Source organism: Felis catus, chromosome B2 (assembly GCF_018350175.1).
Source record: "Felis catus isolate Fca126 chromosome B2, F.catus_Fca126_mat1.0, whole genome shotgun sequence".
Lineage (NCBI taxonomy): Eukaryota > Metazoa > Chordata > Mammalia > Carnivora > Felidae > Felis > Felis catus.
Window position 1 is genome coordinate 100,568,306 of NC_058372.1, and position 60,948 is coordinate 100,629,253.

At 44.7% G+C, this 60,948-nt stretch overlaps 3 long non-coding RNA genes and 1 pseudogene across 4 annotated transcripts; 2 read left to right on the forward strand and 2 right to left on the reverse strand.

The window, feature by feature from the left end:
* Positions 1 to 11,240: 11,240 nt before the first annotated feature.
* LOC123385712 lies at positions 11,241 to 13,584 on the reverse strand (annotated as a pseudogene).
* Positions 13,585 to 20,094: 6,510 nt separating this feature from the next.
* On the reverse strand, positions 20,095 to 30,225 carry LOC123385513. The gene is made up of 3 exons (XR_006598174.1): positions 29,293 to 30,225; positions 22,155 to 22,302; positions 20,095 to 21,975 (listed from the first exon to the last, which is right to left on the reverse strand). It is a non-coding gene; the product is annotated as an uncharacterized LOC123385513 (long non-coding RNA).
* Positions 30,226 to 30,399: 174 nt separating this feature from the next.
* LOC123385512 lies at positions 30,400 to 60,521 on the forward strand. The gene is made up of 3 exons (XR_006598172.1): positions 30,400 to 30,527; positions 58,182 to 58,281; positions 59,480 to 60,521. It is a non-coding gene; the product is annotated as an uncharacterized LOC123385512 (long non-coding RNA).
* On the forward strand, positions 33,584 to 42,443 carry LOC109499845. Of its 2 annotated transcripts, XR_002157379.3 has the most exons (3): positions 33,591 to 35,083; positions 36,680 to 36,826; positions 37,910 to 42,443. It is a non-coding gene; the product is annotated as an uncharacterized LOC109499845 (long non-coding RNA). The 2 variants fall into 2 exon arrangements; XR_006598173.1 differs by lacking the exon at positions 36,680 to 36,826 and having other exon boundaries at positions 33,584 to 35,083.
* Positions 60,522 to 60,948: the final 427 nt, after the last annotated feature.

Genomic DNA, 60,948 nt, shown 5'->3' on the forward strand with positions numbered 1-60,948 from the left:
GATGGTTGTTAATATAAGGAAATTTCTTTCAGCTAAAGTTTTGATTTCTCTAAAAGATTTTAATGGTCCTTTTTAAAGGCTCATATTAACCTTAAAGTATTGGCTATCGAGTATAGCATCCAGATCTGGATTGAAAACCAGTTTCACCGTTCAGTGCGAAATTTACCTCGATATCTCTGGTGTTTTGTTTTGCTTTCTTAAATTTGAGAAATGGGTGTGATGATAGTGCTTTCTTCAAAGGGTTGCTATGGAGATTAAATGAGCCGATGCATCTGAAGTATCTGGAGGAGGGTAGGCTCCCTCCGGGAGCTTGCTGTCACCATGAAACTCCTCAGGACTTTGCTGACCTGCTCAATCAGACACAAGCTCACCCATTCCTCCTTAAGACTCCTATAGCATAACTCTTACACTGGTGATTAGACTGTCCTTTATTGTCTTTCCTCCTGCCTTCTTCTTTCCTTCCCACTATTCTCTTTCTCTCTCTTCCTCATTTTATATTTTCTTCATCTTCCCTTTGTGACCTTTCTTGTTTTCTTTCCCTCCTTCCACTTCCCACAAAGACTTAAAAAATATATATATATCCAACACAAAAAGTCAAAATTAATAGTTGAAGCAAAAAATAGGTGCAGGGAAAATGGGAATAGAGATAACACAAAGTCAGAGTTAAGAGGAAATGTGTAAGCACATGCTCTGGTTAGGTGTAATTGCTAGTTGGGACCACCATTTTACTGAGCTCCCTAGCAGCCAAAGGAAAGATAGAAACCATTAAGGGTAGTGAGGTCTATGAGATTAAGGGGATGCTCAAAAATTGTGGTTCTTTTCCCGAGCACTTTTGTAGATTCTCATAAAAGGAATGTTAGGTGATATAAGGAACTGATGTCAAACATAATAATGAGTCTGTTTTCATAACAGATACGATAATAAACTGCAGAGAACTGTTTCTTATGATGCCTTTCAATATAGGCTGATGATATATAGCTGAAGTTCAATCCAGTGAAAGCATTTTTATAAGAAACTAAAATAGTGTGCTCAATGTATGCAATCTTCCACAGTTTGGCATGCTGCAAGGATACATTTTAGAATACGTGGAAGAATAAATAGACTCATGTCCTTCAGGCAACCCTCCGTCAACATGATCTCTGGCAACCAAGCTTTTGGAAAGTATATGAAAGTAGAGTCCGAGGCAAGTCCCTGAGTATGGATACCCTCCCTTGTTGATGAAGGACAGAGAGATCAGACTGGATAATCAGTCAGGTAGAGAAGAAGACCAAGGCCTTTTTTATAAGAAGTAAGAGTCAAGCAAACTTACCTGCCCGAACAGAACTACCCCATTTCTGCGTGTGGGAAGGCTGAGAGATCATGTAAAGGCAGCGTCAAAATAGTTCATAATTCTGACACTGGGTGGTACTTTACGATACGTTACTAAGTGATGAGAAAAGCTGGGTACCATCTTGGGGACAAAGAGCACAAACACAGGCACGAAAAGACAATCCAGCAAAATGTTGATAGAAGAAACCTCTGGGAAGTAGGATTTGGGGTGACGTTTCTCTTTTCTATGTGTTATTCTACAACGAACAGATATTACTTTCATTATAAGGGGAAAAAAAAGAAAGCAATGACAGTTCTTTTCAGAGGAAAAAGAGCTACCGTGGACTTCTTCAATACGTGGGGTGAAGAGGTGAAAGCAGTCACAAAGTTCTACCACACTCACTGAGTTTTAGAATCTCTTAGGCACCTTTTAAAAAATACTGATGCACTGCGCCCCCCCCCCCCCACGCCAGATCCGTTGAATTAGGACCTACAAGGGTAGTACCCAGGCACTGGCATTGAAAAAAATCCCCTAGGTAGTTATGATGTGCAGCTAGGTTGAGAGCCACCACCCCACGCTATAGACCTCACCTGGGATAATTTAACCCTGGACAATGTCCCAAGCAGACAGACTCTTTTCAGTGGCCAAATGGACCTTCCATGACCTGGTCCTGGCTTTTCTCTCCAACATCAGTTCATTCCAGTCTTACTCACTCAGCCCCCAGAACAGTGGCTGGCACACAGTAGGTTCTGAATTTAAAGCAAAGTAGGACTGAATGAATCCATGGATATGGTTTTCTGACTGTGCCCACAGGAAAAAAATCATCGTCCATGTCTAAGCAACATAGTTTTCTATGAATTATTTATGAATTAGTATTGTATCGATTGTTTTTGATGTCTCAATAGACTCTTTGAGAATAGATTGAGGATAGAAAGGGTGATAATTAGTTCTTTTGTAATCATTGGGTATGAGGACCATTTATTTGTTAGGCCAATTTAAAAACTTTTTTTAATGTTTATTTTTGAGAGTGGGGAGGTGGGTAGAGAATGAGTGGGGGAGGGTCAGAGACAGAGAGGGAGACACAGAATCTGAAACAGGCTCCAGGCTCTGAGCTGTCAGCACTTAGCCCGACGCGGGGCTCAAACTTGGGAACGGAGAGATCATGACCTGAATTGAAGTCAGACACTTAACCTACTGAGCCACCCAGGTGCCCGTTAGGTCAATTTTTTAATGCATCAAAAGAATGTATGCTCCATGAGGATACGATCTTCCTTTCTCACTGCTATATCCCCTTGACCTAGGAAAGTCTCTGGCTCATAGTGGGCACCCAATAAATACTTGTTGAATGCATATTCTTCAAGTAAATAATAATAAAAGTATAATATTCGTGTAGAGGTAATAAAAGCATAACATTCACATAGAAGGAAGTGTGTATCTTTCTACTCTCTACACGTTGGGTTAGGACATTCATAGGGGGTGGGAGGAAGTGTGCACACACTCATGCAAAAATAGTGTCAAATTATTTAGACAATTGTTGAACAAAGAAGTGACTGAAAAGTTAAAACATCATACTGAAATGTGGCTTTGGAACTCACCTTTTGGTACATGAAAGGATTAAATGAGGCCTGGCTGGTAGCAGTTTGGTCTCTGCACAGCCACCGGAATTATCTTCTAAAAATGAAAAGTCAGATCATGTTTCTCCTCTATTCAAAATCCTCCGGGGGCGCCTGGGTGGCTCAGTTGGTTGAGCGAACGCCTTCGGCTCAGGTCATGATCTCGCGGTCCGTGAGTTCGAGCCCCGCGTCGGGCTCTGTGCTGACAGCTCAGAGCCTGGAGCCTGTTTCAGTATCTGTGTCTCCCTCTCTCTGACCCTCCCCCATTCATGCTCTGTTTCTCTCTGTCTCAAAAATAAATAAACATTAAAAAAAAAGAGAATAAATACTCTCAAAAAACAACAAAAAAAACCCACCCAAAATCCTCCAATGATCTTATCTCACACCATATAAAAAACTAACTCGAAATAGATTAAAGACTGAAACATAAGAGCTAACACTATAAAACTCTGAGAAGAAAACACAGGGGGAAAAGCTTCACATTAGTTTGGCAATGGTATTTTGGGTATGACACCAAAAGCACAGGACACAAAAGAAAGAGTAGATAAATTGAACTTCATCAAAATTAAAAGCTTTTGTGCATCAAAGGATACTAGTAAGAGAGTGAAAAGGCAACTTACAGAATAAAAGAAAATACTTAAAAATCACATACTTGATAAGGCATTAATATCGAGAATACATAAAGAACTCTTATAACTCAACAGTAAAAAGCCAAACAGGGGCGCCTGGGTGGCTCAGTCGGTTAAGCATTCGGCTTCAGCTCAGGTCATGATCTCACCGTTCGTGGGTTCGAGCCACGCATCGGGTTCTGTGCTGACAGCTTGGAGCCTGGAGCCTACTTCAGATGATGTGTCTCTTTCCCTCTCTGCCCCTCTCCCCCTTGTGCTCTGTCTCTCTCTCTCAAAAATAAAATAAACATTAAAAAAATTAAAAAATTAAAAAAGCCAAGCAAGCCAATTCAAAAATAGACAAAGGACTTGAATAGACATTTCTGTAGAGGAGATGGACAAATGATCAATAAGCACATGGAAAGATGTTCAACATCGCTAATCATTAGGGAAATGCAAATCAAAGGCACAACAAGATACCAGTTCACACCCATTAGAGTAGCTGTCATAAAAAACAAAATGGAAAAATAACAGGTGTTGGTGAGGATGTAGAGAAATTGAAACCCTTGTGCAGTGTTGGTGGGAATGTAAAATGGTGCGCTCAGCAAAAGCAGGATGGTGGTTCCTCAAAAAATGAAACATAAGTTACCATATAATCTCACAATTTCATTTCCAGGTATATAACCAGAATAATTAAAAACTCAACGAGAAACGTGTACAGCTCCATTCATAGCAGCATTACTCACAATAGCCAAAAGGTAAAAGCAACCCAAGTGTCCATTGATAGATGAATGGATAAACAAAATGTGGTGTTATATCCATACAATGGAATCTGCCAGAACATGGATGAAACTTCAGAACATGAGAACATTCAGAACATAAATGAAATAAGCTGGTCGCAAAAGGACAAATCTTGTCTGATTGCACTTACATAAGGTACCTAGGGTAGTCAAAATCATAAAGTAGAAATCAGAAATCAGGAAGTAGAATAATGGTTGCTGGGGGGTTGGGGAGGTGGGTAGTAAGAGGGAATGGGGAGTTAGTAATTGATGGGTACAGGGTTTCAGTATGTGACGATGAAAAAGTTCTAGAGATGGACGGTGATGATGGTTGCACAATAATGTGAATGTACTTAATGCCATTGAAATGTACACTTAAAAAGACTTAAAATGAGGGGCGCCTGGGTGGCTCAGTCGGTTAAGCGTCCAACTTTGGCTGAGGTCATGATCTTGCAATTTGTGGGTTCGAGCTCCATGTTGGTCTCTGTGCTGACAGCTCAGAGCCTAGAATCTGCTTTGGATTCTATGTCTCCCTCTCTCTTCCCTCCCCATTCACACTCTGTCTCTCTCTCTCAAAACAAATTTTTTTTAAGCGGTTAAAATTACAAATGTTATATTACATATATTTCACAATAAAAAAAAAATCTTTACAACCCTGCTTGGAATAGGTATATTATTCTGTTACTGTCCCCATTTGACAGGTGAGGAACTTGAGGTTCAGAGGAGTTGATTTGCCCAAGGTTGCCTAGCTAGTGAGTAGCCAAAAAAATGAAATAAACCCTCTACTGACCCCCCACTTCAGAATAAAGGCCAGAAGTCCTTAGCATCTCTTAAAAAATTTTTTTTAATGTTTATTTATTTTTGAGACAGAGAGAGACAGAGCATGAACGGGGGAGGGTCAGAGAGAGGGAGACACAGAATGCGAAGCAAGCTCCAGGCTCTGAGCTGTCAGCACAGAGCCCGACGCGGGGCTCGAACTCACAGACTGCGAGATCACGACCTGAGCCGAAGTTGGACGCTTAACCGACTGCGCCACCCAGGCGCCCCCTTAGCATCTCTTTTAAATGACCTTCTGTAATCTGGCCCATGTCTGGCCACTTCATACCTCTCTGATGCCTTCTCTTATCCTTCCCCTGTGGTTTACTTTGCTCCAGCCACACGTCAGGGACACACCCGTCGTAGGACATTTGCATTTGCTGTTATCTCTGCCCATTGTGCTCTTCTTCTCTCCTTTACCACTTTCAGGTTTTTGCTTCACTGTCACTTTCTCAGTGAGGCTTCTCCAACCACCCTATTTCAATTTCAAACCCCTCCTCCACCACATATATACCTGTGTTCTTCCTTCTTCATTTTGCTGATTATCATTTATCTCCATCTGACACAATTTCTCTCTCTATATTTTACTTACATTTTCCTATCTGACTTGCTCCATAAAGACTAGAATGTTTGTAAGATTAAAAAATGTTTATTTTATTTATTTTGAGAGAGAGAGAGAGCGCGCACACACAAGCAGGGGAGGGGCAGACAGAGAGGGAGAGAAAGAATCTCAAGCAGGCTCTGTACTTTCAGCACAGAGCCCAAAATGGGGCTCGATCTCACGAACAGCGAGATCATGACCTGAGTTGAAATCAAGCGTCAGATGTTAACTGATTGAGCCACCCAGGTACCCCAAGACTAGAATTTTTGTCTCATACATTATCTGCTTTATTCCCAACATCTTGAGCAATGCCTGTCACATAATAGGTGCCAAGTTAATATATGCTGAATGAATGAATAAATAGTGAAAATATTTGATGCTTACACTCTGATGAGTATGACATGTCACTCTGTTTACCTCTATGCTTTTGATTATCCATTCACCTGTGTATCAACTCTAATCTCTGTTAGCTTATCCGTATCAGCTTCTGTCTCCCCAAAGTGTCTACATGATTCAAAACACACAACAGAAGTTGCATATATGTGTATGTTAACTGAGCATTTGTGGAAACGAAGACTCGAATGTTAAAGAGAACCAGTAGGTTATGTCACTGTGTCACCCTCAGAATACCTCATCACAAAATTTCCCAAATAAACTCATGGTCTGGTCTTGGGACAAAACGAAACTGTTCATTATCCGTAAGTGCAGTCCTACTCTTGTGGTCTGTCTTCAGACTGAGAAAGTGAAGCTAATCAGATGGGAAGTTTAACTACAAACAACGTCTCTGAATTCCTGCCTCTCAGAGGCTCAGAGCAAGCACAGGTTAAGGGAGACACAGAGTCATTTTGTAGAGGGCACGGCTTTAGTTACTACTTAAGTAAAGAACCCTCCCTTAACCTTTAGGCAACACAGCCTACATGTCTTGTTTTAAGAGTTGACTGCAATTGGGGTGCCTGGGTGGCTCAGTCGGTTAAGCATTTGACTTTGGCTCAGGTCATGATCTCATAGTTTGTGAGTTCGAGCCCTGCGTCGGGCTCCGTGCTGTCGGTTCAGAGCCTGGAGCCTGCTTCAGATTCGGTGTCTCCCTCTCTCTCCACCCCTCCCCCGCTCACGCTCTGTGTCTGTCAAAAAAAATGAACAAACGTTAAAAAGAAATTTAAGAGTTTCCTGCAACAGTCCAGATATCTCTTCCTTTCAGAAATCCTCAGTGGTGCTGTTGGGAGATTCTTGGCCTTTGTTTCCCTACCAGTGAATGAGTCCAGCCCCAAGAAAAGGAAAATACTCAGTAGTAAAGGACCTGGGGTCTGGAAGAGATGTGCTCCATCTGCCAAGGCATTTTCTGCAAATGGCTGGGTTTTTTTTCTCCCTACTTTTTTTTTTTTAAACACTTGCCCAGCAAACTGCACAGTAAGTCATTTGTGCCAACAAAATGACACTCTTCTTCTAGGCCACAGATTAAGAATATAAATTATCTGCTAGAAATTGGCTCAGGCGAAATATATATTTTTTATTCCCCTACTCCTTCCCAAAGCCTCTCTCTCCCCCTCTCTGTGTCACACACATGTACACAATTGCACACTCATAAAACTTGGATTTCCCAACGTCTCCCACTTGCCTAGGAAGCAAAACACAAAGTTGGATGAGGAAACGTGACTCAGCCCCCTATGTTTGGTATTTACTGCCAAATAACAGATTTTCAGGAAGAAAAGTCCTATTTCCCAAACCACCACCAAAGTGAAAGGAATCGGATCCCCAGCGTTTGCCTTGGAATCTCCACGAGGCCGTGGTCGAGTGAGGGGCAGCGGCTAGTGGTAGTGGGAGCCCCAGAATGCTTTGCGGCCTCTGGTGGGACAACATTTTCGGACAGCTATTGACAATTCTCATATCCACGTGACAGAGTCCATATGGTCAAAAGAATGTGACCCAAGCCTTCTAAAAGCAGCAGCATGATGTTTGTACTTGGAAGCGTGTTCTGTTCAGGGCAATTTTAATGGAACTGAGAGTTTAGTGGGCAGTGGTACAAATAACCACAATCGCATGATATTTTAGAAGCAACCCAGGCTTCTCCGAGCGACAGCCTGATTTTGTGGTAACAGGATAGTCTGGGGTCTGGGAAGTCCAGTCTGAACAAAGACTCTGAGATATGCACTTCTAGGACTCTCTCTGGGTGTCGTTTTTTCTTACCTGTGGCATCAGATGCCACTACTTAGCGAACAGAAGTGTCGAAAGGACTGGTGTTTTATGACGCTCGTGGTTTCCTTAGCCTCAGCCACAGCTATTCTCCATGACTTTCTGCTGGACTTTGAAGAATGTTGGTATGATAATCGCAGGAGAGACCCTTTGCCTCTGGAAACCATGTGTTAGTGCACATTCACGGAGCCTCAACTCCGATTCCAAGTCCAGGAGGGACTATGTAACTCAAGGGGACAGTCCCCGCCTCTTCACCGATCACGTTTGAGGTGAGAAATATGGATCTCTGAATGACTAAATGTAATGGTTTGGGGAAGTCAGGCTTGAGTTTTGTATGGTGTGGACTTAAATTCCATTTCTCTCAGCACTGGGACAGCCCATGGCTATAAGGGAAGAGTGAGCAAAACAGAGAACATGTCATTTCAGTTTTGAAGATGTTGCACTTTTAATAATGTTGACAGAGAGGTTTGTTCGCGGGAGCCCCACAGAACAGTGTGGTTAGCTTGTCCAAGGAATAAAGACATTAGTAGAGCTGTCCTCTGGTCTCTCCTCCAAACCACCGTCTGTGTGTTCAGGGGAAGGAATCTCAGCTTATTCATGTGCAGCGCTGTCTTTCCACAGGATATGCATTGTTTTGAAAATAGGAGAAAACCTCAACAGCTCTGGAGCATATAATTATGCTTTCTTATTACCCAACAAGAATGTTCTCCGGAGTGTTGTTGTGATGATAATAGTTGCAAGTACTTGGCAGAGGGAAGGGGAGCCGAGGAGGAGGGTGGGAGGCCAGGGAGCAGAGTGGCTTGACTTCCATTCTGCCGACTCTGTCTTTCCTGTCTAACAGCTCTCACGGCTCTGTGGCTTTTCTTCAAGTCAACTAGGTAGATTTTTGGTGTGGGTTCCCAGGCTCCGTGTGGTTATCAGTGTAATAAGTGATTTCAGAGTATTAGGGCAGATTCCACTACCACTGAATCATATACAGATTCAAGGCCAGATGATGACATCAGAAACATATGTGTTCGTCTGGAAGCAGCACTTGGCCTAGGAAAGAGAGCAAGATCTCCAGTGGGAGAATTAGGCTTTCGTTGGCCTAAAAGGGACCCCAAGAGGTGAGTTTCTTTATCTCTCGCCTCCAGGTGAGGAGTCACTTAAAAACATCCCCCTTACTGGTGGATACGCTGTTCTCGAATATTTCTAGTAAAGCTTTTTCAGAAAGCTAGCTTAAGTGCTTCACAAACAGGGCAAAGCTTTGCGTGTGAGGAATAAACTCCGTATGCTATAACTCATAATTACTATGATTTTATAAACCTGGAATTTCCTAACCAAGCTTTATTTTCATTCAGAGCGGCATCTGTGAGATATTTCTTCACCAATCACATCTGCCCACCCAGATTCCCATCCAAATTAAAAAAAAAAAAAGGTATATTCCCAGATACGTGTTTTATATGGGCACATCACTATATTGGGTGTGGTAATTCCTCTAAATGCTTTGTATCAAGCCATGGGGCAAATTTCAAATCATTTTATAACTTGACATCACATTTGAGCTTTATGCAGGCCCTGTGGTTTCCATAGTAACAAAATCACTTCATAGTATAAGAAATATCTGGAAGATTATAGGAAAAAAAAAGAGGGAATCCAAAGTGAACAAAAGGCAGGAGCTAAATTCAGAATTTCTTGGGCTGCTGGTTTCATTACTGTTTTATTTATCTCAAAAGATGAGTACAAATCCTCTTGAGGCTACCAGGTGCAAATTGCATCAGTGTTCTTGCAATCTTTCAGGATCCAAGATCATCTTACTCCAAGCTATGATCTTACAGATGTCTACATCCCCCATTGTGTGTGTGTGTGTATATCGATGTATTATCTATGTACACACACACACATACACACACACATACGTACACACATTGAAGATCTGTGGTCTTTTATTAAAAAATTGGTTTCACCATTTTAGATTAGGAACTGGTAGTAAGATAACTTTCCAAAGGACCTGCCTCATTTTCTCTTTTATGCACACACAAGCACCAAGACACTCTGACATCTCCAAATAAATAGACATGCTATTTATTTATTTGGATAAATGGTGTGGTTATTTGGCAGCACCGTTCATTCACTCACTTGCTCATTTGTTAGAACCATATTTATTGAGCATCTCTTATGACAGATAGAACCCTTGTACCAGACACAGAGCTCTAAATTGACAAGTTGGATACCTGTGGGTACAATGTGGGTAATATATGAGAGGTTTAGTAGGAAATTTTTGGTCTCTCAGCTGGTCTCTGTGACCAATAGTTCACATTCCCCAAGCTTCCAGGTTTCTGGGCAGCTCAGGTGGCAACATGGGTCCCTCACCTAATGGACTCTTTCATTACAGGATCGGGTTGTTGGATCTTTCACTTATTAACTTCTCTAGATGAGGAGGCTCATGTTATTAATCCTGCTTTGCCTACTATTCTGATCAGATGAACCCAACATAATACTAGCACTTTGACCTCAAAGTGATGAGAACTAGGACAGGAGTAGCTGGGAATTTTAAGACAGCATCTATGTTTGTGACGCATCATTAAGCGAGTACTAGTTGTCCTGGGTGATGAATTTCTCCTTTGGGTAATGTTAGAAACTGGAAGCCAAGGGAAGCCCTTTGCCCCAACTCTACTTGGTGATAGGGCATTGGGACCATTAACTGCAGGGCCTGAAGAAATGTCCTCCTTGGAGAAACATCTCCTTAGAGGCTGACAGAGTGAATTCTGCCACCCTCCTTCTGTGCTCACCAAACAGCTGTTTGGACTGTTTTGGAGGTCTTTCTAGGGGATGGGCAGGCTCACGGTGAAGAGTGGAGAGGGCTTAGCTGTGATTGCTGCAGGCTGCAAGGTAGGCGTGCCCAAGAATACATCAAAGGCATTACTGCCGATCTCTGGAAAGAAGCACTGGTAATTAAAATATTTGCCATCTTTCTCTTGGAGGAGGACTTCTGTCCCATGACAACATAATGGCACTAATAAATGTGATCTGTCAGAGTGCGTGACTGGAAATGCATACGTTGGGTAGGGACTTAACACTGCTTTTAGTGAGCCTCTGTCCCTTCCATCTGGGGCAAACCTCTCCTCTTAGGCATTCAAGGCTACCCTTCTGCCTCCTTCAAGACTTGGTTCTCTCCATTATTCATTCCTTCTGTCTTGTATCTTCAACTATTTTCCTTACTTTGGCTTCTCTATTTTCCTTACTTTGGCTTCTCCCTCATATACATAAATAGGTGCAAACCTCCTCAAACCTTAAAAAACAAAACACACAAGGAAATGAAACCTTGAGGTCAGCCCCCTTTTTCTGACCTCTTACAGTCCAGCTCTTGTCTCCACTCCGCCAAAATTCTTGCTGGGGTTACAGCCACCTCCCAACTGCCAAGTTCAGAGTCCTGTTTCTGCCTTCAGACTTGCATCCTCTGTAGCAGTTGAGGCTCAAGAACACCCTTTCCTTTTTGAGAAGCACTCATCTGGCTTCTATACCATTACTCCCTCTTGAATTTCCCCTATATCTCTATCTTCTACCAATTCTGTGCAATATCCTTCACCACTTCTCTGTCTCTGTCCATGGCCAGAAATCAACGTTTCCCAGGTAATATCCTACCCTTGGTACTCACCTCTTTTCTCTTACTCTGTATATTTTCCCATATGAAATACTCGCCCACATGCCAATTGCCATTTTTGTAGATAAAATGTGACCAAATGTTAGCAATTTCATACGGTTCAACCCAAAATAATTTCCCCATCCCCATTTCCAGCCTTGATCTTTCTCCTAAGTTTAGACAAATATTTCCAATGATCAACTGGACATTTCCAGTTGGATTGTCCTCAGTCACCTCAAAATTAATGCATCTTAAATGGAAGCCTTATGGAAAGCATAAACTCCTTTACCTCGAGTATTCTTGATCTTGACTCATGGTGTTACTACCTCCTCTCTTTCCCAGGTTAGAAATTTCAGTCATTCTTGACCTGACTTGAAAAAATGAACTTTTTCACTTCCATAGCCAATCAGTCACAAAGCCAGAGAGTCCCACCTCATAAAGATCCCCACTGCATTATCTTAGATTAGACCACCGCCCTCTTTCACCTGGGGGATTGCATTGGCTTCATCTATAGCATTCCTGCTTCTATTTGCACTGCATTCCACTTCATCCTTTTTTTTTTTTCCAATCAAAAGACCTCATGTGTTTATTACTGAACCAACCCACTGGTGCAGAAGCATAATAACAGAGAAACGTCATTTCCTTGATGAAAACACATCTACCTTTCAGGTAGTAGGGAGGTTTACAGAGTGATGGGATAGGAACACATGACCTTCAGGCAACATAAATGTGTGTCATCTTATGTATGATCCCTTATAGAGCCAGCTTGGTTCTTCTCCAATGCTGCCTCTTGGAAGTTGTATCGGATTTTATTACCAGTTTTCATCTGAATCCACCGGATAATGGGACGATTCTGCTTTTGTCTCTTGGCCAGGAATCGCATGATCCTGAAAGTCTTGCGAGAAGACATGGCGAGACACAGTCAGCAGCACACAGCATGATGGTGGAGAAAGGAGAGAACCCCACTTCATCCTTTATCCTGCCCAAAAATATCTTTCTAAAAGGCAAACCTGGCCATGTGACTCCAAGATGCCTCATATTCCACTTCTTACGGCTCAGCTTCTGTGACCCTGACCCTCAAACCCTTCACCAGAGTCATTCTGATGGAATAGCTCGTTGTTTCCTGAAATGCCAGACTCTTTCACAACTCTGTGCTTTCTTCAGTCTGAATTGTTCTTCGCGTTCTCTTAGAACCTCCAGCTGAGCCTCTGAGAGCCGGTTTAAAAACCTTCTCTTATATCAAGCCTCCCCCAACTCTTCTAGCCAAGTTGGTCCTGTGATTTCCAGATGCTTTGCCCCATATTTCTATTTTAGCACTTTCCAGGTCATCTGGTAGTTTAATTTCTCCATTTACACATCGGTTGTCTCCCATAGATTAAAAACTCAGATCATGTCTCTCTTCCTTCTATATTCAGAGTATGTCCATTTCGTCTTTCGTTGAAGTGATTTGAGTGAGGCTCCCGTGGGATTTCAGAGGAAGTTGTATTCAACCTTTCCTTTAATATTCCTTGACAAATTAGAAAGACTCCCTTTTGACATAAGGTCCCTGTCTAATCTTGATGATCAGAAGGGAGGGGAGCCCAAAGTTGTTAGATCACGGATCTTCAGGATGCCAGCTGTTAGCAACACCCACTGAAACCCCAGACTAGAGCAGAGAAGGAAAGAGGAAACCACATCCAAGTCAATAACTCAGAGTTAATATAAAGAATTGAATCTCTGGCCATCTTCTCTCAGATATGGTGGGCTGCTCTTAATATGGCGGACCTGCCCCTACATTGCTTGGCCCCTGCCTAGCACACTGACTGCCATTCCATGCCTCCTGCTTGAGGCAGTACCAAGTTATTTGTATTTCTCTACATACAATGTACTCTGAACTGCCTCTTTGCTTTTGCTTATGCTGCTCTCTCTGCTCAGAATTATACTTCAGGTTCCCCTGTCCAGTGTTTTAAAAGTAGGCTTCATGCCTGGCACAGAACATGTGGGGTCTGAACTCACGACCCTGAGATCGATACCTGAGCTGAAATCAAGAGTTTGATGCCTGGGGCACCTGGGTGGCTCAGTAGGGGAAGCATCCGACTTCGGCTCAAGTCATGATCTCACAGTTCGTGAGTTCGAGCCCCGCATCGGGCTCTGTACTGGCAGTGTGGAGCCTGGAGGCCGCATTGAGGTCTGTATCTCCCCCTCTCTCTGCCCCTCCCCAGCCCCTGCTCACATTCTCTCTCTCTGTCTCAAAAATAAATAAACTTTTAAAAAATTAAAAAAGAGTTGGATGCTTAACCTACTGAGCCACCCAGGCACCCCTCCCCTAATCAGGATAAATTCAGCCATCACTTCTTCAAACCCATTTCTGACCCATCCCTTTTCCTTCCCAGGGTGGGTTAGATGCTCTTCTTAAGTGCCATCATGTGCACTGGCACAGGTTTTTTATGGCATAGTGTTGGCCAGCTGAGGAAATAAGTTCCTGAAATCTAGCCCAAGTTCCACTGCCTAGCATGTGCCTTGAGGGCTGAAATTGTTTTCTTTTTTGGCAGAGCTCGAACTCATGAACTGCGAGATCATGACCTAAGCCGAAGTCGGGTGCTCAACTGACAAAGCCACCTGAAATTGTTTCCTAATTCACACAAAGGCAGACTCATAGTGCCTTGTGTATATCCCCATCACTGTCATGACCAACCTCAGTGTACTATGAAGATTTGTCTATTTCCTCCACTGGAGCCCTGGGGGTCCAGCTCCTGTATCTAGAACAGTGTTTGGCCCTGAGTAATCGTTGAAAGAAATGTTTGCTGGATCCTCACAGTTCTTAAGAATTAGACACTGTTCTAGGAATCTTAGGTGCCTTAAGTCATTGATTTCTCATGACAATCATTGCACAAGAGTGAAAACGTTAGCACCAAGCAGTGAAGAAAGCTGCACACGTCACATGGCTGGTGAGTGTGGAGCCGGGACTTGCTGTAGCTGGGCTCCATGTAGCCCATTCTCTTAGCCACCCCACACAGCACCTCTTGACTGAAAACTTGTCCGGGCTCTGCTTCCGTGGATTTCTCCTCCTTCAGGAAAAATATGTCCTCGTGTGCCACATCTGGGAACCATACTCCCCATCAGGGCACTCGCAGATATCCGTGTGTCTCCTTTACACTGTGTAATCTCCTGTGCCCTTCTGAATGCTGGTTTCCAGTGGAGGCTGGTCCTGGCCTCCTTTCCTAGAGAATTCTAGGATGATGCCACATGCAGAAGGTGAGCTGAATGGTCATGTCTTCCAGGCAAAGGTGTGTGGGTGTGGGAGTGGTTTGCAGCAGAGGCAAGGCATGTATTGTGTAAGGAAGAGAGAAAACAGAGATGATTGCTTCAAGCAGAGTGACCGGAAGACAAGGACGAAGGCTAAAACCACGGGTGTCCTCACTGAGAATAATTACGTATAAAAAGGGAGGTACAGACCTAGAGTGCTCTGAGAACGGAGAGAGGCATCTGGAAAGCTTGGTGCTTTGTGGTCTCACATTCCTGGGAGAAAACTCCCAGGTCAGGCCCAGATTCTTGACCACGTCTGAGGTTCTCAGATGCTCTCTGATATGTGCTCAACCATTCCTCCCTCCTGGCCTCCGCCCCTCTTGGGCCGCAGCATCCATGTTAGCTGTGGAATGAGAAGGAGGCCTCAGAGGAGGCGTCTGGCTGGCTCTGGGCTGAGGCGAGCCGCTTCACATAAGAAATGCCAGCGGTGGGTGTGAGGCCGGGCCAGTGGCGCAGGCGGTCGGGAGTCGGGAATTTGGTCTCTTGCCCTCACACTGACTCAGCCTGTGGCCTGTGGGTCACAGCCTACGGTGACTCGGTTTCTCAAACCTTGGCACAGGGGTAATGACACTCGCTACTTTGTGAGGGGTAGTAATTAAGGGTTGCAAACTGCGTGGCAATGCAGGGATGAAAGGGGTTAAACACAAAGTGTAATTGGGATGCATGATCCATGTCAGGGAAACATATAGGGAAACATGGTACCTGTGTTGTGTATTGGAGTCACATCGGTCCCCAAACTAAAGTCAAGAGGAAAACATGGATTTGTACGTGGGATGTGTGTTCAAAGGCTGACGCTTTGCCCTGTAGTTTTGTGAACAGGAAGAGGACCGAGTCTCAAATGTCACATAGTTCAGGTTTTGCTTCGGAGACCTTGCTCCTTTACCGTTCAAACCCCGCAGCGATCTCGCTGACAGAAAACATGTCCCAGGTGAGCGCGGCTGGACAGTGGGTAGAAGGTAGGCACATCCTCGCTTCCAGAGTGGCCTTTCATCAGCGGCTCGAGAATGTGAACGTGCTTACTCCAGTTCTCAAAGGCCTGTGGCCCGTCCCACTTCCTCCTGGCACCTGACCCCATTCCACCGCCCCGGAGCACCTTGGGACAAGAAGCCACAGATGATGTGGCTCGTGACAGAGCTGTGATTACAGAACGCTACTCTGCTCTCTTGTTTTCACCTGTGCTGCCCTGGGATCCTGGCATGGCTTCTGTTGAATCGGTCAACCTGATACCGTATGTGGGGCCAATTTTCTGGAAATGAACATCACGGTGTCTTGTTGGAGAAACCAGAGTGCCTTAGAGACCGCAGAGGAATGCTACAGACGTCACATCACTGTGTGTGTGGAAACTGGGCAGTGACATGCCTGGTGGATGTTTGTCTCCTCTGTGCCTTGATGTGTGAAGAGATTAAATAATGAAGAAAAAGGGTCAACCCTGTAATGTCCCGAAAAGCTTTGGATTCTCCAAGGTTCATCAGGTTAGGCAATAACTGGACCATCAGATCATCAGGGAGTTCACGATTTTGTTCAAAAGCTGTACTGAGCTCTTTTTGAGCACTTTCTGTGTGCCAAGCACTATTCTGGGTGTTGGAATATATGGCAGTGCACGAGCCAGATGAAAAACTTGTATCTTATGTGGGTATCATTCTGGAGGAGAGATGCCCATAGTGGAGGAGAGATGCCCATAGTGGAGGAGAGATGCCCATAGTGGAGGAGAGATGTCCATAGTGGAGGAAAGTGCTTGTAGCATCACCACTTGAATGATTACTTCTGTTTCTGGCTGTCCTGTCTCTGTGCAGGATTAGGACCGTGGTCCAATCCTAGTCCCACTGCTGCCTTCTCTATAAATGAGCAAGAATGAAAATGTCTAAAATGAGGGGTGGTGGTAGTTGTTTTTACCTTAGAAGTGGGAGTGATGTTAAAAGTATTTAACAACTGGTATAGCATAGGTGCTGAAGCATCACAATGGATACTGTGGTCCCGGCTGGGCCAGTGTTAACCCTTTAGATTCTGGGTCATGCCAAGGTCCAGAGGACTCAGAAAAAAGGCTGAGGTAGCTGAGATAGTGAGAGGCTTCACAGAGGGGGTGTTTGGGGAACATCTGTTTACCAAGTGGAACAGAAATATTCCGATACTTGAACTGCTGTATCCGCACTGGACGAATATTGATCCTACTCTTGAAAGGCTCTAGAAGAAGGATATGCCCATGTAAGGTCTCAGTCAACATCCAACAGCCAATGGAGGAAATGCTGTTAATTAAAAAAATTTGAATCTGGGGCGCCTGGGTGGCTCAGTCAGTTGAGCGAATGACTTCGGCTCAGGTCACGATCTCGCGGTCCCTGAGTTCGAGCCCCGCGTCGGGCTCTGTGCTGACAGCTCAGAGCCTGGAGCCTGTTTCAGATTCTGTGTCTCCCTCTCTCTGACCCTCCCCCATCCATGCTCTCTCTCTGTCTCAAAAATAAATAAACAAAAAAAATTAAAAAAAAAATTTGAATCTGAGTTGGGACTGAGTCTCCACCACCTTATGAGCTAACTTTGAAAACAAGGTGGCCTTAGAAGTCATGGGAAGTGGCAGCCGGGTGGAGCAGAGCTGTCCGGGACACCCAGGCCCAGCGAAAATAAACAGTCTTCACTGAAAAGACTGCAACAGCCTTGGGACATGCTCTGATGCGGTGATGTTTTCTTCTGGATCTACCCTTGCCTGGTCAGTGCTTGGTTCACAGAGGAGCTGGCCAAGGAGGAAGCCACACCCCTTGGCAGGTAGACTGGAAACGCTGTTGGCAAGGAGCATGTGCCATGCAATCCTAGTTGTGGCTGCCGGGGTGCCAGCATATTACTGGTCCTTCAGGTTTCTAGTTTGTCATCATGGCTGACAACACCTCCTGGCTTTTATTGAAGGCCTAATTGGAGAGTGTCTGATGCCCAGAGGGCTTTGCTGGTTGACTACCTTGAAAGTGGTAGAAGAGAGATATTGAACTGAGGTGAGCTGTTCCCCGTGCATTCTTTCCTCCCTCACAGGTGGAGCCTGGCAAAAAAAATATCTTCTCTATGGGATACACACAATAACTCCAAGATGGCTCAAGCGATTAGAGGCTGGCTACCCGAGAGAGTTACCGGCCCACCTAAAAAGGAACATAGCCTAATCTCATCAAATTTGCTGGCAAATTATTTGTGGGGTAAAAGAGGGGTGTCAATTACACTCTTTTCCAGGGAAATGCCCCATCTATGGCCTCTGTTGGATTCCCACATTTACACCGCTGACAAGTGGTGACAAGAGGACACCAGGAGAGTTCATTCACAGACTTGCCAGAATACTGTGACGTAGCGCACAGAGAGCTGGGCCAATCAGGTTTTGCCCCTTGTGAATGTGGCCCAGGAACTATAGAGAGTCTGGGATGGGGATAAGTAGGGGCGGTGGCTGACAATCACTGGGTGGAGTCGGAGTAGGGGTGCTTGAGGCATTCACGGCTGTGCAGGTCAGATGGTGGAGGCGGAAGTAGGGGAAGAAAACAGGCAATATTGGGGTGTAGCTGCTTCATTGCTTCATTCAGCCATTATTAATGAGTACCTACTCTACATCAGGCACTCTTACAGGTGCTGTGGGTATAGCTGTGAACACAGCAGCCCACGTGGAGCTGACGTTCTAGTGGGGAGACATAAAATAACTGAGAAAAAGAAAAATGTATTAGATAGTGATAAATGCTGGGAGTTTTAGAAATAATGCGGAAAAAAATGGAGGGGGAATAGATAGAACAAAACTGGTGAAGTTGAGGCATCTGATCAATGATGAATGGAAGGGTTTCGTTACACCATTTTGAGCATGTTTAAAATTTTTCATAACAAAAAATTTTAAAAAGAATTCAGGTAAGTTGGAGAGGAAGTATTAAGGGAGGGTGGGCTTACAATTTCAGATAGAGGGAAGGCTTCACTGAGAAGATGACGTTTGAGCAAAGACCTAAAAGAAGTGACAAGGAGAGAGCTGGGGATGAATATTCCAGGCAGAGGCAACAGCAAGTGCAGAATCCCTGAGACGGGGATGTTCTTAGAGTTTAAAGGGTCACTGGGTAGGCAGCATGGCCAGTCACAGCAGTGTGACTGAGGCGGAGGGAGTGAAAATCGTATAGGATCTGTGGGTCATGGTAAGAATTTAGTCTGTTTCTCTGACTGAGATGGGGAGCCACTGGAGCATTTTGAGCAGAGCAGTGACGTGAGTGGAGACAAGTTTTGGCAGATCTTGGAGATTTTGGAGTGAAGGTCTATTAATTTCTACCTCTGAGGTCAACTGAGTGTCCTTGAAGCTACAACCACCCTCAGTGCTTTCAAGACCTAGCTCAATTATAGCTCCCGGTCTTGGATGTCCTTGGAACTCTGTATCTTCTTCATTTCTTCTGTGGACCCATAATAAGTCTTGTTGATTTGACTTGGCTTCAGGGGGTCTCTACTCCTCAAATCGAAACAAATCACAAGGAAAGCCACTTTTTTCTCATTGTATGGCTGCCACTCTTGGAGAGCAGGCAAGGTACGCTTTAGAAGCACTTAGGCTGTTGGTAGCTCAGAAGGTAAGGAGACAACACCATAGCTGAGGAGGTGAGGGGACAACATCACCACTCAGGAGGTTAGAGGACAACACCACAGCTCAGGAAGTGAGAGAATGATACCACAGCTCAGGAGGTAAGAGAACACCACCACAGCCCAGGAGGTGAGAGAACGCCAACATAGCTCAGGAGGTGAGAGAACAACACCACACAGCTCAGGAGGTGAGAGGACAACACCACAGCCGAGGAGCTGAGGGGACAATACCACAGTCTAGGAAGGGAGGGGATAACAACACTACAGGCCAGGAGGGTGAGGGAACACCACCACAGCTGAGGAGGTGAAAGGATAATACTACAGTCTATTCAAAGTAACATTCCCTCTGATTTCATTAGCTCTCAGGTAGTCTAAACTTCTGAGTTTAGGTATTTTTGCTTAGAAACTTCAGAACAAGGACTACACTTGAACCAAAAATAAATTTATTTTTTTTTAATTTTTTTTTCAACGTTTATTTATTTTTGGGACAGAGAGAGACAGAGCATGAACGGGGGAGGGGCAGAGAGAGAGGGAGACACAGAATCGGAAACAGGCTCCAGGCTCTGAGCCATCAGCCCAGAGCCTGACACGGGGCTCGAACTCACGGACTGCGAGATCGTGACCCGGCTGAAGTCGGACGATTAACCGACTGCGCCACCCAGGCGCCCCAAATTTAGATACATTTATTTTTAAATCCCTGTTATGAGAAATAATAAAATCCAAGGCATTCCCTATGCTCCTCAAGTACTGAAATGTGAACCACTACCCAGAAGACGTACAACTGAGTCAAGATGGCCATTAAGGAGAAGAGATTTTAATTATTATTTCTTTTGCATTTGGTGGTTCAAACAGGTGCCTTCCTTCAGAGTCGTATTTTACTTGGAAGTTTTCATGTCAATAAAGTTGAAGAACTCCTAAAAACAGCACCTAGTGCTGAGTCTGCCAGAGTCCAAGCCCTCCAGTCCCCGAAGTCAACTTCTCTACTTACTCGGATCTAAACCCAGAAAAGCCACCCCTTCCAATGCTTTCATGTGAGCCTTGCCCACAGAAAACTCTACCAAAGCCAGGACTCACACATGTAAATGTGCTGAAGGTGCCCGTGTGACTTCCTCAGATGAGAATGTCACAAAACCAGTTCGTTAGACACCTCTCATGCTCTAGCTAATGAATGAACAAGTATGAGCTGGACAGCTTCTTCTAATAATGTAGTTTGCCTGTGGAATCCTTTTGTACCCAGAATGGGTGAGCCAAATGCTATATCTTCTCCCCATTGTAAAAGTTTTACTGAGAAAGGAAAATTAAAAAAAAAAAAAAGACTTTTTTGAATCTACTGCACTCTTTAACTTGTGATAGGAAGACCTGCCTCCCGTATTGAGGCTAATTAGCATGTACCTAGCGTTTATATACAGTGTTCTATATTTCCCTCCTACGATAGTCTATAATCCTTTAATGCCTATCAACTACCTCTCTCTCATGAAATTGACTGCTTTTAGCAATCTTCTTTTATGGAAAATGGTGGGTTAGGTGGAGAAGATGGCTGAATCCTTTTGAATCCTTCCTGGGAGTGTACGGGTGCTGGGATAGAGTCAGAATGCACGTTAGTCAGCGTTGGTGCACGCAGAGAAGCAGTGATCTTGAGCTGGGGCCCACCTCAAACCACCATGGCTGAGCCCTCTTACAGTTGTTACCCCAGGCAAACTAGTGTGAATTTGTACCCTCATCAACATTATGTCTTTCTCTAAAACATGATAGAAACGTGGGGAGAAGGGGGCTCTTGCCTATCCTTGTGGGCATGTGTTTTTTGTGTTTTGTTGTTGGTGGTGGGTTCTTTTTATTTGTTTGTTTGCGGTTTTTTTGTTTGTTTTGTGTGACTCAGCCTGAACACCTACACTCAAGGAAGCAAAATTGCAGGATGGTCCCCAAAAGTGAGGACTCCATTGTCACAAGGGCATTGGTTCTTCCAGGCCATGAGGATATTTAGAAGGGTGCTGGCAGAGGTTTCTTTCCCTCAGTTCTGCGTCAAACTGAGCCCCAGAGACAATGACCTACGTATTGAGGAGATTCTGGCTCAAATATAACTTTGACCCCATCTCTTTTTTTGATCCGAAGTACCTAAATTAGAATAATCTCAGTTTATGACTATGAGCAGGGAGACAATGGGAACTATCAGCCTATGCACAGCTGCCAAAACCTTCCCCAAGAAGCAAACTGGTTTTCAAAGGATGATTAGCTAATAACACATTCTATAAATACCTGCCACTTCATTAATATGCCTAAGCCAAGTTAATTTGCTCTGGCTTTCCGTCAAGGTCACCCAAAGCTTGGAGCCAGTGTTCTTCACTCTGGTGTGGTTTTTCAGTTCAAAACAATGACAGAGATCATTTTCTTCTGACTCCCTATGGGAGTATTATCATTTTGCTTCCTGTATTAGCTGCTATAACAAATAGACCAAACATTTTTTCATGGTTAACACAATAGGAGTTTATTTCTCCCTCATTTCCTGACTGGCAGGCTTTTCTCCATTTGATGATCCTGAGACCCAAGCTTCTTCCATCCTGCCTGATGTCTTGCCTGAGATCAGTGATAACTCTGCAATGAAAGAGGGAGTAAAAATGTTGATGGACATCTAGCCATTTATGTGCATTATTTGTTATGGTCCTTTAAAATGTGGTGTCACTTTGGAACATGCCCAATTTTTATATTCTGCCTCTTATACAAAATCTTTAACTGCCCATGAAAGTCATGGAGGAAAAGTCAATATTACATACCTAGTGTGTGTGAATTCAGGCCCGTCAGGGCCTGTCAAGAGGCTGGGAGGAATTCTGTCTGCATGAGATCTGGATGAACGTCAAGGAGAGACAGCATGTGGCTGAGCTGGCCATGAAAATAGAAATCTTTTACTTTGCAGACAGTGACCTGGACGAGGAAAGAAGCACTATAAGAAAAGAAAATGGTCTGAAGCTTCTGGGTCTATGGATTCTGCAGGGGTGCGTGGGGCTGGCTATAGAGAGAGATAATTAAGGATAGCACTATTGGGACTTTTGGGACTTATAAGAATCAAACCTCCTACACAGCTTACTATTTACACATGACTTTACCATTCTACTGTATTCATCAGATAACTTAATTATTCTAGAAAACTCTTATCTGGGAGGTAAAAGTTGCAGATAATTTGGGGCACCTGGGTGGCTCAGTTGGTTAAGTGTCTGACTTTGGCTGGGGACATGACCTCGTGGTTTATGAGTTTGAGCCCCGAGTCAGACTCTCTGCTAGCAGCGAGGTGCCTGCTTCGGATCCTCTCTCTCCCTCTCTCTCTGCCCCTCCCCCACTCTCTCTCTCTCTCTCTCTCTCTCAAAAACAAACGTTTTTAAAAAGTTGCAGGTGATTTTATTGATTATTGCAGGGACTTGCTGATAGACCTGTAAAGTCTTTAATTTGAAAAAGCCAATTATGGAAACAGCCCAAATGTCCATCAACTGATGAATGGATAAAGAAGATATGGTGCATATATATAATGGAATACTACTTGGCGATTAAAAAGAATGAAATCTTGCCCTTTGCAGGAACATGGATGGAACTGGAGGGTATTATGCTAAGCAAAATAAGTCAGTCAGAGAAAGACAGATATTACATGATTTCACTCATATGTGGATTTGAGAAACTCAACAGATGAACATAGGGAAAGGGAAGGAAGAATAAGATTAAAGACAGAGGGAGGCAAACCGTAAGAGACTCTTAAACACAGAGAAAAAACTGAGGGTTGCTGGGTAGGGGCATGGGTTAAATGGGTGACAGGCATTAAGGAAGACACTTTTTGGGATGAGCACAGTGTGTCATATGTAAGAGCTGAATCGATGGGTTCTAATTCTGAAGCCAAGACTACACTGTATGTTAACTTGAATATAAATAAATTTTTTAAAAAGCATTAAATGATAGCTTATAACCTAGGACTTGAAGCCTCTTGCTTCAAAATCTTTGCCTTGTTTTGTCTACCAATACTAGATTTCAATATCATGATGCTTCCTCAGTCCTGAACATGCCCTCACATTGAAACACCTGTCTCAAGCCAGCCTTCAAAATCTCACTAACTGTATCTCCCTAGCCCCTCTCGCTCTGCAGTGTGACCGAGATTCTGAGGACAAGTGCTCTCCTGCACCGCTGTGAGCAAAAAGCTCGGCTTTGCCTTATCAACGAGTTGTTTGGGTGCTAGTTTACACAGCCAGCGTTCCACGATGCCTTCCGGTCCAGAGCCTTTGTGCCAACTTCCAAAGGGGAGGGAAAGTGAAACAACATGAAAGTTACACTTGAATGAAGAAAGTGTCCCATGGCAGGTCCAAGCCACTGAGTAGGCCCAAATGTCTCATACTTCAAGTTACTAGAGGTCGTTTGAACAATGCGAGAGAAAGACCCACCTCCAGACTGTGATTCAGAGAACTACAACAAGTAGCCAGAGTTGTTGTGGGATAGCAGGGGGCAATGGTCCTTGTAGGAAGATCCTGAGGGTGGAGAGCGGCAGAAGGAAGAAGAAAAATAAATGGTGTCCAAGACTACACTCAAGACACCTGAGCGGCCCTTGAACAGGCAGCAATATATATTCTGTGGATAAGGCTCTTCGCCCAGATCCTAGCTACTTTTTTCTACACTGTGCTCCCCAAGCCAGGGTCTGCGTGGTTATGCACAAAAGTTGGCATTTGGGAGACCTCTGGTCATAAAAGCAGAGTCCCTCTGTGATCTGTTTCTATACACCTGAGCAACCACGAGAAAGAGAAAATAGGAGAAGAGCAAAAGAATGTCTAGAAGCTGCCCAGAAAATGAAACTGAGAGACAGAGTAAAGGCTTATAGGCTCTGTGCTATGGAGGAAGAAAAGAAGAAAGGGAGTTAAAAAATAGAAGATATCCAGAGTGGGAAAGAGTCGAGATCACAGGAGAACAGTCTATCAGGAGAGAAGCTGCCTTCTTCCTGATGCACTGAGATCTTCTCAGCCCTGAGGACAATAGGACAGTGGAGCAACATCTAATTCGGGGCTGGGTTAGGGATGGGGGGAAAAAATGAGGAGAATCTGTAATCTCTACAGGGTAAATATTTGCATTAAATGCCACCGATAAAACCTTCACTTTTCCCAAGAAAATTAACAGGTGATCCGTCATTCACATCATAAGTTAGTGAGTTGGCTTACTTGCCTCCTGATAGTTACATGAGGAGTGAGAAAATTTGAGTTTGTATGAAGGTAGGGGAGTTGGAAGGGTATAGGGGCACTGGGGGAATGAGAGGGAAAAGTTGTGTAGAGCTTGACACAGTTCAGAAGAGATCAGATATGACAGGATGTCACCATGGGGCCCTGAAGCCAGAGGAAGTAGTTTGACATTCAATGTGGGGGAGGGGGGCGCGGGGGGGGGGTGCAGGATGTTCTCACAGGGGAGAACAGGACCAGACAAACTTACTTATAAATTTATTTCCCGGGCCAGAAATTCTGGGAATTGTATTGGCTAGAGTTTGTAATTTGTATGATGCAAATATGGTTAGCACTGGCCCCGTGCCCGAAAAGGGAATGCTTTACTTTACGAGGTAGTTAGGAAAAGATCTTAAGAATAAAACAGAAACCTCAAAGATCTGAGCTTTATATATAAAGACAGCAGCCTGTTTTTCTGCAAGTGGAACAGATCATCTGCTCAAGGATGTAGGCCCTCTTCACTCTCAAGTCCAAGTGCTGAGAAACCAACACCGAGAACCTGGAAGCTGGGTTTGTGTCCTTGGAGAGCCCTGGTGATGTTCAGCTATGTGTTGAGACCCGGTAAGAATTGTAAGCTCTCCTTTCTCCCAGCTTGCCTGCTGCAAAGCAGAAAAAAATAAATACAAATAAGGGCCAGAGAGGTATTTCACTTGGAGAAGGTCCCAGGAAGACACAAATAATTTATTAAGTGGAGCAGATGTGGCCAGAGAAAAAGACTGGCCAGAGAAAATCCATCGGAAGAGCCTGGTCCTTGCTGATAGTTGATCTGGAAGACATCCTGAGATTTCTACACCCTTTAAAAGTGACCCAGCATCACCTGCACCGCCAGCCTCATCATGGTAAATATTTATTTAACACACATATACATAAAGTATAGAACATTGCATTTAAAAAAATAACATTTATTGAACTTACCTTTAATATAGAGGAGTGTGAAGAAGTAAACAAACAAAAGGATAGGTTATAATCCTACTTTTGATAAAATAGATCAATAAACAAACCTATCCACATGGTCACAAAACACAAATATACAGAGAGGCATAATCCATGATTTGTTTATCCAGTTCCTGATTGATGGGTACATTCTCTTTGTTTTCTTTTTTTTTTTTTTTGGTACTACAGATTTTGCCACTAAGAATATCTTTGCATGAACACCTTGGTGAACATTCACCCAGATACCCGTAGGTTAAATGTCTAGCATTAGCATGGCCGAGTTAAAGGGATATGCATAAAAATCATGGCAGGTTACAGCTACCTTTCATTGAGCAATTATTATGGGATGCAAAGAGTTCTATATATTATTTTTAACCCTTACAACAACCTTGAAGGCCCATTAATGTGATCAGTGGTTCCAGGAGGGGTGAACTGGAATTCAGGTTGAAGAAGGCACCTGCCTAGGTAACGGAGCTATGAGTGACAGAACTGGAATTGAGTTCCAAGTCTTTCTGATTCGGAACTGATGTGGTCATCTAAAGGTTACAAATCACATTGAAGAGAAGATCATCACACAGGAAGGGTCTTGGCCAGCTACTCGTCCAAGTCTTTTATTTTTTTTTTTTAATTTTTTTCAACGTTTTTTATTTATTTTTGGGACAGAGAGAGACAGAGCATGAACGGGGGAGGGGCAGAGAGAGAGGGAGACACAGAATCGGAAACAGGCTCCAGGCTCCGAGCCATCAGCCCGGAGCCCGACGCGGGGGTCGAACTCACGGACCGCGAGATCGTGACCTGGCTGAAGTCGGACGCTTAACCGACTGCGCCACCCAGGCGCCCCTCATCCAAGTCTTTTAATTTCAGATATGGCGGAGACACCTCGAATGTTTTGCCCAAAGCCTGTGGGGCTGGGTCAGGATCAAGGTCCCTTCTCCTGGGACAGTGATCCTTTAAGCACATCAGTGGGTATGCATGTTTGGGGCCACAGAGGCCCTTCACCCAAAGAAAAGCTTGTATGAAACATATAAACTCAGAGCTGCTCTCCTTGAATCGAGGGAGGAGGCCCAGAGCCTGGCTGGCCCTCATTCTCCACATATTCTCTCTGTCGGCACCTTTGCGGAGCAATTTGAAAACCACCGGTGTCGGGGCGCCTGGGTGGCGCAGTCGGTTAAGCGTCCGACTTCAGCCAGGTCACGATCTCACGGTCCGTGAGTTCGAGCCCCGCGTCGGGCTCTGGGCTGATGGCTCAGAGCCTGGAGCCTGTTTCCGATTCTGTGTCTCCCTCTCTCTCTCTCTGCCCCTCCCCCGTTCATGCTCTGTCTCTCTCTGTCCCAAAAATAAATAAACGTTGAAAAAAAATTAAAAAAAAAAATAAAACAAAGAAAACCACCGGTGTGGAAGCCATATATGTGACCTTAATCATGCTTGGTGTCCTGGGCAACCCCGAAGCTCTGACCTCTCCCTCCAAACACCTACGGCCTTGCGGGCCACCGTTCGCTCTGGTGTCCCTTGCCCACATCCCCCTGCCGATGGGAGGTCTTGGTGATTGGCCCAAGAGTGCTTCCTGCTTATTGCACATGCTATGACAGCAGTTTGTACTGAGGACCCTGGGGTTATATATATAAAAAAAAAAAAAAACCACCATTATATAAGGAGGAAAAGTAGAAGGAAGAAGGAATATCTTTTAAACATTTTTTAAATATGAAACTTTCCTCTCCTGCCTGGGGTAGCATTGGTGAGGTACCACTGCTAAACTGACGAGTGTGATAAGCATTCTTGGGCCGGATGCACCATGAGAAGATGGATAAAAACACCAGGAGCCATGCAGCTATAAAGGAAGCCAAACAGGAAATTTGATGTGAATCATCAGAAAACAGACTGTACGAGAGAGGGGCCACGGGGCTTAGTCAGAGATAAAGCACGCGTTGCGTTGTTCAGGGCGGTGAACGGGAGGAATCACGTTAGCCAAATCGAAGCTAGAGGTGCAGAGCGTCCAGGTTTACGTAAAGCTGATGTTAACGGATTATGCTGTTGGAGACAGGACAGTTTAGGAAATTGGAAATGAACTCTAGCTTTAGGCACTATGAAAAGAGGCCACATTGTGGTGCCTGGGTGGCGCAGTCCGTTGAACGTCCGACTTCAGCCAGGTCACGATCTCACGGTCCATGAGTTCGAGCCCCGCGTCGGACTCTGTGCTGACAGCTCGGAGCCTGGAGCCTGTTTCAGATTCTGTGTCTCCCTCTCTCTCTGCCCCTCCCCCATTCATGCTCTGTCTCTCTCTGTCCCAAAAATAAATAAACGTTGAAAAAAAAATTAAAAAAAAAAAAAGAAAAGAGGCCACATTGATGTCACCAGTGATACCGGGTTTCTGAGGTGCTATAAAAACCTTTGGCGGACCGTGCGGCCTCAGCTCATCTCATGTCCACTTGTCCACCCATTTCTGTGTCACCTGCCACCATGGGGGGGCCAGGAGGCAGTTAGCATTGTCATGCTTGCTGGCGGGCACGGAATAATTGGAGTTACACACAGACAAGCCGGGTTCCATTCAGTAAGACGTTCATCCGAAGGGGAGTGAGGCTCCCTACATTCTCGGCCCTTTTGAGGGAGGTCCCAAGAGTTGTCACTCCAGGCGAGGGTCTTCTAGTCCCTAGTTTTCTCCTCTAACTGGTCTCTCCCACATATGCAGGGAGTGGGAGGGAAAGGTGGGAGGTCATCAAGAACTGTGATGCTGACCGAAAGCTGGACAACCCCAAGCGCTGAAAGAGCCCAGGGCTCCTTTTCCCCAGAAGGGAACTTTGGAGGCAACGCTGCCTCCTGCTCACACGGGCTCCCACTCTGAGCCTCAGAACTGACAACATTTGCAGATCCATCGATACAATACCAATAAGAGGAAGTCAGAGTGGTTTTGAAGATGTTCAAGCCCTATCCCGTGAGGACACTAACAGGCTGGAATGGAAGTTAGCAGAAAGTGTGGTAGAAGGAGCCTGGGCTTGGACTCTGGAGCTATGGTTTCAAGGGCCCCTCTTGCCCCTGGGCTTGGGGGCTTACATTTTGTTTCTTTCCTTTCCCCTTATATACAGAAGCGGGACTAGAGGATCTCTGAGGCCAGTCCCACCAACACTGGTGGTAGGGTGCTATCTCCTGACTGCCTGCCCCCCTCCATCGTTCCCCTCTCCAAGCCACCTCATGTAGTGATGAATGTAACGCTTACTGAGTATCTGCTATGGCACCATTCACAGTGCTTCATGGATATGCACTCGCTTAATCTTCATACAATCCTATGGGGTAAATACTACTATTTTTATCTCACAGATGATGGAACCGAGAGAAATTAGCCCTGCGTCACATAGCTAGGAGGTGCCAAAGCCAGGATAGAAACATCATACTGCCTCAAAAGAGTACGGTCATTCAAAAGCGGGCAGAGGACTTGAATAGACATTTCTCCGAAGAAGACACAAATGGCCAATAAGCCCAATAAAGATGTCCAATGTAACTAATCATTAGGGAAATGCAAATCAAACTCATAATGAGATACCACTTTACCCATTAGGATGGCTATTTTATCTATCTATCTATCTATCTATCTACCTATCTATCTATCTCTCTACCAAACCCAGAAAATTACAAGTGTTGGCTGAGGATGTGGAGAAATTCGTATCCTGTGTTTTGTTTGTGGGAATGTAAAATGGTGCAGCTGCTGTGGGAGACAGTTTGTTCTTCAAAAACTTAAATATAGAATTACCGTATTGATCCAGTCATTCCACTCCTAGGTACATACTCGAAGGACTGAAAGCAGGATCCCAAACAGGTCCTCGTACACCGACGTTCGTAGCAGCTGTATTCACAACAACCCAAAAGGGGAAACGACCCAAATGTCCATCTACAGATGAATGAATAAACAAAACATCTGCCCATCTACAGATGAATAAATGAATAAAATAAAACAAAACAAATACGCAATCGAATATTATTCAGCCTTAAAAAGGAAGGCAGTTCTGACCCCTGCTCCAACATGGATGAACCTTAAAGACATTACATTACATAAATAAACCAGTCACAAAAGGACAAATATTGCATGTTTTCACTTAGATGAGGTACATAGACTAGGCAAATTCATAGATACAGAAAATCAAATGAAGGTCACTAAGGGCTGGGCAAAGGCAATGGGTCGTTGTTTAAGGGGTGCAGAGTTTCTGTCTGGGACGATGAAGAGGTTGTGCAGGCAGATACTGGTGATGGTCACACAACAATGTGGATATATTTAATGTCGCTGAATGACAGACTTAAAAATGATGAAAATGGCCAATCTTATGTATATTTTGCCACAACAAAAGAGTGCAGATGCCTCCCTAGAAGCATCATGTCCCCCCCCCTTTATCACTCTTGGTGGGTCCCCACTTCCCCTCCAACTGAGCCACAGCACATCGGCTGCAGGCAGGAGGTCCCCTCACAAAAGCCAGGCTCCCGTCTGCTTCCCTACCCCTGTGCTCCTAGCCCCCTTTCACCACCCTCAAGAAGTAGGTGCAAGAAGTCTTTGCCTGTCTCCACTGGTGCTCTGGGCACTTTTAGGAATTTCCTGAAGACTTGAAGTCTGTGCCACGATCGTAAGGCTGAATGATACATTGTCTTGTACCCGTGTCTGCAGGTGTAATGACTCTGCGTCACTCTTTGGATCCAGAGTAAAGGACAGAGGTGGAAATGCAGCAAACGATAAATAAATGCTTTGTGACTTGCCTTGAAACAAAAGTACTGCTGACTTATACATCAACTCTGGCCTCTATCTCGCCTTTGCGACTGCTCTGTGTGGAATGAATTGCAATTTCCAAAGTTAGAACTAAAGAAGGGACAGACGAATGTAATTAGGAGACTTAGGGAAGGAATACCAGGAGTCCGCCAGGCCGAGCTCTGGGTCATTAATAATGGCCTTCGATTTGGATACTGCTCTTTGAGTAGAAGCTTTAGAAATCTCCGCATCAGGTGAGGCTGTAATTGCTTACAGTGTTATCGGCTCTGTTGTCTTGTCATTTTATTTCTTAGCTGTTTTATATTCTGGGCACAGAACCAGCTGGGAGGGATAAAAACCCAGTGGCGTCTGTGGTCGTGGCTAGCTGCAGGTTTGGCTGGTATTTAAACCTTGGCTTTTATTCAAGTCGGTCTTATTGCACCTTCCTCCAATTGCTTGTTGGGTCACCTGGAAAGAAGTGATACAGCTGGGCAGTGGAGGAGGGGAAGGCATAGCAATAGGGGAAGTGTTCAAAGGTTACAAATTATGCAGCGCTTCGAAAAATTCTTAATTAATTTGAAGCACCTCTGATGATATGCTTTCCCCCCCCTTTTGCACTTCCGTCTGTGTAAGGAAGGGCAAACGTACTCGCAGGTGGGTGCATCCTGACGCACCTGGTCTGGGTGTGACCCAGCAGATTTTCCTGCAGGGAGAGCCGGCTGGTTGCTCCCTCTACGGGGAAGACTGGGAAGACGGGGAAGACTGGGAAGACGCCAGGCGGTCGGGCCTCACCGGGAGGAGAGGTTGGATTGTGATGAACAGCGACCTCTAGCGCGTGGCTCAGGATTTGCACTGGGCTAAGAGAATGAAAATAGCAGCAGGGACGCGAATTCTTAAGAAATTCCCCCCCAAACAAAGGCGAGATAGACATTTCCTCATTGTTTTCCCTGGTAGAGGCGCTCAGGACTGACGGCTGAAGATTTCCTTCCTTTGTGCCGCACGCTACCATCAGTGCTGGGGATGCTACTCAAATGTTGCTGGGTTTTTTTTGTTTTTTTTTTCCCTCCAGCAGATTTCCTCCACAGAGATCCCTGGGATTTTTTTTTTTTTTTTAAAGGTTTTTCAGTTGCCTTTAGAGCTTAAACCAGAGAGTTCACCCAGGAGGAGAGCATCAACGTCCCTGACCGTGGGTGTATGCGCGTGCTGGAGAGAGGGCTGAGGCCAAGAGGAGCAGAGAGGGGAGCGCAGAGGTGGCGTCCCCTGGGAGCTGTGGGGATGGTCGGGGGCTCCTGCTCACCCACTCCCTCAGCCACAGCAAGTCTCAGAGGTGCTGGGCTCTCTGGTTCTACTTAAGGTGGTAGGCTATCGAGGCCTTCCTTCCCTCTCTCCTGGTGTTTGCAGCGGCGCAGATCGGCCAGCCCAGAAGGCTATTACCCTCTCTTCTTCCCTTGTATTCTGCCCCTCCCGCTCTTCTGAAGCCAGGTTCTGAGTCTCAGGGGCCGAGTTTATGTCAAGCTAGTTCACGGGCTGATGGTGTTCATTCCCCCTGAATAATGGGGCCAGAGGGAGACCTCCCAGCTCTTCCGGAGCCAGGAGGAGATTCTTTGGAGAAAGGCTAAAATCCCAGTTTCTGGCCCACGACTTTGCTGTTTTATCACGGGAATAGGGGTTTGGGGGTTGAGGAGGGAATACATTTTCCTATAACTCCAACCCATCGAAGGTTGATAGAGTCAAGCACATGTTTACTGTGACAACTGGGTTTGCCCTGCCGCTGCCTTTTAACAAAGCTTCGGAGTAGAAATGCTGCATCTTTACTTATTTATGATTTATTTTCCTTGCTGTGGTGCTTCAGCTGTGAGCACATCACCGTGCTTGGGCTTTTCAGGTTTCATCAGTGCCTCCTCCCCCTCCCTGAATGATTAGATCAAGGATCTAAGCAGTTGCTTCGAGAGGGAGTCATCCTCACAGTTGAACCCGTAGATTTATACCATACTCGGTCACATGCTCCCCTGATGTCACATTTCTGTGCCAGGGGCGGGGAGCTGACGGGTGAGGATGGGCACACCAACGCGGGGACGAGATGAAGGGAGTGTGGAAATCATAAGATGAAGGGAATGTGGAAATTACATGACCTGATAGAGTCAGGGAGTCCTGTGGCTGGTATCGGCTCAATCAGCAAGCTTACCCAGACGGCATGGCTGAGCCTGTGGCCCAGCTTGGGAACAGGTTTGGGGCAAGGAGAGGGACAAGTGAAGAGGCTAAGCTGGGCAGAGGTCCCATTTGTTCCCGATACAAATGTTCAACACCTCAGGCTCTGTCTTTGGTGATATGGAAAGCTGTTAGAATCCCAGCCCAAGAAAAGCAAAATAAAAACAACGCTTCAATAAAAGCAATACCAATAGACGAAGGTAATTCTGGCTGAGGTGGTGAGGTTCAGTGGAGGAGGGTGGGTAGATTTAGAGGGAAGAAGTTTGAGGAGGAAGAAGGTTTCCAGGGGAAAGGATCGGTGTCTGTTCTCAGGCTGTGACAGTACAAAGAGAAAGATAGGGAGGAAGGCTAAATATTGAGAGAGGAGGGCAGGATTTATTAACGAACTGGATTAGAAAAGACTAAGAACGCACTGAAGGTTTCTCAGAAGTTTCTGTCAGGGAGTTGGCAAAATGGTGGCATTTACTGACTGGGCACTCAGGAAGAGCCAGCTTTTTCTGGAGGTAGACGGTGAACCAGGTGAGGATTATGCCTTGGAAGCAGAGGCCCTGCTGGAGAAAGACCCAGCTCACTCTTGATTCTTGCCGTTCCCCATCTATAGCACCTCTGCCTCCATCGGCACCATTTCCATTCATCCAGCGTGCACATTCACCCGGCCCATGCCAGTGGCTGTCTGTCCTTCCCCAAATCTCCACACTGCCTCTCCTTTCTCATCTCATGCTCTTACCTCTTACTTATCAGAGTGAGCTAAGACACCCGGAAGGAAGCTACCATGCTTGCCCCCATCTGGGTTCTTCACTTCCCCAGATATTTACTTGGCTCGCTTCTTCATTCAGCATTCTGCTCAAATGTCACCTCCATGGCAAGGACTTTCCTAGCCATCCTACCTAAGATAACACCCCTGCCTTCCTCTATCCCCTTACCCCGCTTTATCTTTTCTTTAATGGCACTTCATTGCCACCTGATGTGTATTTATCCGTGTATGTGTATTATTATACACATGTGTATATTATCCGTGTATGTGTATATTATCCGTGATGTGTATTTCTCCTCTTCCCCACCGGACTGTGACTCTGTTGTACTTAACACTGAATCTCCAGGACATCCAACAGTGCCGGGCACATAGGAGATGTTCAATAAACATTCATTCGGCAAGTGACTTACAGATGTCTCTATAGCTAACATTGTCGGCATCTCTTTCCTTCTGGAAATGCTGTCCTCCTTACAACGTTACTTCTTGTCTCTTCCTCTTTGACAGCAATTTCTTCGTTTTCTGTTCTCCTGTTTTTCAAGGGGCAGATTCTTCACCTGTGTTTTTCTCTTTCTTCACGTTATTCACTGGGGACCACGTGTGCTCTCAGAGCTTTACCTCTCACGTCTATGCCCCTGTCTTGGCATCTCATCTGAGTTCAGGCCCATATTTCCAGCTGTTTGGTAGCCATTTCCGTTTTGAAATCCCATTGTCACCTAAAGCCCCCAAATCCCCTGTCAGACTCCCTTTCCCCTCCCAATGTCACTACTTTCCCTCTTCCCAGCTAAGCCTGAAACCTTTCAATTTTTTTGCATTCCTATCTTAAAAATTTTTCCCAAACCACACCAAGTCCTACAATTTCTTCTTTCAGAATTCATTAACTAAGGAAATATTTATTGCCTAGGATATGGAAAACACTGTGTAAATGCTTTGGAGTTGGTGCTATAAAGATTTCTTCTTTACCCTCAGAGACTTTGTAACCAAAGCTAGAGGTAAAACATGTTCAGGAATAGTTTTAAGGAGGAAAATAATGAGTTACAGATTCAGGTTATGAGGATATAGACGAGAGGAAAATTACTTCCATTTGAGTTCAGGAAGACTTCTAGAAAGAGGGACATTTGAGATGGGCCGTGAAAATTAGGTCATGCTTGGACATGCTAACCCTGGGGTTGGCCTTTCAGCCAGTGGGAACAGCATGAACAGAACACCAGACACAAGACAGCCATAAGTGAGGAGGGAGGATGATCGCTGAGCTGGGCTGGAGCTTGAAGTGGGGGTGGGGGGAGCTGGAAGGAAGGTGAAGACAGGCCGGAGACTTATTTCTGTTGGAAGGCAGGGGAAAAGATTCAACAATACGGTGCAGGTAAATAATGCATCGGAGCTGTGTTTCAGGGAAGTTAATCTAGTTACAGCTTTGAAAATGGATTGGAGATAAGAAATGCAAGATAGAGCATCATCGTCTAGGCTGGAGGCCACAGCAGCCTGAATGTGGGTGGTAGGAGTAGAAGCAGATGTGGGAATGCAGCCACAGGGGGATGGCAGAGATACTGCTGAGGTAGAATGAACAGAACTTTGCATCCAGTTGAACATGGAGAACAAACAAAAGAGGGAAGAGTAGCAAAAACGATACTGAGATATTGACCTCAAGTGTCCAATCCCCAAATCAGAAATAGGGAAGAGTAGAGAACCACATGTGAGGAGGAAAGTTATGAGTTTAGTTGCAGTCACAGTGCATGTGAGGCACCATTGTGACATCCAAGTGGAGCTTTCCCATGGGTAGTTAAACCTGTAAGCCTGAAACTCACGACAACGGTCAGACCTAGAAGTAGCAATATGGAGGCCACTACCAAGGTAAGGGTTTAGGTCAAGAGATGGGTCACGATTGCCAAGGGATTGTGAAAAAGAGAAGACAAGATGGCCAAAAATGGTTCCTTGTGAAACACTTACACTGATGAGACAGGAGGAGGAAGGATCCAGAGAAGGCCCATAAAGAGAGGAGAGGGAGAGAAAGGGTCAGAGAAGATGAGGGTGGCAGTTTCAGGAAGGAGTCATGGACTCTGTAACCACTAAGATGTGGGAAAGGTGAAGGTTGAGAAGAAGCTGTTTAATTTATGTAACCTCATGTCCTTCCTTCATCTCACTCTCACCCATGCTCCCCTGGCAGAGACCCTCACTTCCCACATCTGGGAGCCTCCCTTCTGAGGTCTCATCCCTGCTCCCATAGTCCACCAACTAGACAATCTCTCCCTGACATGATATCATGATATCATTTCTGTATTCTGTACAGAGGCAGAGAGGTATAGTGGGAACAAAGTTAGACAAAGGGTCAAGAAACCTGGTTGTCTGGCTCTGCCACTAACTAACCATGGGCACTTGGGCATGAGTTTGTCCAACCTATAAGGGACAAATGGGTTGTCCCTTGGGCGCCCATGGGCGCTTGGGTTGAATTTGTCAACCTATAAGTCCTCTTTCTCTCTAAATTCTAGGATTTCTTTCTACAACATCACGGCCTAAACAGTCCTCCCAGGTTTATTGGGGTCTCCCCAAATTCTGTCTCAGTCTGCCCTCTCCAACCTTACTTTCCAGGTTCTCTAAATGCACCCTACTCCGGTTAGACTGCTGTCTTCCTGGTCCTGTAACGAGAACGCACAGATTCCTGTCTCTGTGCTTTCTTCTACTTGGCTTTTCTTGCCTGCATGCCTTCTGATCTCCCCCATGCATGTGCCAATCCTAAAATCCTCCCTGGGCCAGCTCAGCACTCACTTCTTCCATGAAATGTGCCCTGACTCCTCCAGTTCTCACTGATATTTCTTTCTGCTGAACTCCTGGCCATCTATACAGAACATCTAAATCCTATTTTTATTATTAAAAAAATGCCACTGTTTTAGGCACTGTTAGTTCTGGTTTTTCCATGAGTTGTAAGCTCTTTGGGAGGAAATGGACCACATCTTTTGCTTCCTTTGTATTCCTCACAGTATATTTCTTAGCATGTCACTGAACACCTAGCATGTTCTTTATGTACATGTGTCAATCAGGTTTCCTTCGAGAAATGTTAACACACACACACAGACTTATTTTAAGGATTGTCAGATATGACTGTGGGGTTCTGGAAAGTCCTAAATCTATAGGCAGGCAGAAGGCTGGAAACTCAGGCAGAAGTTGATGTTACAATTTTGAGGCAGTATTTCATCTCCAGGAAATCCAGTTTTTGCTCTTAAGGCCTTCACCTGATTGGACGAGGCCCACCCGCAACATTGAAGGTCATCTCCTTTACTTAAAGTCACCTATCGTAGATGTTAACCGCATCTACCAAATGCCTTCACAGAAACAGCTACATTAGTGTTTGATTAAATCACTGGGTACTATAGTCTACCCCAAATGACACAAAATCGACCATCACAGAACACTTGCTTACGGAATCATATCAAGGAGTAATTCATTGTATAGGATTCAAGAAGGTGGGATCTTCAGAATAAGAACGAGGAAGGATCACCGAGAGACATCGATAAGAGGCAGTGAACCTCCAGGACATTCAGAGAGCGGAAGCCATGTGGTGCTCCGGGATGAACTGGTTGGCAAGAAGCTCATAAATCAGTAGGCATCTGCAGATTCTGGATATTTGAGGGTTAAAAGGAAGAGAGGGGGACACTACTCTTGGAAGGTACTGGAAATAAGTCCATGCAGAAAAAGAGTGGTGTGGGGTTGGGGTGAGATAAGGAGAAGAGAAGAAGCAGGGAAAGAAAGGAAGAGAGATGGGGGAGGGAGGAAGAGAGAGAGAGAGGAGGAGAGGGAGGGAGGAAGGTTGGAGGAAGAGAGGCAGAGAGAGAGAGAGAGAGAGACAGACCCAGGATTTTAAAATCCCAAGTCTTTGTTTGTTGTTTGTGGTTAAATGAAACTAAGGTGAATTTAAGTGGCTTCAGAATTAGGAAGAAATTTTGCTTTCTTCTCAGGGAATAGACAGAGACTAATGAGAGACCGGAAATATGAGAATGAAGTCAATAGGAACCTAACAGAAGGCAATGCAGATACCTCTAGTGAGGAGAGAGTTCTTGATGGGTTTTTCAGATGACATAAAGCCAATTTTTATCTGGAAAGGTTTATTTCAAGCAAATTTGTGGAGATAAAACCTTGGGGGAGTAAAAAAAAAAGCCCCCAAAACAACCCAAACAGATAGAAAAGCCAAACAAAACTGCTTACAGCAGAAATCCAGATATTTGCTGCAAAACAATTAGTAATAGCATTGGCGAAACATTCCCGAAATAGACGAGCTTCACCATTAGCCTTCTGTGAATTCAAGCAAAGAGGCATCGTTATACAAATTATACGCCTGGAGAAGGGGCTTCTGCATTGGGATGAACTTGTAAAAAGAACATTTAAACCAGCGGCAATTTTGCCTATCTGTAATTTGCTCTATTCCCCTCGCTATCATTGAAGATATTTACGCTTGAGCAAATGTCTCACTCTCACTCCGATTTCTCCTTTTTCTTAATCCAGCCATGAAGTCATAAAATCCCCTGTTTGGGACAATATGATTTGCTGCCATGGAAACAATTATCATGTCACAAATTCATCTTGCCCCATGAGATGAAAGAGGAAAAGCAATAATACTAATATTTTGCAGTTCAATAGTGCCATTCATCCAGCAGTCACTAACTAGTAAATACCATCGATTTGCAGGTGGGGAAAACTGGAGCAGCGAAGCTCTCGTGCCTGGTCTCAAGCTCTGGAATTGCAGACTGTGGCACGAATGTCCAGATATTTCTAATTCCCACCCAGAGTAGAAGCTAAGGAGCCAAACTCTTGGTCTCCGTTACTCTTTTCGGATGGGGAATGAGAGTCGGCTCCTCTCCTGGCGTCTGTACTTCACCAACTGTTCCTAATTATGAGAGTATTTGATGGAACCTAGTTTGATAAACAAACGAAAAGCCCTTGGTAATTGTCACAGCGGTGAAAGCATTTACATCCATAGGAATGGAGAAGAAGTTTTGGAAAGCGCACTGAAACTCCAGCACTCACAACCAGCTCCACCTTGGCCTGACACCCCGCCCTCCAGGAGATGTTCATGGGCTTGGCTCCTGGCCATCATTGATCTTACCTGGAAGCTAATGGCATATAAACCCCGGGGCCCCCTCACGTGTCCAGACCCCTTCCCGAGACTCTAAGAGGTGCCCTAGCAGTGTGTGCACTCAGACCGACCTTTAAAAACATCTACACTCTAACTTCCTCTTGTGTTGGGTGGTGTTGGAATAGCCTTTTGGGATTCTGGTAAGGGGAAGGGAGTTATGAATGCCTTCGGATTAAGAGGTTTTAGTCACTTCTGTTTATAGTGGAATTATTGCTAGCCATTTCTGACTCACAGAGGCTTCCAGGAGTACTCTTACTGCCCTGATCCCCATGCATGGTGAGAGGCAGTAATATGTCTCAAGAGCCCATTCCTGGAATCAGGCACTGTTGGCCTTCTTTCTTCATGGAGAGATGTGCAACATGCAATAATTTATCCTTTATTTTGAAATGGATGACCTGGCATTCCTCAGATCATTGGACACCTTTTTTCTTTCTTTCTTTTTTTTTTGTTGCTATAGGTTTCTGAACCTTCATAGGGTTTATTTCCTAGCCTCCTGAGTGCATGTGGCTTAGTTAGGTTTGCAATGTAGTAGCCCCTTGCCCATCCAATCCAATTAGCATAATGTCATTAGTATAATGGGCCAGTGTGATATTCTGTGGGATGTTTAACCAGTCCAGGTTTTTATCTTGGACTACGTTATGACAGAAGGGAAGAGAGTTAATACTGCCCTCAAATCAAACTATAAATATACAGTGTTATGTGTTTCTGATCCTCTTTTTTGATAGGGATGGAAAATAATACATTTGCCAGATCAGTGGCTGCATTCCATATACCCAAGGCTATGTTCATCTGCTCTAGCAAATATGCCACATCTGGTATAGCAGCTGCATTTGGGCTTGATTGAATGGCAGTCATTTACTGTCATCCTCCAGGATCTGTCTGGTTCTTGCAGGGGACAGACTGGTGAATTAAATGGAGGTCAGAGGGGGTTTGCGAGCCCTATATCCTTTAAGCATTTTTTTTCCTGCCATCCCCCCAGAAAGCTACAATGCTTTTGATTTACCATTTTGAACTGGGTTTGGGAGAAGCGTCGTTTCAGAGGTTTCCACTTGGCTTTCCCACAGACCAATGTGGGTGTATGTGCACCCATTTTTTTATTTGGGGACTGTGGAAATGGTAATCAGTGGGTCCTTGGATTCAGTGGGCCCAGTGTAAGCCAGACCTGGGCCAGACTACCCTCATTTATTACCTAGAACCCACATGTCCTCAAGAAAAGGAGGGCCATATCGGTGCTTTGAGTCTCCAGTTACAAATGTCAAGTCAGATCTCATATTCGGTAGACCTCAAAATGTTTCACATCCCCCTTTCCTTAGGGTGCCCATGGCAAATGGACTGGAGGAACCCTTACTGGCTACACTTGCCATGATGTTATAGGGTCCTTCCTTCCAGGACCCAGCCTCCCCATTATTAGGTTCCAGGTCCATAAAACTTGTTCACATCTGGGAACCGGGCAGGGGATCATGGCTTTTTATTGGGATGATAACTCTCAGCGTCCCGATCATTTGTCCTTGATAACTCTTGATTTCAGATTGAGTAGCATCCTTGCTGGGTGCCCATTAATTTTGTCCTGGGGATATTATTCCTTAATAGAGAACAACAGGTGCTTCTGCAGTCTCAGAGGTTTCAGAACAATCTGGAAATTGAAGACGGTTGAGGGCATTAGCCCACATGCCCCACCCCATGTATCACTTGGATTAAATGAACTCCAAGGCTCATTTTCATCCTGAAATATCTTTAAAGACTGACCTTTTCATCCATGTCTACCTTTCCCTTAAGGGGAAGCAAGGAACAGACTGTGGGAGCAGACCACAAACGTTTGAATTGTGACTCTGGAACTTCCTAGCTGTGGGAACTTGAGCAAGCTACTTAATATCTGAGCCTCAGTTTCTTCATCTGTAAAATGGTCATAACAAAATACCACCCTTCAGAGGATGAAATGAGTTAATATGCATAAAGCACTTATAATAATGCATGGCATATATTAGGTACTTTTCCATAAGTATTTGTTGCCCTGGTTCCTTCACTCAACAAGCGCATGCTCACTTTCAGATATGGGCATTCGTTTCTGCTGCCACTGTGCCTCTGTGGTGGGTTGCATTTCACCTTTATCACAGCACTCAGCACATTCGTTGTGGTGATTTGGCCTGTCTGATTTCCCTGCCTTGCTCCGAGCTCTTCAAGGGTGCAAGTGTGTTTTGTCACCGCTCCACTCCTGACACGGTGCAGCTGTTCAGCAAATGCTCTTGTGGACAAATAAGTGGGCTTACGGGACGGGGACACCACCCTGCCTTAGGCTGGGGCCTCAGGTGACTTTGGGGCCCCTCCTTTTCTTAGCCAGCTGCAGCTGGGTTCTCTGTCAGGTGTGAGCATCTGGATCCCTCGGTGACTATTCTCAGGCTGACCCCTCTGGCAACCAAATCATCCTCCAGGAACTCATGCCTCGATCGTTGCTTCTGTTGTCCATTTCACCCACTTACCCTGTGTTCCGGCCCCTTGCTTGTTTTGGCTTTGGGGCACTACTCGTTCTCACCTCTTCTCTGGTTTTGGGGTTATTCGTTAGCTTCTGAAAACCGACACCCCAGATCTGCCCACCTCTGCTTTGACCTCCACAATTCTTTAGTTTTTGTTTTGCTCTCCAGGTGGTGCAAGCAAGTCCCTTGTCTCTGTTCTGGCTTCTTGTACTAAGACCCTTGCCTGGCTTCTGGCATCTTCTAGCTGGAAACATCCTTGACATTTCCCATCTCCAGCCCGGGTGTTTGGTTGGTCTTCCCTGATCATCCCTTCTAGAGGAGGGATAGCACAGTCACTCACAACCACTACCCATTCTGTGTCCAGGGAAGACAGAGCTAATCAATCACAGCACTCTTTTAGTGTCCCTATGAGGTTGCAAAGCATGTGCAAATGGATACTCCCCGTCCCATCCTGTTTGCCATCCCTCGATTACATGATGGCCCTTGCCCATGTAAATTCATTTTACTATTTCTCCTCTGCTTCTCTGCCCTTGGCCTTTTTCCTGTCCATTTGACAGATGAAACCTGCCTACCATTCTTCTTAGCTTCTGGCCCCCTACCAGACATCTCTGGGGGCTGTTGGGCTTCAGCTACCAGGTTGCTACAGAATCTGGCACAGTTATGCCCATCATGGGCCAAACAATCCCTCTATCGCCAGGAAGCAGCCTCTCTGCCTCAGGTTTGAAGGAAGCCCAAAGAAGTCACAGATCTCTTCTGAAATAACAAAGAACCACAGACTGGGAGCCTGAAGGCAAAAGAAATTTATTCCCTCATAGTTCTGGACGCTAGAAGTGTAAGATCAAGGAGTAGACAGGTTTGGTTTTTCCCGACACTTCCCTCTTTGCCATGTGGATGGCCATCTTTTCCTTTCTGTGCCTGGTTGGTTATAGGATTATCTGTGGGACAGAGCCAGGTCAGATTGATTCAAAGTGTTTTCCCGGGCATCACTCAAAATTGGCCTCCCAACTAGGTTCTATGGAGAGCCCAACTCTTCTGTGCATTCACGTGTCCTCCACAAAACAAATCCTTACTCCATCCTTCTATCCCTTAAGACCAGAGTGGTGATGTGGGTCAATGCCATTTTTTAGCCCTGTGCTGGGGGTGGAAGTTGTGGTGTGAAAGGTAAAAGGTTGAAGTCGTCTTCCTTCCACGTGGTAGTTTGTTCAGTCTCCCCTCTTCTCGTTTGGCTCCTTGTCACCTGGTCCCATCTCCTGCCCTAGAAAGGCCAAGAAGAATCAGGCTGGAAGCCTGGGGCAGGATGCTATACCCCAGGGCCCAGGCTTTTGGGAGAAATGCACTTTATTCCTTTGTGCTCTTTCCTGAGGTTTGTCTTCTCTCAGCCCTTTGCTCCATTGCAGGGCCAAGATCAGTGTGTCACTGAAAGAAGGGGCTCGGGAGGCTGGCCACTGTGCCTCTGTATTGGCTGCTTACACTGCCTAATCTCAAGAATCTCAAGGGGTTGTCTCAGCTGTGGGGTTCCAAGGAAAGCTATATACCTGACTGAAGAGGTTACAGACTGCCTGCGGGCACTATAGGTTGTATATTTTGAAGAAATAAAAATTGTCTATGCTTAAAACTTGAGGATTTCACTAAGAATTCCTTATTTCTGTTTTCTCTTGAGAAATAAGATGTTATGTCAATGTTGGACCCATATTATCATGGCACACATTGGCAGAAGTCAAGTGATGGCTCCTCCTTTAGATGGTGTCATGGGCTAAATTGTGTCCTCCCAAAATTTATATGTTGAAGTCCTAACCCGCAGTACCTCAGAATGTGACTGTATTTGGAGACAGCCTACAAGAGGTAATCAAATTAAAGGGGGTCATAGGGTGGACACTGATCTAATATGGCTGGGATCCTTATAAGACGAGGAGATGAGGACACAGGCAGACACGGAAGAAAGACTATGAGGACACAGTGAAAAGATGGCCATCCACATGGCAAAGAGGGAAGTGTCAGGAGAAACCAAACATGTCTACTCCTTGATCTTATAGGTCTAGCCTCCAGAACTATGAGGAAATAAATTTCTGTTGTTTAAGGTGCCCAGTCTGTGGTACTTTGTTATGGCAGCCGTAGTAACCTAAGACAGATGGGGATGTTCTCCAGTGGGCCATGCTTCCCACCACTCCTCTTCCTGGTCCACTTCTGCCATCTCCATCACTTCTCTGACCCCCGAAGGCATTTTGTTTGTGATCCAGGCCTCACAGGAACAGAGAGAGTGTTTTTTTCCTGGTTGAAGGGAAGGGACCTCCATCTACTTCCCTCACAATCCTACAAAGTGGCAGATTGATAAATTCTGAATCTTGGCCAAATATGTATACATTTCATCCCAAATAACCTCTTTTAGGTATTTAGGATCTATTTATATTCTGAGTGACCATGGGTAGCGTGGGCCAAGTATATTCATCTTGGACTGGCAGTCCTGGGACTTCTCTGACCAGGTATGGGATTTAAGAGGCTGAGCTGGTGTGGGGGTAGGCGAAGGTGACTCTCAGGAGGCAGGTGGAATCAAGAAAGATCCAAAAGAAAGCTGAGGCAACATCTGAAATGAGGGGCATGCAGAGGCTATACATGGAAAATTAATCTGAAGAGGCAAGGAAGAGTCTTGGAAACTAGGTCTGAGACAACAGGACATGGAATGGAGATATAGGTCAGAAATATGCTTAGGGTGAGGGAGGAAGTAGGGAGAGCTGGCCTGAACTGGAAAAAAAAAATCCATCAGGTCATTTGTAGGGTACCTATGGCTTTGTCCCTGGGGTGGAGGGAGCTGTTAAAGGTCTAGAAGAGAGCAATGTTGCCCTGCATTCAGGAAGGACAAGCAAAGACACTCCTCTCATTTGCTTCTCAGTACAACTTATATACGTTGTAGGCCTATATTTGAGTCATAAACCAAATTAAAGTGTACAAAGTCCACAGAGGACAGACTCCCCACTTACCCCAGCACCAGAAGACCTCACCAGTTCACACACGAAGGATTAACAGGGAACTGACATTGACAGTAATGCATATAGCCCTCTCCCTCCACTACTCTATCCTATTGTTTTTGTCCCAGAATATGATATTCTTCTTTTGATCCCTTCTATGTGAGAGGATAGGGAATTGTTTCCTCCTTCTGAGGTTTCTGTGAGGATAGTTTTGTTTATGCTAGTGGAGGAAAAGCAGGGATTTTGAGTAATAGATTGAACAAAGGCCAGTCTTTGCCCAAGGTGGAATAGACCATGCCAATAATTGTCCTCGTCGCCTATTTCCTAGATTTATCCGTGCTCATGAAGCAATGCTGGCACCATGGCTTTATTATGTCAACTTTCCACTGTGTATAGAGAGAATAAATCATTTTTTTCCTCTCTGTACCATAACTTTATACACACAAAGACTCATGGTTCCCCTTAATCTCTTTCCTTACGAACCAAACATAGTCCTTATTTGTGTTTTCTTGTAAGCCTTATTTTTCCAAAAAAAAAAAAAAAAAAGAAAGAAAAGAAAGAAAAGAATTCTTGTTCTCATTTTCTTCTGAAACTTCTTTGGTCTACATTGATTTTGAAATTTGGAACTTGAAGAAGAATATAGTTAGTATCCCCACTGGGTCTGGACTTATGAAGGCCAAATCAAGAGTAATAAACACATGCCTATTTGACCTTGGAGTGAGTCCCTGCATCCCAGCCCAGCACGCCATTGTTGGTTGTTGCAGTGGGGCCCCCTGTGGACCTCCAAATTATTTATTACTCATACTCAGCCAGACCAACAGTCCCAATTCTCAACTTGCCCCATGTTTTTTCATATGGGAATCAACTTTGCTTTTTTAAAACTTGAGTCTCATTTTATTGATCTGAGCCCAATCTCTAATTTTGACAATGTACATGTTTTATTATCCTCTCTCACACAATAGGCCATTATTTTCAGTGCCCTGATACTTTATCATAAATATTTTGGCCTGACAAGAATCACATCTTTTGAAAATTCACATAATGGAATTCCAAACTACAAAATAAATGTACCAATTGTGTTATTATCCCCTAGCCATATCTATCTTATGAAAGGAAGCATTTGCTTCATTAAATAAATAGTAACTTGTATTTTAATGCTCCCCCCAAATCACATCTGTAGAGGATGTATTAAGTTGGCTAAAGAAAACTTTTCACTAATTTATTCATACTTTCAGTATTATTGTGATTCCATCATGTGCAAGGACGTGGAGGACATAAGGGAGATGAGACATGTCTGCTCCAGCCTTAAGGAGCAGACTCCTCTTTTCAACTGGCCATGAATGGTAACAGGGACTGAGTGTATATTCTCTTCTCTCCGTAGACATAATTCAGATTCACAGTAATCAATAAAGGCTTATTCTACAACTGAGCATAGTGGATAACTACTTCCAATAAACCACTCCCCTTCCATCCTCTTCTCCAAATACACATACCATATTTGCCTCTGGTCTAATGCATGGGAACTTTTATTTATTTTCTAATTTTTTTTAATGTTTATTTATTTTTTAAGAATGAGAAAGAACATGGGTGGGGAAGAGGCAGAGAGAGAGAGAGAGGGAGACACAGAATCCAAAGTAGGCTCCAGGCTCTAGGCTGTCAGCACAGAGGCCAATGCAGGGCTCGAACTCACAGAATAGGAGTCATGACCTGAGTCAACATCGGATGCCCAACCGACTGAGCCACCCAGGTGCCCCGGGAACTTTTATTTTGTAATAAGAGCAGGAAAAGAAGATAAGATAGATGGAGGAGATACTGTAATATCTGTCCCCACCCAGCCCAAGGAGCAGCAGTGGGGTTATCCAGGTGAGGAGCTGGTGGAATCATTCAGACTGTGGACATAAACTCAGGTTACAAAGCATGTCCCAGAGTGGTGAAGGAGAGAGATTTTCTCCCAGCCATATCAGGAATCTCATGTTGTTCTGGTGCTCTGAAGACTGGACATGTTGGGACCATTAGGAGATAACGCCTCTCACATGGGGCTTTAGATTCTCAGAGAAAGGATGGCCATTTGGAGTGTACGGGAAAGTCTCATTACTGCTAACTTTGCTTCCCTTCTGAGAATTCCTAATAAGTGTAGGAAATGGGGGTGTGACAACCAGCTTAGAGACTTAATGGGTAGTATGAGATAAAAGTTGAAGACTCCTAGCTATGGTGGAGTGGGGAGTTGAAAAAGGGAAAACTAATATCATCTTAAATTTACATTACATATCTACATATTGGGTACTTGACATATTTTGTCTTACCTTATTCACATGATAGATATTGTCTTCCTTATTCTCAGATAAGTAAAGGGAGACTAAAAGAGGTTAAGTAACTTAACCAAACCAGGATTTGATTATGAGTCTGCTTGGCTCAAAGGCTATAGTTTTTTCCATGACATTATTGAATTGTTTTTATGAATGAGATTCCCTTGTATGCTCTTCTATTGTCATGTCATATGATCTAACCATGTAAACTTGGTTTACTTTGGGAGGGAGACCTCTCATAATTTTATAATGATAATGTGACTCATCATCACTCTTCCCTTATAGAACACTTCCAAGTTGGGGTACCTGGGTGGCTCAGTCGGTTGAGCCTCCAACTTCTGCTTAGGTCATGATGTCACAGTTTGTGAGTTCAAGCCCCACATCGGGCCTGCCAGAGCCTGCTTAGGATCCTGTGTACTCCCCCGCTTCCCCTCCCCCACTCGTGTTCTTTCTCTTAAAAATAAATAAGCATTAAAAAAAGAATACTTCCAAGGAAACAGTGAGAGTATACAATGTTCTAGTATATTTCTCTCCTGTAATAGAAAAGGCATCCTGGGGCGCTTGGCTGGTTCAGTTGGTAGAGCAAACTACTCTTGACCTTGGGGTTGTAAGTTTGAGTCCCATGTTGGATGTAGAGATTACTTAAAAATAAAATCTTAAAAAAGAAAAAGAAAAGAGAAGAAAAGAAGAAGAAACAGAAAAAGGGTCCCAAATCTGATCTGGGGCACAACTTTTCTATGTGATAAAAATCTATGACCTCCTTCTGGAAAAAAAGTGCTTATGGAATTTTCTGCTGAACTTTAGTAGAATGAAGATTTGGTCTAGGTAGTTAGTTACCTACCCACCCAGCTGACTCTCAGCTGATTGTCTGAAAGGAGTTCACAGGCCTTTAAACAGACATTCTTTTTATTTTGTACCGAACAATGATGTTTTCACTATTCTCTTTTCCTGTAAAATATCTCTGACTTGGCCTCTTCTATAGGCCTTTTCCCCTTGCAAGCAGGATATTAGAGATATTTTGATACTCGCTCATAACTAAATTATCTGAAACTTTTTCCTTAACACAAATACTAATAAACACTAATAGTCAACATTTATCAAATTCCTACAACATAAGGCAAGGTTCTAAGCACATTCCATGTGTTATTTTGTCTTCATAACAACTTGATAAAGTAGGTACTATTATCACCCCCATTTCAAAGATGAGAAAATCCAGACAGACTCAGGGAAGTGAAATGATTTGCCCAGCATCTCACGGCTTGCTATATGGTGGCGCTGGTCTAGGAATCCTGACAGTCTTCTTCCCCACAATGCTTGAAAGTCTACTCTCTTATTCTGAAAGGTTTGATTACTTTTGCCTTCATGGAGCTTTGAATGTGGATGTACTGATGGTGTCTATTGGGTTTTGCACTGGCTTTTCAGTTAGAGAGAAAAGAGGCAAAATGTTACCCTTGCTTATCTGGTTGAAATGTGTCATAATCATCTCATCTTCTTTGTTTGAACCAAATTCAAATTTTGGCTTTTGTTGGGGGAGGTGGAAAGGTTTTGAGCTGAGGAGTGACATGACCTGAGCTGTATTTTAAAAGGCTCACTCTACGATCTGTAGAAGAGACTATAGGAGGACAAGGGCAGAAGTAGGGAGGACACTTAGGAGGGGGAATGGTGTCTAGGACCAAAGTGTGAGAATGAGCTAGAGTCTAGTATATTTTGAAGACAAAATGAAAAGGATTGGTGGGTTGGCTGGGGTAAGGAGTCAAAGATAGCCTGAGCAAAGGCTGGATCTGTGGATGCGAAGGAGAAGAGGGCGCATCCTCTGGACCATCTGCATGAGGATAGGAGCGGTCTACACCAGCTCCTCTCCACAGACCAGAATTTCTGCAAGCCTTTACCTCTACTCTTTTGAAATTTTCCTAAACCCTGAGGGAGAGAATAGCAAGGTTTTTAATTTTTTTCATTATTTTTTATCTTTTAATTTTATTTTAGGGGGGAGGGGCAGAGGGAGGGAGAGAGAGAATCTCAAGCAGGCTCCGTATTCAGCACAGAGCCTAACACAGGGCTCAATCCCACGACCCTGGGCTCATGACCTCAGCAGAAATCAAGTCAGTTGCTCAACTGACTGAGCCACCCAGGTGCCCCACAAGAATGGCAAGTTTTTGATGGGTCACGCTAGTCATGGTTCTTTCTTCTTGAAGGTTTTCTCTTTCACCTGTTTCCAGCACTGCATATTCTCATAATGCTCACAGTTTTGATTTGATTCTTATTTTTGTTTTAATTTCCCCTTTTTAAGCTGTGTTTTCCGTATTGTATTAAATATCTTTTGAGGTATCTTCCCAGGCCATGATCCCCTTCTTCTGAGAATTGTCTCCCCCAATCTCAGGTGAGGTCCTCGTTGGCCCTGTAATTTTTTTTTTTAATTTTTTTTTCAACGTTTATTTATTTTTTTGGGGACAGAGAGAGACAGAGCATGAACGGGGGAGGGGCAGAGAGAGAGGGAGACACAGAATCGGAAACAGGCTCCAGGCTCTGAGCCATCAGCCCAGAGCCTGACACGGGGCTCGAACCCATCGACTGCGAGATCGTGACCTGGCTGAAGTCGGACGCTTAACCAACTGCGCCATCCAGGCGCCCCGGCCCTGTAATTTTTTATAGACCTCCTGTGTAATCCTTTTTTTAAAAAAATTTTTTTAACGTTTATTTAATTTTGAGAGAGAGAGAGAGAGAGAGAGAGAGAGAGAGAGAGAGAGAGAGAGAATGAACGGGGGAGGGTCAGAGAGTGAGGGAGACGCAGAATCTGAAACAGGCTCCAGGCTCTGAGCAGTCATCATAGAGCCCGACGCGGGGCTCGAACTCACGGACCGCGAGATCGTGACCTGAGCTGAAGTCGGACGCTTAACCGACTGAGCCACCCAGGCGCCCCTACCTCCTGTGTAATCCTTAACAGAAAAGTAACTACTCCCTAATTTATCAGTTGACAAACCTGGATTTTCTTATGGAGGTTTAGCCTGTGGATAAATCTTATTAGTGCTCACAAGAGCATTAATGGCTTCATGTTAGTAATAGAACAGATAGTAAGAGATACATATGTATATATGTATCTGTATATAAGTTTATGCGTATTACACAGATTCGAGCAGGACCCACTAGCCCACCTTACTGAGTCCTTGACAAAGTGAGGGACACCCAGCTGAAACTGACTTACACACAAACATGAATTCTTTGGCTTCCATAAGTGAAACATTGAGGGCAGCCTAGCTTCAGGAATGGCTGAATCCAGGCAGTCACGTTACATAATTAGGAATTTGTCACTTGGCACTGAGAAAGAATAACATCTGGCCATTTGCAGCAACGTGGATGGAACTGGAGGGTAATATGCTGAGTGACATAAGTCAGTCAGAGAAGGACAGATATCATATGTTCTCACTTATATGTGGATCTTGAGAAACTTAACAGAAGACCACGGGATCTTGAGAAACTTAACAGAAGACTTATATGTGGATCTTGAGAAACTTAACAGAAGACCAGGAGAAGGGGGAAAAAAGTTACAGAGAGAGAGGGAGGCAAACTGTAGGAGACTCTTAAATACTGAGGACAAACTGAGGGTTGATGGGGGTGGCGGGGGGGGAGGGAAAAGTGGGTGATGGGCACTGAGGAGGGCACCTGCTGGGATGAGCACTGGGTGTTGTATGGAAACCAATCTGACAATAAATTATATTACATAAAAAAAAGGAATCTGTAACTCTGCTGTTCTCGTCTGTGTTCTCAGTCAGGCTCTCCTGACCTGAGGAGCCCCAGCAGCTCCAGGCTTACATCTCACCAGCTGGAAACTTCGGTGAAAAGAGAGCTAATTTCAGTGATTGAACGATATCATCCCAGTGAGACCCATTTTCCTGACCCTGCTCCCAGCATACTCCCCAGTGAGGATGGTGGGACACAATACCCTTTGGCTCTACAGAACGGGAGTGGGAAGGGCATAGTTTTCTGATAAAAAAATTATCAGATGAAGGAAGATGGATGCCAGGCTGTCCATCAACAGGTGCCCTCTCTAAGATTTAACTTCCGTTTCTGCTCCCTTGGGCTCTATCTTTGGTGCCAAATATCTCCCACTGGGGCCCGGGTTACCAGTGCCCACTGAATTCCCAACTCAAGAACCAAAGTGCCTTTTTGAAAGTGAAACAATGAGGTTGTTTCTTAAGGAGCTTTAAAAAAAAAAAAATACTTCCTCCTCCACTGCCCGCTTGAATTTAATCTTTTATATTTCCATCAGAAATAATTTCTAGTGTTCTTTCATCTGCAAATAAGCAGTGGTGTTGTCTTTGTCTGCATGTATTATTTATCATTCAATTCATGGTGTGTATTTGTCGATCAGCCTGTGGGCGTCTGTGCCTGAATTTAAATGAGAATTTATCTGTGTGGTCAAAGAAACCCTTTAGGAAATCAACTCCCAGAAGAGGCCTGGAAGGCAACAGCTTGGCCTTGTGCTGTGCTGGGAGCAGGAAGCTACATCAGAACAGCTAGACCTACAGAGGGCAGGGAGCCCCTCTCCGCTCTAAGATCACCAGGCAAGTGTGGATCTAGAAACATCGAGGGCATCTTACAGATCAAGCGCAGCCTCAATGCAGCCCCAGCGAAGACTTTCTAGATTATATGACAGCAGTGATACAGAGTGGATGGTTAGCTTGCATCTCACAATTGATGAGAACTCACTGCCCATTCTCCCACGTTATGGTTTATAATTCCCCTCAAAAGGGACAACTGCAAGGAAAAGGAAGTGAGATACAGTCCACTAATTCCCTTCTATTTTTTTTTTCTAACATTGATTTATTATTTTTGAGACTGAGAGGGACAGAGCATGAACGGGGGAGGGTCAGAGACAGGGGGAGACACAGAGTCTGAAACAGGCTCCAGGCTCTGAGCCATCAGCACAGAGCCCGATGCGGGGCTCGAACTCACGGACCGCGAGATCATGACCTGAGCCGAAGTCGGACGCCTAACCGACTGAGCCACCCAGGCTCCCCAATTTCCTTGTACTATTAAGTGATTATGAGTTTTCAGAGTTTGTTGGTAGAAATTACAGTCACTACTTGCAAAACAAAAACAAAAACAAAAAAACACGTCTCTGCATGTAGTCTGTTGAAAATAATAGTTCTCCCTCCGCACCAAAGGGCTTCTGTCCCCATGGCAACAGGCGAACTCCTGGATATAAGCTGGAGTGACAAACACTCGGAGACCTTTTTGCTCACTCTGTGGACCCTGGGTTTGGTTTTATTTGTCCTGGCTGGGAAACCAGCCAATGGCCCATGCCCTGGGAGCTGCAGGCTGAACGTAGAGCCGCCCAGACTTTATCGTGATAAATCCCTGAGTGCAGACCTCTCCTTTTGATGCACCTTTAAAGAGATTTTATTAAAAGGACGGATGGTTTTTTTTTTTAAAAAGAATCACAAGTTGAACATTTTCCTTTAGCGTTGTTGAAATGAAATTTTTAGGCCTTATCTCCACAATGGGGTTTCGGTTTCTTTCCCCTCCTTCTTTCCTTCCCCAAATATTAACGGAGCGAATGTAATACAAGGCATCGCTGCCGCCAAACTGGAGAGGCAAGACTCACGCATGAATCAACACAACGTGTGGCAGCTCCCGCTCAGCCCCGCCCTGTGGCACACAGAGCAATTCACACAGGGCACCGTGACCTAATAAACTGGAAGGACCGTCAGACTACAACAATTCCCTTTGTGAATCTCATTCAAGAAAACATTTCAACATCCAACCAGTCCCTAGAGTATTGTGGATTGTGCATGCTTATTGGACAGGCTGTCCTTCTAAACGCTGCCAGAAACGGGGCGGCATGTGAATCATGACCCCGGGGACTATGACGGCCTTTCCTCATCCCCTGTGCTTCCTTTCATCCGCCTGCCTTTCCTGTCTTGCATTCCCCCTTGCTAGAGAATCTCTCTTCAGTCCCTAACTGCATGGTGACTTACCTTCATTCTTGATGGGGAACATCGTCTCCTAAAATTTCACAACATAGAAATGTCAATTTCAGAACGCCTGGCTTCCAGCCGAGCGCAAGGGGTGTGTGAATTTGCCTGATGGAAGCCCCCTTTTGACACTTGAATTGCTTACTATCTTTTCTCCTTTGGGTGACAGAGTTCACATACAGCCTTCTCTTTGTCTCACGAATACGACTTTTCTTTGATATATGATGAGGTCCAATGCGGCGTGCCTTCTAGAGCCCCCATCAGGTGCCAGAGAGCTTGGTTGTGGGGGAAAAGGGCAGACTGAGGGGCCAGACGCTCTGCCATTGACACACCGTGGTACTTTGGCAAATCCCTTTTCGCTGTGCCTTCATTTGCTCCTCTTTCAAATGGGGACAATGTACGTCATAGGGCCATTGTGGAACTTATGAGTTAACTTACATAAAGCACTTAGAATAGTGCTTGGCACAGAGTTAACTGCACATTAAGGATAGCTATCGTTAGTCAGAGACTGATGATACTGTGGCTAACGTCTTTTAAATGTTTAGTAGGGGCCAAGTATTATACTAAGGGTTTCATGTGAGTTATCACATCTAATCTGCATAAAGCCTTATGGGGTACATACTTGTTACCTTGGTCTTGGAGATGAGGAAACTTGTCATGCAATGTCCCTCAGTTAACTAGTAGCAGAAACAGGCTGCTAACCTGGTTTCGTGTGGCACATACACTTAATTACTATGTTGGGCTGTGTGTATATGAGTTTTTGGTTTTGGTTTTTTGGTCCCGGGAAAGTTCTGGGTAGGAAAAAGCAACCTTTTCCAGAGAGTGATTTTCGTCTTAGTAGTACCACCTCTGGAGTTGAGAAACTAATTCCTATTCCATAATGACTAGATCTGCGCAGATAATTTTAAACTAATGATACCAGTGGGTCCTCCCCGTGAACGTCTTGGTGTACACACGCCTCTCGGATTCCTGGTAGATTATACATGGCCAGGGAAAGGCTTGGCCAGTTTCAGAGATGGATCCAAAGCCACATTGAGGAAGAGGAGTGGATAGCGGCTTGAATGGCACTTAAGAGTGCTTCTCCTCCCTAACACCAGCCCTCTGTTCCAATAAATCGGTTTGGTTGTCACCTCAGAGGGAACTGAAAACAATGGAGTCCAGAACACAAATTCTGAAAAGAACAAGAAGGGGCGGGAGTGGGGGCTCTCCACAGGGCAGAGGCCTGGGCAGCTGGGAGTACTTGAGGGTAGTAGACACCTGAAGTCCTCTGGGAGCCCCTTAATGAAGAAGATGTCTATCAGAAGAACTAGTGATGATAACTCTGCCTAGTTCTGGCCTTGGGTGGCCCGGGAAGGTTCTGGGAGCCAACAGCTATCGTCCTCACGTGCCAAATCTCAGCTTCACCTGCACTGGTTATTCTTGGGGGGTATTTAGTACTGGTGTGTGAAATGTCACCCTGTTAAAATGATTGATGTGATAACAACAGCAAAAAACATCCTATTGGGCTCGTGGGCTCTGGGGGAATTGAAGCTGCCCTTTGTTCTTTCCCTCTTTAATATGCATTTTCCAGCTAACTGATAAACCAATCCCCAGCCTCCTTCGATAAACTCAGTGGACTGCTCTGTCCAGAAATGAAAGTCTCTGTATTTACAAGAAGCCATCCCCTGCCCCACAGCTTCTATGCCGTTTGTGGCTCTGTCTCAATTCACAAAGGACATGTTTCATTTTCTTTTTATAACGGAGAATTGTAAACTATATTGGCTATTGCCAATAGCATTTGCAGATGCCCGCAATGAAGCAGGTTGGATTCTGTACATCAGCCGTCTTCTTGAGGTCCTCGCTCTGTCCTCTTTGAAGAACTGTAGTCATGTCACCTCCATAAGAAGAGGTTCTGTCATACTTCTTTTTTTTTTAAGTTTATTTATATATTTTTAGAGAGAAAGAAAGGAGGGGGAGGGGCAGAGAGAGAGAGAGAGAGAGAGAGAGAGAGAGAGAGAGAATCCCAAGTAGGCTCCACACTGTAAGCACAGAGCCTGATGCAGGGCTCAAACTCACAAACCACACGATGATGACCTGAGCCGAAACCAAGAGCCAGACCCCTAACCGACTGAGCCCCCCAGGTGCCCTCTAACGGTCATGCTTCTGCATTTATCTGTGATTCCTGTGCCAATGGCATGAAGCTGTGTGACTTCACGGAGCCTCATTTTTCCCAACTAGGACATGAGTCTATCAGAAGTAATCACTGCACAGGACTCATGTGACGATTAAATAATAATGCCCAAAGCCTCTGTGTATGGCTCATCACAGAGTAAGCACTCAATAAACAACAGCCAACGTTATCCCTCCAGTCTTGTTGGAGCCTGGTCTTGTGTCCTCCTCAGTGTCACAGTTATGAAAAGGTAAGCTTCTATCTTCTAGAAGCTCATGAGGGAACCTTATGATTTTTTTTTAACTAACTCCTTACAAGCTGGTGCTAATTTACTTACGCTTCCCTTCATTAGCATTAAAGTAATGTCTCACACTTCCTTAAACCTAAAATTAAAATCAGAGGCTGCAGTTATTGCCCTCCGTTACAGGAGGCATAAATAAACTTCTCGGAGAGACTTAGAAACTTGCCTAGTTCAAGGTTAATTAGCTCTACATCTGCAGAGCATGTGCATAATGGAGCATTGCTCCCACCAACTTAGAAACCTCGTTTTTAATAGACCTTTCAGTGCTTGGAAGCAGGCGATATCTCATCTCTAAGGGTTAAGGCATTTCTGCTCGTGTTGGGGCATGGGTGAGGGTGTGGTCCATCTGACCACAGTGATCAAGGGTTTCAACTTCATGGACACGTCTTCTTTGGGGAGTTTTCAGAATGTAGTCAGCCTTAGCAATAACAAGAACAAGGACTCACAAGGCAATAACAAGTGCAAAGACCGTTTTGGACAAAACAGTCAAGTAGAATTCTTAGCATCCATCCTCTTTGGATCCTAGAATCTCAGCTAGAACCAGTCCAGTGGCCATTCTCTCTGCTGTTCTAAAAGCCAGGGCAGGTAAAAAGATTCTTTCGGGGCAGCACGGGAGGAGATTCTTTTTGGTACTGCCTTCTAGGACAAAGCGCTTTGAACAATTGTCAGTGCATGCTGTCTCCAGTTCCTTCTTTCCATTCTTTTCTGGGACCTCTTGCCTCAGACATTTGTCCCCCACTCTACATCGGCTTTTGTGGAGATCAGTGGTGACTCCCATGCTGCCAAGCCCAATGCTCTCTGATCTTGTTTTACTGGACCCATCAGTGCATTTGACATGGTCAATCATCCTCTGCTGTTCCAGAAACATTCTTTGCTTGCCTCTCAGAAGCCTCCCCGGTTTTCCTCTGGCCTCTCCAGCGGCTCCTCAATTTTCTTTGCTGACTTCTCCCAATATCCCAGACCTCTGAACACAAACGCAGGTTTTTGGACATCTTTTTTATCTACCTGCCCTCCCTGGGTGGTCCAGTGTCATGATGGTAAATACCACCAATATGCTGATGCCTTGCCGATTCCTACCTCCAGCCTGTACCTATTCCCTGTGATTCAGACTCGTATTGGGAATTGCTTATATACCATCTCTGCTTGGATATCCATAGTAGGCTGAGTAACGGCCCTCGAGACCATATGAATGTCTTAATCCCTGCCATCTGTTATGTTACCTTAAATGCTGAAGGAAGACTTTGAGGATGTGATCATATTAAGATGGGGAGATTATGTAGAGATAGGGAGGTGATCCTGAATACCTGGTGGGTCCTAAATGAAATCACATGTAACTTTGCATGACGGACGCACAGGGGGATTTGACACGCAGAAGAGAAGAAGGCAATGTGACCACAGTGGCCAAGATGAGAGTGACGCAGTCACTTGGGGCACCTGGGTGTCTCAGTCGGTTAAGTGTCCAACTTTGGCTCAGATCATGATCTCATGGTTCATGGGTTTGAGCCCCACATCGGGCTCTGGGCTGACAGCTCAGAGCCTGGGGCCTGCTTCAGATTCTGTGTCTCCCTCTCTCTCTCTCTCTGCCCCTCGCCCACTCTCACACTCTGCCTCTCTCTGTCTCTCAAAAAAAAAAAAAATGCAGGAGAGTAACACAGCCACAAGCCAAGGAATGCCAGCAGCCTCCAGAAGCTGGAAGAGGCAGGGAATGGATTCCCTCTTAAAGTCCTGGAGAGGGCATGGCCCTTCTGACACCTTGATCTTGGCCCAGTAAAACTGATTTTGGACTTGTGGCCTCAAGAACTTTGAGAAAATACACTTTTGTTGTTTTAGGCCACCTAATTTGTGGCAGTTTGTTACAACAGTCATAGGAAACTAATACCATATCTACTGGGCGTCTGGAAGCCTGAGCATCCAGGACCACACTCCTGGGATTCCCTGCAAACTTGCTCTTTTCATAGCTCTCCTTATCTCAGAAAAACGAAAATCCTGTACTGCTAGCTGCTCAGGCCAGAAACCCTGGAATCATCCATAACTTCTCCCTGCATTTCACATTTCACATCTCACTTAGTGAATCCTGCTTGCTTGATCTTCCAAAAGTATCCAGAATCACCATCAGTGCCACTACCATCCTGAGTCATCATGTCCTGCTGGAATCATTGCAAAAGCCTCTAACTCGTCTCCCTGTGTCCTTCTCTTGCCCTGACACAGTTGAGAAGACAGTGTGGCAGCTAGAGATCCTTCTGATGGCTCCCATGGCATTAAAAGCAGAAGCCAAGGTTCTTATGACTTCCAGGCCCTCTTGGACTTGGCCCCAGTTACCTGCCTCACTTCATCTCCATCCCCTGCTTCTCAGCAACTCTCCTTCCACACCAGCCACTCTGGCCTTCTTCCCCTTCTGTACTACTCCTGCTGTGGGCCTTTGCACCTGCTCTTCCTTCTTCCTGGAATGCTCTTCTCCCAGATATCTGATGGCTCATCCTTCACCTCTGTCAGGTCTCTCAAATGTCACCTTCTCAATGAGGCCTCCCTGGTCATCCTGTGTCAGATTGCCCCCCGCCCCAGTGTAAATGGTGCACCCTACACATCCCTGCTTCCATTTCATTCACTTATCTATTATGTTTTCTTTTTTCCTCTCACCAGAATATGAGTTCCTTGAAGAACTCATTGAAGTGGGTTTTTATTTTTATCCACTGCAATATCCCAATGCCTAAAACAGCACCGAACACATAGTAAGTGCTCAGTCAATACTTGTTGAGGGACTGATTGAATGAATTTCCTGGTGGTCATTTTGGCCAGGAGAGTAGGGAGAGTCACAGCCTTTCCCAAAGAATCTGTGCAACAAACACATTTTAATTGAGGTTCTCCAATGGCTACATCTCAGAAGACTTTTGTTAAGCAAAACATCCTTTGTTTAAAGTGAAAAGAGAATGATAATTCCTGAATTTTTTTTGACCTCGGCCATTCCTGCATTGGCTGTTTCTGTCCTTTATTCATAGGTGTTTTATTTTTCTAAGTTCTCCTACTCTTTTGAGTTTCCAGGGTTGTATAAATTATGAGAAAACTAGAAGTGTTCAGCAGAAACTGATGACAATCTAGGATCATTTTGCTTTTTAATGGTTTAGTATCAGAAACAAGAAAGCACTGTAAAACATTCTCTTCAAGGTCATGTCTGGCCATATGAGATCCTTAGCTCTGCACCTTGCATGGCTCAGTCAAGTGTCTAGTGAATAAAAGTAATTGCAAAGCACCTCGGCACCCATCACTCTCGATAAACCCAAGTCCTTTTACATATCCATGCTCTACACTGAAGCTACGTTTAGAAATGTCACAACCCAGCAAAGAGTTGTAAATTAGGACTTACTACACCAGAATTTATGACATCAACTCCTGTCACTGTTACATGGAAAAGGAGAGAGTTTTGACCATTAGAAGACCTCACTGGTCTTCTGTGTCAGGTACCATTTCTAAGCACTCTAAAAATATTAGCTAATTTAATCCTCATAACAACTCCATGAGATAGGTAGCATTGCTAACCTCATTTTAAATGGAACTGAGGCACAAAGATTGATTTGCAAAGGCCTCTGTATTAATTTTCCCAGGGCTACTATAACAAAATACTACAAACTCTGTGGCTCAAATAACAGAAATTTATTGTCTCACAGTTCTGAAGGCCCGAAGTTTGAGATCAAGGTATCATTAGGGTCATGCTCACCCTGAAGACACCAAGCAAGGATCTATTCCGGGCCTCTCTCCCAGCTTCTGGTAGGTCCTTGGCTTGTGTCCATGGAACTCCATTCTTCGTAAGAAAGTCTCCCCGTGTGTGTGTGTGTGTGTGTGTGTGTGTGTGTGTGTGTGTGTGTTTGTCCGAATTTCCCCTTTTTATAAGGATACTAGTCATACTGGATAACAAGCCCACCCTACTCTAGTGTGACCTTATTTTACCTTAACTGATTACATCTGCCAACAGCTCTGTTTCCAAATGTTCCAAAAACATTTCTAGTTTTCTCATAAGGTCACATTCTGAAGAACTAGGGAGTTTGGACTTCAACACAGGAATCTTGGAAGGACGTAACAGCAATCATCCACCAGTTAGTAAGTGGCAGAGCTAGGACTTGAACCCAGTTCTGTGTGTTGACACCACAACATGCTATGGCTTGTGCATGGACAGAGTATATAGTAAAAATGGTGGTGGTGGTGGTGCAAGGTGGGGTACTAAGTACTTGACCATGGTAGTTGCAGTTATTGCCATTTTATGGTGTTCAGGGTATTTGCTCTCATGTTCTACCTGCATGGAAAAAAAAAAATAGAACTATGGCAGATGTTTCATAATTTCAATGGATTTTATATGCTATTAACCGTTCTATTGCATTTCTGACAGTTTTTATGGTTCTCTTCTGGGATTTTAGAATGTTATGATGGGACATCATTGAGTAAAGGATGGGGGTAGGTGGGCATGATTCCCTCTACCCTGGGACTGGCCTGAAAGACAATAACTTATTTTTGCATTAATTAATTAGTAAATAGTTACTGAGCTCTCCAGTTTTGCTGGGCTGTGTGCTGGGCACAGGAATAACCTGTGGCCATGTCAGCATAAGGCCTGCCCTCTCAGAGCTCATAGTTTCGTAGCAGATGGGAAATCATGATGGACGCTGTGGAGAGTGGTTGCTGTAGGCTGCAGAGGTCCAAGATCAGAAACCATGCAAGGCAGGCAACTTGCAAGTGGTGAAAGCCAACTTTTAATATTGATGAACACCAAGTACAAGTATGAAAAGCTCTGAATATATTTTCATACGTAAAACAAAAAACAATACTGTGGATACACGTGTATAGGATTTAGATTGCTCTCCTATTACTCAGCGATGAGAATGGTGAGGGGGTGGTGTGGGGAAAAATCAAAATGGCTGCCTTCCTATGTCCCTTCATTGTGATTTTTTTTTTAATGTTTATTTATTTTTGACAGAGAGACAGAGCATGAGCAGGGGAGGGGCAGAGAGAGAGGGAGACAGAGAATCTGGAGCAGGCTCCAGGCTCCGAGCTGTCAGCACAGAGCCCGACGTGGAGCTCGAACTCACAGACCGCGAGACCACGACCTGAGCCGAAGTTGGATGATCAACCGACTGAGTTAATGTCAAGATCAAGCTAGAATACAAGCCACTGGACAGTTAACAAGTGTCAGGAGTCTTGTTTCTGCTCAAGATAGGATCCATTTTTATCTCAGTCCCCAAACACCAAAAATAGCTCTTTCCATCACATTCTTCCCTTCCTCCACTGCACCTCCACAGTGGTTCAGGGCACTGGTAGGCCCAGAGAACACACCCAGAACAGGTCTCAGGGCAGAGAGTGCGTGTAAAGCCAGTGCCCAAGTGACAGAAGAAGATCCAGCTGGCAGCCAGCCTGGTGCAGTGTGTGTAGGACGCAAGAAGCAACGACTCAGCCTGGCAAGAAGCCAAAACAGGCAACAGTCCTCAGAGGAGGGCCAGTCGAGACCGGGCAACACAAGAGGAAGAGAAATCTGAACACATCAGAACACAAACCAAGGATCTGTTTTTCACTAGTTCCTGAATGATAAAGAAGTAGAATTGTGTCTCAGATCCCAAGGCATACCCTCATCTGAAGTTGTGCGTTTAGAGATTTCTAAGTAAGCTGTGTGGTAACATGCATCTAGTTCTCTTTCCAGTGTGTTGGTCTAATCTTTTCCCAGCAAACACTTTTGGTAAGTTCCTAAAGTCCTAAAGGACCCTCTCAGGGATCACTTTGGATGGTTGTCTAGATGGAGTTGACCCTACCTAATAATTCAAAGCTATTCAGTGGCTGTAGCAGGAAAACTCAGAAAGCCACCTTCCCTCCAGAATGGAGCTTAAAGAAGTCTACTTCAGTCTGAGTCTGTTACACTTTGCACCCCTACTACCCAGCAGGGACTGTGTCTTGATTTTTACTTCCCATAGTGCCAAGTATTGTGCATGCTAGGCATTCAATAAATAAATATAAATATATAAAAACTATATGTTGAATTAAATTACATGTTCTGATGCTATCAGTAAATTCTGCACATTTTGGGCAGGGGTTTTCAGACACCCTGTTCCATCTAGCTCCATAGGGCTACCAAGACCTATGAATCTTGACCATCTAACCACATCCTGTTGTGCATATGTACCAGCAACCAAAGTGCTTGCCAAGCAGTTGAGTCTACCCAAGTCTCAAGTGATAAGAGATTACCCATGATGATATTGGATGGTTGTCTCTAGGGTCATGGGAGGACTGCTGTTACTGTTTGTTAATCAGGTGTGAGCTGAGATGGTCCTTGCTGAGTGTAGAAGAGGGCAGACCCCAAATGCACCTTTCACAGAAAAAAATCTCAACCTCCCAACTGGTCTTCAAACAAATTCTCTCACCTTATGAGGCAAGATGCTTGATACACAGAGTAAATAA